We start from the raw sequence: 72,089 nt of genomic DNA on the forward strand, positions 1-72,089 counted from the left end.
GAAATGAGTGAAGTAACCTATGAAAACCAAATGAAAAGTCTTGAACACGACTGTCTAGATAGTTATGAAACTCATTCAAGGTACACCATTGAAATAGAATGGTTGAAGAAGATGCTTCTAGATGAGAAAGTCAAAAATACCTAACTTCAGTTTTAAGTTAATTTTATGAAAAAATTGGTTGCAACTGGTAAAATATGTGGGAAGTAGGTGAACATTAAAGCTGAAGATAAGTATAAAGTTGTTCCACCAATTTTAATGATAACTATTAATTAAATGTTGACAAAGAGAAAAGATAAGCTTATCTAGATCAGTTCAAGAAGGTATTCAATGAGAAAAAGGAATTCATAGAAAACTACAAGAGGGTTGCTGTGAATGAAGAAGGGAAGTTTGTGTTGAGGAATGATGCCACAAAAGAAGATGAAAATGAAGAATCTCTTGAAGATAAAGTTTTTGGGAAAAAACCAAGAGTCCAGTGAGTCGTATAAAGACAACTATAGTATCTTAAGTGGAATGTGTTATAGTTGTGGAAGTAACAAGGGTAATGAGAAGAAAAGAGAGAGTTCAAAAGAAAAGATTCTTAAATTACCAAAGATATCTCCAAAAATGAAAAAGGTTCATGAACAGATGAGATGAAACCATAAGCCATTTGACATTTGTGAAGGATCTCAAAGAAAGAAAAATAGTGAAGTAACTCAATCATTCAAAAGTCCTTATTAGAAAGAAAGTACCTCAATGAAGAAAGATAGAACATAAACAAAAAGATAAACTGAGTATCCACCCATTTACCTAGTATTCTCAAATCATGAACTCTTTGACATTGGAGATGTTGAATATTTTGCAAGAAGATATGTGATCCCAATAAAAGAAAAGGAACTGAATGACAGAAAAATAAAGCTGGAAAATGTCAAGTTTGTGAGAGGATCTAATGATAGGAGTACTGAAAATATCAATGTTTTTCAACCTATCTCAACAGACTTTGGAAAACCCATCACCCACCAGAAGACCATTGGTATAGATCCTCCAAGACTAAGTGAAAGACTCAAAAGAGTAAATTCCGTGAATGAACACAAGGTAAAGGTATAGTTCAGGACATGTGAGAAAAAATTATACAGGAACCTTTCACTGTTCCGGACACTACACTTTATAGTCAACACTCTGGTCTGTATAAGAAGAGATATGAATAATATTAACAGAAAGGTATTCAATTTAATGATTGAACTTGTAAAGAAAAGAAAACGCTTGGTGATGTGTTTGAAAAGAAAGAAAAGGTGTTTGTCAAGAATATGGATAAAATCCCTTCAATCAAGTATCATGGTTCTAAAAGGTCCTATGATCAGCAGAATCAGTGCCCTTTGATAAGAAAAGACAATTTAGGAAGAGAAATTTCAAAAGAAAACAAGGAAAAGTATTAATTGTTGCTGAAAAGTTTCTTCTGAAACATGGTTATGCACGAAGAGGGTTACTTTAGAAGCCCAAGGATAAGTCTCCAAAACTGATTATCAAAAAGGAGACAGTAATTGAAGAATGCACAAGCATAATTCCCTACCTTGGAAATTTGTATGAAGCTGGTTATGAGACTGATGAGTCTTGTGAACTGGTTTATGAAGATCCAAAACCAACTGCAACTACTACTGTGAGGGTTATGCAATGGTTCAGAACCGCGAAAACCGTAACAGAACAGAAAATGACTTAAAATTAGAACCGGAACCTCTAATAGTAAACCGATTCGGTTCCAGAACCGGTAAAATCAGTTCTCGCTAATCGGTTCTCGCTAGAACCAGTTTCGTTGTATATTTATCAAATGAGTTGTGCAAACTTTACAAATTACAAAACAAGTTTATATAATTATATGTCTTCTTTCGCGGTAAAATTAATTTAGATTACAACGTGAAGATCCGTTATATTTTTGATTAAAAATTAATTGTTGAAGTTCAATAAATCATTAGCAACGATTGATTAAAGAAAAATCATATCATTTTATATTAAATTACCTTGATAGCTTAAATCTAAATTGATCATGGTTGCTAGGTCTTGAGCGCAAAGAAAGAAGATTTGATTTAAGAATGATTGAATGAATTCTGGTTAATAGGTCCATCTATAAAACATAAGGAATGGTAAATTTAGTTAAGAGGTTTTTAACATTTCGGTTCTTTGGTTCCAAGTCTAGAACTGCCTGTTTTTCCCAGAATCGAACCGCGAACCATTTAATGCAAACTCTGAGAATCGAGAACCGTAAGGTAACACAAGGTAGCGGTTCTGAGGCATCGGTTCGGTTCCGGTTCCTCAATTCTACCGGTTCTGAACTAATTTTTGCTCATCCCAAACTGCTGTTTTTTTTGATGATTTGCAAGATAGCATGGCTTGTGACTCATCACTTAATTAATCACTTTGTTTTAAACTGTGTAGGAACAATCCACAGAAGTCAATGATGTATGGTATAGGGATAGTAGATGTTCCAGGCACATGACATGTGATAAGAGATCACTGGTTAATTATGAAGAGAAATTTGAAGGCCCAGTTGCTTTTGAAAGTGATGAAAATGGAGGGAAAATTATGGGCAAAAGGCATTCTCACAAATGAAAAATTTTCATTTGACAATGTATTTTATGTTGAAGGCTAACAATATAACCTTTTAAGCATATCTCAAATGTGTGACAAAGTTTATAAGGTTGGTTTTGATGAATCACATTTGAAACCAAAGTTTGTGATACCTTCTGAAATGATTATGATGATGGCTCCAAGATAGGGCAATATGTATGAATTGAAGATGAAAGATGCTATTTCTAGAGGTGGAACTTGTTTTATTTCTAAAGCTTCTAAAAATTAATCCAAACAATGGCACAGAAAACTATGTCACGTGAATTTGAAGAATATGAACAAGCTTGTGAAAGATGAACATGTAATTGGTTTGCCATCAAGGGAATTCAATCTTAAAGACAATTGTCTCTCATGCCAAAAGGTAAAACAATACAAATAATCTCACAAAAAAAAATTGATAAACTCCATTAATCAAGTGCTTGAAATGCTTCACATGGATCTCTTTGGTCCAGTAAGTGTTTCAAGTATTGGAAAAAAGAATTATTGTTTAGTGATCATAGATGATTACTCAAGATTCACTTGCGTGTATTTCATGGGTTCAAAGGATGAGGCTACAAAATTGATTACAAGTTGTATGACTAGAATTGAGTATCAATTGGATGCAAGGGTCAAGGTAATTAGAAGTGACAATTGATCTGAGTTCAAAAATGGGGTTATGTCTGAATTTTGTCTTGAAAAAGGAATATTTTTTCAATCAGTTCCCCAAGAACTCCAGAACAGAATGGTGTTGCAAAAAGAATGAATAGAATACTAATAGAGCGTGAAAGGACCATGCTAGAAGATGCTTATCTACCTGTATCAATTTGGGCAGAAGCTATCAACACTGCATAATATGTTCAGAATAGAGTCATTCTAAACAAGAGACAAAAACACTCCTTATGAGATTTTGTATAAAAGAAAGCCATAGATCAAGTTTTTCAAGCCTTTTGGATGCGAATGTTGTCTATTAAACAACAAAAACTATCTAAACAAATTCCTCACACCCTAAGGCATATGGAATATATGTGAAAGCTCATTTGAGTGTAATGAATCATTTGACATTATTTATAATGAGAATCATTTTAATACTTTCGATGGAGCTAGGTGATTGTTTTATTTGGAAAAATTAATCAAATCATTCAAAATCTATCCTGAAGATATTGATGAATGTTCCTATAGAACAAGTGTTCCTGAAGCAATTAGTGAAAAGATGATTGAATTGGACAAGTCGTGGTCTAAGGTTACTCATGAAGCCACTGAGTTCTTATTCAAAAGTAAGGTTATGAAGATGATGAAGATGTAAGTGTGGTGAGCCATAAGAACAAGAACACACTAAAACAACTGGTGATCAAATTGATATTCAACAAGACCAGACTCAACATGACACACAATCAATCTTTGAAAATTTGTTTTTGAATTTAAATCTATCAAATGTTGTTGCATCAACATCAAATCAGAATGTGGAAGAAGCAGAAGTGAATAATGATGCACAAGATTTGAATATTGAAGAACCTGAACAAAATCATTCTAATTTGGGTCCAACTCTAACCTCATATCAATTTATACAAACTTCTTCAGTTCAAATATATTATGCAATTGAAAATATCATTGGTGACTTGCATGAAAGAGTGATCAAAATTGCTTCTGAAACTGCATACATTTGCTTACACTCCTGTTTTCTATCCCAAATAGAAGCAAAGAACATTGTTCAAGCACTAAAGGATAATAGTTGGGTAGAAGCTATGCAGGAGGAGTTAGCACAGTTTAGAACTTTGCAAGTCAGGGAGCTAGTTGATAAGCCAAGAGGAAAATATGCAATTGGCACCAAATGGGTTTTCAGAAACAAAAGGGATGGGAGAGGGATTGTAATGAAGAACAAGGAAATACTAGTTGCTCTTGGATTCTTACAAGAAGAAGGAATTGATTTTGAGGAGGTGTTTGCTCCTGTAGCAAGGTTGGAGGCCATAAGAATCTTTTTGGCATATGGTGCATTAAAGAACATTTGAGTGCTTTGATTGGATGTTTAATCTGCTTTCTTGAATGGAAAGATAGAAGAGGAGGTGTATGTCACTCAACCTCCATGTTTTGAAGATCCTGAGTATCCAAATAGAGTATACAAACTTAACAAGGCTCTATATGGATTACATCAAGCTCCAAGAGCTTGGTATGATGAGTTGTCATATCATCTACTTGCTAATGGATTTCAAAGGGAAGCCATTGACAAGACCTTATTTTACAAGAAAAAAGGAAGAGATTTACTCCTACTTCAAGTGTATGTTGATGATATCATCTTTGGTTATACAAATGAGAATATGTGTATAGAGTTTGAAGAAGTCATGAAGTCAAAGTACATCATGAGTTATATAGGATAGATGAATTTCTTTCTTGGATTGCAAGTTCAACAGAAAATGGATGGAATATTCAATTATCAATCCAAGTATGTGCAAGACATCTTAACCAAGTTCAAATGCCAAGATTTGAAGACTGCTTCTACTTCAATTGACACAAATGAAAAGATGGTAGCTGATGAAAATGGGGAGATTGTAGATTAACATGAATACAGAGCCTAGATTGGATCACAAATGTATCCGAGTGCTTCAAGATCAGATATCATGTTTCATGTATGTGTGTGTGCAAGATTTCAAGCCAATCCCAAAGTTTCACATATGATGGTTGTCAAAAGAATATTCAGATACTTTAATGGAAATTCTTACTTGGGAATTTGGTATCTAAAGAAAAAGTCCTTTGATATTCTTACCTACACTGACAGTGACTATAATGGATGCAACATGAGCAGCAAGTCAACATCTGGTGGTTGTCAATTTCCAGGAGACAGGTTGGTTTCATGGCGGTGCAAGAAGCAAACAACTGTATCAATTTGAATTGCTGAAGCTGAACATATTGTTACATCTGCCTGTTGTGCACAAGTCGTCGTAGTTGTGGTTGAAACCAGGGTTCTAAAGATGAGCTAACATAAGAGAGGCTAAGTTAACTGGCTTAGCAAACAACTATGTCAATGGATGGCTAGGGTGCTAACTCGCGGTTAAAACTAGGGTTCTAAAGATGAGCTAAGATAGGACAGGCTAAGTTAACTGGGTCCCTACAGTCAGTTGTGCCAGAAAACCCTAACGACGTCTAGTTAACTTTTAATTCTTGGTTGTTTATTCTAAGAACCCTAATAGCTCAACACTTGGTCCATATTTAAGCTACAAGACTCGCTAAGGTTCAAGCTATTATAAACCAAGGAGAAAAGGGGTAATTAAACACTAAGGATAAAACAACTAAACTTACAAACTTAACCTAGTCGACAGTGGGAAAAACCGCACGTGGTCTCGCAACGACTAACCTGATCACTAATTAGCAAGATAAGCCGACACCTAAGGTTTTGGTCCAACTCAAAGGTGTTTAATCTTCTGATATAAATGAATCAAATAACATAAACCCTAATGATACGTCTATCACAATCAATCAACACACAAAGTATTAGCCGAACTATTCAATTAATGACTACACAAAACTAATTCATGCAACATACAATCACACAAGGAACATGCAACCTAAAACACATCTAAGGAAGCAAATATGAATGGGATTAAATCACAAAATAAGAATTTGACAATAGAAAAACAACCAAGCACTTGTTAAGCACCCTAAACTAGTTAATTTATACCGATATACATCAAACCTAGGTGATTCAAGCAATTTAGCCAATCATATTAAACGAACAACGGATAATATTGATATAAATGATAAACATGTTCAAATATAACTGATTGAAACTCTTCTTATGGTTTAAAACTTCAAAACGAACTTACAAACGTTAAAATACTCAAAACCGAACAAAAGAATGATCAAACAACGAACCGACAGCTTCTCCTCTTTAATTCTTCGTCCCTTAGGCTTCTGTGGTTGCTGGAATGTTGATATATTTATTCTATGGTTATATATATATATATATATATATATATATATATATATATATATATATATATATATAGGACTTAAACTTGTTAAACAAGCCAATATAATAAAAACCCGGTCGGACCAGCTCACTAGAGGACAAAACAGACGGGCCATGATGATTTTGGGCAGCTGGGCTAATGTAGTACACTGCGTAGTGCGGGATTCAAGGCTGACCTGCGACACGTGGTCAGGTCCTTAGGTGTCTGATTCTTTATTTTCGGCTTATTTTACTCGTTAAAACTCTTATACGCGCATCTTCTTCGATTCGATCCTCGGGTGAATGATCTCCTTCACTTTAAGACTTTTTTTCCATGCTCTCTTCACCTATGATCAAACATCAAACATAAACATTTAAACACTATCGAAAACGGTTAAGTATACGCTAAAACATAACGAAAAACTCGATAAAACAAGTACGAATATGTGTGTATTTCATAGCACATCAAACATTCCCAAACTTAAACCTTTTTCGTCCATGAAAATGAAGTATGCGCAAGATCCTAACCGATAGATAGTAGCAACTCAACTCTTGACTTTTTTCAATATTCAAAAGCATTATCAAAACAATAACCGCGATTGCCAGTAGAGGTGTGCAGAATTAGGGTCGACCCGAAAAAACCCGAACAACCGAACCCAAATTACCCGATCCCGGACCGACCCTTTTTTTAAACATATGAAATCGGTCCTAAATATACATCCCAATCGGTTTCGGGCCGGGTTCGGGTATTAGCCCGTGAAAACAAGTCGAAACCCGAAAGACTGATTTAAAAAAAATTGCGAACAGCGTGGCCATGGGGGAGCGTGTGAAGTATGGGTGAGGAAGACGATTGGCAACCAGATAGGTAATACTTAGTGTCTTTTTATTCCATATTTTGATTTACGAGAAAGGTAGAAAACAACTGTAATTTTCATTTCCAATGTTTAGTTTTACTTTTATATATTATTTTATTTAAAGAAATTCAAAATGAAAATATTTTACCTCACATCATCGTTTATCATATATAAAACTCCTACAGCTACCAAATAGAATCATTAAGTAATTTCACTCAAAAGCTGCAACCATTGAAAAAAATAAGAGACTTTAAATTATAAGCATCAAGATGCCATCACCATCTTTCTCAAGTAACGTTCATGTCAGAAAGAGTTTGGAGGGACTCCATTGTTAAAAATGACTTGGAGCTTGAAGCTTGAAGAGATTCTCGCGAATCTCTGTCTTTGATTTCATCACTCGTTAACACGACCTTAAGCTACATATCGATCTCGGGTATTTAACAGTCTACCCGAAGTACCCGAACCGAGAAAGTTAATACCCGAACTATATATAAAGGTCCGATATTCGGTTGTCATTTTCATATGTTTTTCAGTTCCGGTCCGGGGCGGGTATTAGTCGATCCGGTCTTTCTCATATGCACAACCCTAATTGCCAGTATGTTGGTCCACTCTAAACCCATGCCATTTCTATACGCAAAGAGAAAAATAACATGTGATAGTTTTTTTAGTTTATAAAAACTTGTGGAAGCCAAAATTAATAATAATATATTTTTCTTTTGTTTGGTTTTACCAACCCGGAACCACCCATGTTGGTGCATGATGCCAGTAGTTCATTTGTCTTGTGTCTATTGTGTCTGTAATCGTTACATTGTCTCTTATGTTTTGATGAACTTGTTAGTTTAGTTATTGTTTTTGGCGAACTTGTGGTGTGGCGAAGTTTGGGATAACTTCGCCTAGGGTGTTAGACGAAGTTGTCGTATTATATAACCTAACCTTCGCCATTTACATTGAATGACTTTTTGGGCAGATCTTGTTTGTATGCTATAGCAATACTTGTTTGGTGTTCATTCCATTCCTACACCATATTACCCTCGTCGCACTCCATACTACCTTTTAAACCATTCGAAACCAGAAAAACAGTGCTCAAATTCAGATTTCACTTCCAGTGAAGTTGTCGCCACTCGTCATTAGGGTTTCAGCGAAGTTATAAGAGGCGAAGTTGTTATCTGGGTGAAGTTGTAATCTGGCGAAGTTATTTGGTGAAGTTAATATAAAGTGAAGTTATGTTATACTTTCTAACTTCGCCCGAAGCGAAGTTAACACAGGCGAAGTTATCCTAACTTCGACATTCACTGTTCACAGAATACATTTTGGTTTGGTTTTAGATTTCGTTTTGGCTAAGTATGACTTCGAAAAACATCACTGAACTGGTAAAGATGGAAGTTGAAGCTGGCTCAGCGACTAAAGCTCCAAAGTTACTTAAAGGCACGGATTTTGTTGCGTGGAAAGACAAATTTGAGCAGTAGTGAAATATCAAGATGCAAAGATGTGTGTATGTATTCAGGATGGATATATTCCACCAACAACTGAGTTCGAAGGTCGTGAGCAACTAAAGAAGTATAATAAGATGGAGGATGATGAGAAGAAAATGTATGAGGCTGAGAGTAAAGCACTTGCTGCAATCACCATGGCACTGCCTCAAGAAATTCTTCATACTTTCAGAAAGTACAAGTCTGCTAGAGAATTGTGGGAAGCATTAGAGAACCGCTATTAAGGTAATGTCGGATTTCGTAACTCCAAGACAAAGTTGCTGAAAACTCAATTCCCAGTATTCAAGTATTTTAAAAATGAATCACTTGATGACATCATCACACGATACTATCACTTAATGACTGTGTTGAATAACTACTCCATAGAGTACACGGAGAGTGAGATTGTGGAAAAACTTTTGGATGCTCTTCCACCAAAATGGGAGATGTACACAGTTCTGGTGAGATAAGATAAAGAATTTGATAGATTTGATTTAGAGAAGGTGGTTAACAAGCTACGTAATTATGAGCTTAATATGTTATGAAAATAGACGCCTAGTGATCAGGTTCAGGATCCGGGAATGTATGGTGCAAAAGGATTTCCAAACTCAAGTTCTAAAACAGAATCCATCGCCTATTACTCAGGCGGGGAACCAAATTCTACTCAAGATGGTCATGTGGTGATGAATATGGATGAAGACACATGCTTTGTAGCAGGTGGAAGTAGTTCTTCAAAACCTCAATCCTCAGTTGGTAATTCTTCCACTAGCTCTTCCACTAGCTCTTCAAGTGTGAACTACTCAAAGATGCCTATGAGTGTAAAATCTGTTGAACAACAATTTGCTCTATATGCCTCTTTCATTTCCTCTTATAAGAACTACATCAAAGGAAAGATAGTTGACCCTGCAACCTTGGATGAGGACTAAGATCAGATAGATGCTGATGGCATGGAAGAAATGGATCTACAGTGGCAAATGGCGATGATAGTGAGAAGGGTAAAACAGTTTATGAAGAAAACTGGACGAAAGTTCGTGGGAGAGATACCGTGATTTGACAAGTCAAAGGTTCGTTGCTACAACTGTCAACAAAATGGACACTTTGCTAGAGAGTGTACAAATGAAAGAGTTGAATGGAGTCAGAACAGGCCTACTCAAAAGAAGGGGAATTGAAATGAAATAAAGGCTATGGTGTCTCAATAGAATGGTGGGTATAATTGGAACATCAAAGTTGAGGAGGTAATTGAACAAGCGAATCTGGTGAATATCATGACTGGAAGATGTGACAAAGAACCAGTGGAGGATCAATCGTACATGGAAGAAGTTAATGATAAGCTCTCAGAGGTATGTTCTGAACCTTATTGTGAACAATGTGAAAAACTGTCTGATCAATTAAAAGCTTTAATTGATTAGTAGTAAGTTTGGAAAAAGAATTAAAAACTGTAAAATAAGAACATCATTACTCTAAACAAAAAGAAAACAGTTAATCGGTAAAAATTAAAGCTGGTGAAAAAGACATAAGATGCCTTAAGGCAACATTAGCTGAGAAAATCCAAGTAATTGATCTAAGTTATGAAGTTATGGAAGAAAAAACCAAACTTATTGTTGAGAAGGACAAATAGATAGCAGATTATCAGGTGAAAGTGGTGGAACTAAACAGAAAACTTGAACAATTTAGGAATTCGTCCATAATGCTAAATCATGTCCTAAGTGTTCAACGTTCTGCTAACAATAAAGGAGGAATTGGATTCACAGAAGTTCCACCACCTTTTAACAATAACTATACATATAATCCCTGTAATCAGCCATCTACTTTTGTTAAGCCTGATCAGATAGTAACGAGTAGTGTCAGCTCCAACAGTCTACCCGTTAAAGTTCAATCAAGTAGCACCGACGCTGATTTAATCAATCATTAAAAGCTTGATAAAGATATTACCAAATCGGATCAGTCAAATTCTTCAGTCACGAATCAAGATTCCAAGCATAAGGAGTCTGTGAACAGTCGTAAAATGGATGATGAAGTTGTATTACTCAGACGGGGGGAGAGTGATTTTTTTGGTAAAAAGAAATCTTCTTAGAACCCATTCGCCCCCCCCCCCTATTTGAAAGAAATTGTTAGTGAAGCAGCTTCATCTTCTGCTACAACTCCCGAAAAGAACATTCGGATAGACACAGATTCTCCGAACAAAACTGATAGTCCAAACAGGAGTTGTTTTAGATGTAACAAGATAGGACACTTTGTCAATAACTGTCCGCTAAAAAGGAGGAGAAATATGAGTCCAACCAAAACTGAGAATGACATGAATTTTAAAACATGTGTTGGTAATAATTCTAACGAATCCAACTTTAATCGTTGGACGAATTCAAGATTTCAAAGAAATCAACCTCCTTTTTTCCCAGTAAATCATAGAACGAGTAATTTCGAATCCATTAATGCTAGAAACTCAAGGATGTTTGGATGGCCTCATAATCAGTTCTCTAGAAATCTTCCATTCAGATCAAATGGAAACTTCCCTCAAAGAAACTTTAGGCAACCAAGGAGTTGGATGCCGTTTAAGAGGTTTGACCAACTCAAGACCAGAAGGTCTTGGGTCCCTGGCATTTAATTTGTTTCTTTAATTGTGCAGGAACAGTCGAACTGGACTATGAATAACATATGGGTTGTCGACAATGGCTGTTCCCGGCACATGACGGGTAACAAGAAATTGTTACGTGATTGGAAAGCTGTATAGTGAGGAAGGGTTAGTTTTGCAGGAGAAAGTAGAGGAACAAATACTGGAATTGGTACTGTTACTAATGGGAGAATCAAGTTGGAGAAGGTTAATTTCGTGGAAGAGATAAAGCACAATCTTCTGAGTGTCTCTCAGATCTGTGACAAAGAATACATTGTGCACTTTACAAAGAATGAGGCACTCGTGCTTTATCCTGTTTTAAAGATTCCGGAAACCTGGATTGTGATGGAAGCTCCAAGAGAAAAGAATACATATGTGATGGACATGAGGTCAACCGAGATGGCTATGGAAGAATCATGTCTCTTGTCAAAAGCAACAGAGTCTGAGTCGGAATTGTGGCACCGAAGGATGGGTCATATCCATCTACGAAAGATGAACTACATTGTCAAGAATGGGCTGGTACTTGGGGTCCCTTTAAAGAATTTCAACTTTGAAGATCAATGTTTGTTAACTAAAGCAGCACAAGAAACCACATCACTCCAAACTAGTTAACTCAATTGTCACACCTTTGGATTTGCTTCACATGGATTTGTTTGGCCCCATAACTGTTTAAAGCCTGTGTGGAACGTCCTATTTCTTGGTTGTGACTGGTGATTACTCACGTTAGTCATGGGTTTATTTTCTGAAAGCTAAAGACGAAACAGTGCAGTTGGTAATTAACTTGATAACCAAAGTGGAAAATATTGTTGGGGGAAAGGTCAGGTTCATCAGAAGCGATAACGGTACAGAGTTAAATAACAATCAAATGGAGATGTTTTGTCTGCAGAAAGGGATTGAGCATCAGTTTAGCGCACCATATACTCCGCAACATAATGGAGTAGCTGAAAGGAAGAATAGAACTCTAATCGACGGCGCCAGGACTATGTTGGCAGATGCTAAACTTCCCGTGGTGTTCTGGGCTGAGGTTATTGCCACGGCCTGCTACATTTGTAATCATGTTTTAACTGTTAAAAGATTAAATAAAACATGTTATGAACTAATGCATGGTAGAAAGCCAAATCTGAAACGTCTTGAACCTTTTGGGTCCCCATGTTCGATCTTAAAGACTAACTCAAAATTTGGTGAGAAAGCTGACGAAGGTATTCTTGTTGGCTACGTAGTTGGGTCACCCAACAAAAGAGTCTTTAATCTATCGTACAACAAGGTTGAGGTGGTCTGTAACACTGACATTACAAGTTACAAATCACCAAAGCCTAGCATGGGACCAGCAAAGGCTTTCGATTATGATAAATTATTTAAATCTTTTAATTTACCTTCTCTTGAGTTTGCAGATACAGAAGAAATGATGGCCACTCAGATGCTACTAGATGAAGAAGAGGCCATTATGCATCGTCCACAGTGTAATGAAAAACAAACGACCGTGTCAAGTGTTGGTGAAACTCCTGTTGCCTCAAGTGATGATGACTTTTTCAATATGTTTCACACTCAACACAATTCAGATGAAGTGTCTCCAAATCAAGGAGAAGACTTAGAGGTTAGGCCTGTCCAAATCACCAGAGTCCACCAGAATCATCCCTTGGAGAATGTGATCGGTAATCCTTCCGATGGAGTAAGAACCAGAAGAAGCTTGGAAGAAAATACATGTGTGCATGCAAGCATTAAAGATACTGGTATTATGAACAAATGCTTGTATGCCTGCTTTATCAGTTAGATTGAACCAAAGAACTTTCAAATGGCTTTGAAGGATAGCTCGTGGGTCGAAGCCATGCAATAAGAATTGGCTCAGTTTAACAAAATGGAAGTATGGCAATTAGTTGAAAAGCCACGAGATGTGCATGCAATCGGTACAAAATGGGTATTCAAATGCAAGAGAGATGAGAAAGGGGTAATCGTCCGTAACAAGGCAAGATTAGTATTCAAAGGTTTTAATCAACATGAAGGGATCTACTACAATGAAGTGTTTGCTCTTGTAGCAAGAGTGGAGGCAATTCGACTTTTCTTGGCCTTTGCTGCACACAAAGATTTGAAAGTGTTTTAGTTTGATGTCAAGAGTGCCTTTCTAAATTGCAAGGTCGATGAAGTGGTTTATGTCGAGAAACCTTTGGGCTTTCCTGATCCTGACTTTCAAGATCATGTGTAAAAGCACAGTAAAGTATTATATGGCCTACATTAGGCTCCACGAGTTTGGTACGCAACTTTTTCTTATTATTTGCTGTAAAATGGGTTTGTGAGAGGAAAGATAGACAGTACTTTGTTTGTAAAGTGGAATGGGAAAGATTTTCTTCTAGTTCAGGTCTACGTGGACGATATCATCTTCGGAGCCTCAAAGATTTCTATGTGTCAGGAGTTTGAAGCGGTCATGAAGAAAAGGTTTGAGATGAGCGCCATGGGTGAATTAACTTTTTTTTTTTGGTTTACAGGTAGATCAGAAGAAGGATGGCATGTTCATTCATCAAACTAAATATGTTCACGAAGTGCTTAAACATTTTAAGATGGATGAAAGCACCCCGTTTGACACTCCGATTTGTGTCAACCATAAACTAGGTGCTGACTCCGACAGTGATAAAGATGTGGATCCTACTCAGTACCGGGCTATTATAGGTTCTTTAATGTATTTAACTGCTTCCAGACCTGACATTATGTTTGCAGTTTGTCTTTGTGCTCGTTATAAGGCTAACCCAAAGGAATCGCACATGAAGGGAGTGAAGAGGATTTTGCGGTATGTTAAAGGAAAGCCTAAGTTAGGTCTCTGATATCCAAAAAGAGGAGAACTGGATCTGGTAGCATACACGGACTCTGACTATGGAGGATGCAATCAGAACAGGAAATCAACAACTGGTGGCTGTCAGTTTCTCGGAGGAAGATTGGTGTCTTGGCAATGAAAGAAGCAGACCTCTGTGGCCATATCCACCTATGAAGCAGAATACATGGCAGCATCAACCTGCTGCTCCCAGGTTTTATGGATACAACAACAAATGCGAGATTATGGTCTGAATTTCACTCAAACTCCTATTTGCATTGATAACACTGCTGCTATCTCAGTAACTAACAATCCTGTTAAACATAGTAAAACAAAACATATTGAAATTCTTCATCATTTCATACGGGATTGTGCTGAGAAGAAATTAATCTTTCTTGAAAAGGTTGATTCACTGGATAATTTTGCCGATCTTTTTTACAAAAGCTTTTGACCGATCCCGTTTTCAAAACCTTATTGAGCTTAATGGGATGATCAATCCCGAGTAACCTTGTTTTTATTTATTAAAAAAAACATCACTATCGTTGAGAATTATGTCGGTAGCTTATGTTTGAAGGACATGTTCTTGAATATGTTTGGTCCTTACATCTACTTGTAGACTCAAAGGATAGCCATTAACCTAATAACTGAAGGCAACTGGGGCGGTGTGTGATGAGTTTTTATCCCTTCGCTGAAAATTATGTCGTTTATACTCAGTCGGAGGGACACATATTCATATATGGTTGGTCCTGCTAATCCACTGGATTTTTAGGATAGCTATTTACCCAAAGACTTAGAAATGATTGGGGCGTCTGAATATAATTTTTCTTTTTGGGGAAATGATATACTTTTTCAGTCTATAGCTTCTCCCGAAGCTTCAAAATTGGTGTTAAATTAAAATTTTGATCCAACCTTTGGAAAATTATAGATAAACTAATTTTGTGTGCCTAACGGGTGAAGTTATTAGGCTTAAAAGACTTTAGAACAGTCATGATTTTGGTACGGTAGCTTTCCATGGTGCGTAAAAGTTAATATGATACAAATTAAATCTGCTCGATTTACTGTGGAGAGTCATTTTGACATGTGCATGTCTCCACATATATCTCTCCGAATGATAGGCAGAAAAGTGATTACCGAGTCATACACGAGCCCGTTAGTGTCTTGATTCCCGCGAATATTGTGTTATTTTTTTGCAATGATCCAGATTCGGGACTTGTAGGTGTTCGTTATGGTTCTTAAAAAAATGTTATTATTAGGTCTTATTGCCTCTGAAATTCATAAAGTCAAAAACAACATGGATAATCTGAAAGCTAAGTGAGAGGATTGTAAAGCCTACTCATGTATAACGTTTGATCAGACACTACAGGTCGAAGTCAAATCAGGGTGATCTGGGGAAATCCAAATACGCCTTGAGAATAGATAGGAGGCATCACAGTTCCTTAAGTGATGTCCATCTAAATTTTGAGCTTAATTGAACCTAATTCGTATCACAAAAGCAATGAAAACCATGCTAAGTCGCATACCTGCCTGCAACCTGTTTCTCTATGTCATAATAACGCTGAACATGAATCCTTGTGACAGCCTCTTAATCAGTATGATTCCATGTTCGGATCTTTTCTTAAACTAGCTGGATTCTCTGCAGACTGAAATTTGATCCGTCTATGTTATCCTACTTATGTTTTATTTTTTTATTATTTGATACGATTGTCCTAAATATGTATAAAATAGGATATTGGGTTACTCGTTTTGATCTTTTTCTAAAACTAACTTCGCTGTGGCTGTGACAATCGTCAATTTCAGGTTAACTTCGTTAACTCAACTCCGTCAATTCAAACTTAAGATCACTGAATCTATAACGCACACCTCATTACATTTAAACTAGGGTTTAAATGACGCTTAACACTTACTACATGTGTAGTCTTTCGGGAATTGCACCGAAACGCAAACGAGTTGACGCAAACGATTGATGAATAAACGAAAAACGTCAAAACAATAATTATGTGATAATTATGTGTTAGACTTATGTGTTATGTGATAACATAGTATAAAACGCTAACTCAAGATGCAAACTAGTTAATTTAGGCTAGAAAAGTACAAGTTAGAAGTTGAGGGACCAAAGTGTAATATATTATTATTAATAATATTAAAACCCTAACCTCCTTCTCTCCCTCACAAACCCGATCGGCCAGCCCCTTTCTCCCCTCCCTCTTGCGACGGCAGCCTCACACACACACATATCACACTCGTTTAAGCTTGATTCTTCATAATCGGAGCATCCTACACTCGTTTCTAAGCACCCCTCACGTTTCCCTTGGTTTATTTCTGCGTTTTAAGGTATAAATATGAAACCCTAACTATTGAGTATCATATTAAGTGTTCTTATGATTGATTATTGCTAGAGGATGATTGATTATGTATTGGTTGTTGATATTGAGGATCATATGTGATTTTGAACGGTGAAAGATTGATGAATCGTTGATTGTTTGTAAACCCTAGAGGGTTGCTACTGATTTTCTATGATTAATTATGTGTATTACATGTTTTGGGTTATGTCGTATGCTTAGGATGCATGTTAGATGATTGTTTAGGCTTGCTGAGTTTTTGACAGCAGTGATTGTTAAGATTGAATGATGTGTAACTTGTTGAATATAAAAGCAAACTGAGCAAATTATGAGTCTACCAGGTAGTACTCTGCGTCTAGTTTTCGAAAGTCCAACCACGCCAAATTTAGAGGTGTTTTGGTTGGTCAAACGATTTAATTGTGATTAAAGGTCAAAACTGGTACTGGACAGATTGTAAGTTATGTTTAGACGACTGTAAATAAATGTTAATGTGGAAATTGGTTGAGGTTGTTAACACTACAGGGTACTTTGTTGAGTCTAGTGTTTATAGAGTCCAAGTTTGTAATTTTTGGACGAGTAAAAGTTAATCTTTTATGATTTTACAAAACTGAAGTGCGAATCTGAATTGTGAGACCTGCTGTTAGGTTGTTTTGTAATTAGCATATCTCATGAACTACGAGACCAATTGGGTTGGTTCCACTTCTGGAAGTTGACTTGTTGAGTTAGGAACCTAACCCAAGTGGTCTTGCATTTGTTGGATTTTTCATTCAACGGGAATTTCAAATAACATTCTGTTGCGCATGAATTTTACTGTTATGAGTTTGCTGTAATATTTTGATCATTGTGAGAAACATATGTGGAATAAAAATAAAATAAAATATGTTCTGGAAACGTAATACATGTATGCTTTTGTGATGATTTTTGATGAATTAATTGAGATGCTATGATTGGTGGAATAGTGTAATCTTTCAAGTAGAAATTCTGTCTCGGTAAAGTTAACTGCCGAACTTTGTGAAAATGCATGAAAAGTGCTAGTTGCTAGTTAATTGTTAGGTTTTGACCAAAGTGCCCCTGCGGGGAATACTTGCTAAATAATTGTGGTATTTTGACCAAATTACCCCTGCGGGGAATAGTTGCTAGTGATGTACATTATAAATACATGAGACGTAAATAATTGTTCACACATGTAACGTATCACAAATATACTTGTTAAAGTCACACACGATTCACAAACGAAACACGAAACGTAATATTTGCATAGGTATTACGTGTCGGGTCTAGAGACTCGTTAATAGCTTGAATACTTAGAAAATCTCTTTGTTGTTTAGAACGCCAGAGAGAGTTTTCTGTGACGCGCATCACTTGGTGACTTATTTTTGGGAATTCTTCGCAAACAGTGAGTTCACTTACCCCTTTTTAAACTGTTTTCAAATGCTTTTCACTTGGGGGAGATAACATACTCCGAAAACGCATTTAAGATTTTGTTAATATAGATTATATATCACTTGTAAAGACTAAGTGGCAAACGCAATAACTAAAGTCCTTCATTCACATCGAACCGTTTAATATTGGATAATAGCGAGTCATTGTTGAGTAGTACTACTGGGTTTGACAAACCCCACCCAACGCTAAACTCGACTGGTAATCTTGGCTAAACACATACCATGGTCGGGATAGACCTGGTGGCAAGGCAAATGATAAACAGTCAGCTTCGGTGTCGAACACTTAGTAATACTTGTTTTATAGGCTAGCTACCTATAGATATATAATTGACATAACACTATCTGGTAACGCAAAACGCTGTAACGCAAAACGCTGAAACGCAAAACGCTGAACGCAAAACGCCGAACGCAAAACGTTGAACGCAAACGCTAAACGCTTTATTTTATATAAACTTGTGAACTCACCAACCCCGTGTTGACACTTTTAGTATGTTATTCTCAGGTAGCCGAGGCGGGCGTGCGGTTTAGGATCATGCATTGATTGAAATACTTTTAATAATGCAAACTTATTTTAAACTGTTATCATTGGGTTTTAAGTTGTCCTGCGTGACGCAACATTGGTTTCTATGGTTTTTACGCTTCCGCATTTAATTACTCGTAAACGTTTTCATGGTTTTGAAACTTTGTTTTATGGTTTGATTATAACTAATGAATCCGATCCTGTTAGTTCACACCCTCCGACTGTAAAACTCCGTTAGTGGATTTTGAGGGTGTGACAGATTGGTATCAGAGCCATTGGTTATAGCGAACTAGAAGCTGCATGCATACTAGACTATAACCGCGACGACCCATTAGTTATAATGATACGCACTGCATAGATTTGTGTAGTCTTTATTATCTTATCTCTTTACCTCTTTCACTCATACACGCGCGCATACACGGCTTACCTGTAGAGATGTCGACGCCACCCTCATCATCATCCGATCCGATGACTCATGCTCACGGGAAGGAACCGCAGTTACCTACCGCATCGCCACCCCGAGTAGTCCCGGAACTCGAAGCTCCCGCACCGAAGAGGTACCGCTTATCCGGAGGCATGTACGAAAACGAAGTTAGCTGGGATTGGTACCCTAATATGATCAGACGTATGGTCTATCGCGAACAAGTTCCCCCGTTACCTCACCCGAGCCACCCTGCTTATCCTAACACCCTACCACCCATAACCGAACCTGTAGAGCGTGTGCTCGCAGCTGTTGTTTCTTGTTTGGAGCGTGATGTTGGTTACATGCCCTATACGAGAGCGAACGTTTCCGGACTATTAAAAGATGGAACCGAAACTAAGGAGGAAAGTTCCCACATGACAGTGGCAACGAAGGAAATGCAAGAGGCTAGTGATCAATAGATGAAGATTATGAGAAAGATGCAAGCCGAGATGATAGACTTGCAAGAGCAACTCCAAGTAGCAAGGACCCGAACCGAGATAGCTTTAGAGCGCTGCGATGTCTTACAAATACAAATTGCTCAGAATGCAGCCGAACATGAGGCAGAACCTAAGGCAGAGCCTGAAGAGGAACCCGAAGAAGATCCCAAAGAGGAGCCTGAGGAGGATCCCGAGAAAGATCCCGAGGAGGAATCTGAAGAAGAACCGGAGGGAGAACCGGCAGAGGAGGAGGCACACTCAGAGGTGTCCTCAAACGATGACATCTAAGGATGATAACACCTAGATGTCTGGAAGAAACGCTGGACACGGTCGCGGTAATATCAACTTAACCGCAGCATAACTCCAAACCCTGTTGAATGACCATGCGGCGGCGGCTCTAGCCGCACATGTTCAGAACCAAGCTGGAGGTCCAATTGGAACGTGTACCTTCAAGAATTACCTTGACTGCAAGCCCAGTACGTTAAGGGCACTGGGGGGAGCTATAGGCTTCCTGCGTTGGGCTGAGAAGGCCGAATCGGCGTTTGAGATGTGTAATTGTCCCCCTGCCATTAGGGTCAAATTCGCTGCTGGAACAGTTGAGGATTCTGCCCTCACTTGGTGGAATTCAAACGTGCAGATCCTTGGATTGGAACTGGCTAACGCGATGAACTGGGAGGAGTTCAAAAACATGATGCGAGAAGAGTACTATCCGAGAGAAGAGATTGCAAAGTTAGAGTCAGAATTTTGGTCATTGAAGATGGTGGGCTCAGAAATCGAAGCTTACACTACCCGTTCTCATGAGTTAGCGGTGATGTGTCCGCGGATGGTAGATCCGCCGAGTAAGAGGATTGAAATGTATATTGATGGGTTAGCACCGCAAATTCAGGGCATGGTGACGTCTTCCAGACCAGCCACGATTAAACAAGCGATCTGTTTAGCTCAAAAACTGACGGATCAAGCTGTGAACCAAGGTGCGTTACCACCTAGGGGTTCAACCGCTAATGCCCGTGACAACCCGAGTAATGACAACAACAGCAACAGCAACCCGAGCAGCGGAAAGAGAAAGTTTGACAACACCAGATCCTCATCCTCGAACCTCCCACAGCAACAACACTACCGTAAGCCCGAATTCACTCGGAGCTTCAACAATCAGAGTCACAACAACAATAACAATGGTAGCGGGCAGGGTTCGGGCGGATATGCTGAGAAATATCCGAAGTGCAATAGGTGCAACTACCATCATGCTGGCCCGTGTGACCGTGTCAAGTGTCAGAGATGCGGAAAGATGGGTCACCAGGCAAAGGAATGTAGAGGAGACCTTGCGGCAAAGGATGCTCCTAAACCACCTATGACGATGAAGGGATGTTTCGAATGTGGGTAGGAAGGTCATTTCAGGAAAGATTGTCCCAAGCTGAAACAGAACGACAACAATGGAGGTAATGGAAGTGGCAGTAGTGGTGGAAACAATGGTAAAGGAAGAGCTTTTGTTATTGGGTCGGGTCAAGCCCGCAATGATCTGTACGTGGTGACTGGTAAGTTCCTTGTGAACGATTGTTTTGCCTCTGTATTGTTTGACACTGGAGCTGATAGGAGTTTTGTGTCGAAAGCCTTTAGTCAACTCTTAGACTTAACTCCAACTCCGTTAGATGCTAAGTTTCCTGTTGAATTAGCTGACGGTAAGACTATAGTAACGACTCATGTACTTGCGGGATGTAAGTTAAAACTGTCAGGTCATGTTTTCGATATTGACCTTATTCCTTTTCGCTTAGTAGTTTCGATGTCGTGGTCGGCATGGACTGGTTATCCGAGAACCGAGCGGAGATTATATGTCACGACAAGATAGTCCACATCACTACCCCTTCCGGCTAGATCATTTCGATCCGAGGTGAGAGAAGCGGCATGACCACCAGCGTCATTACCCTCATGAAGGCGCAGAAGTACCTACGAAAGGGTCATCCGGCAATTTTGGCGCAGATTGTTGAGAAACCCGCGGAGGAGAAGCGAATTGAAGATATACCGATTGTGCGGGATTTTCCGGAAGTTTTCCCGGAGGATTTGCCTGGACTCCCTCCTATACGACAAGTCGAATTCCAAATCGAGTTGACACCCGGTGCAGCACCCATAGCACGAGCCCCGTATCGGCTCGCACCGGCGGAGCTTCAGGAGTTGTCCACTCAGTTGCAGGATTTATTGGATAAAGGTTTTATCCGACCTAGCTCATCACCATGGGGAGCCCCTGTCTTATTTGTCCGAAAGAAAGACGGGACTTTCCGCATGTGCATCGACTACCGGGAGTTGAACAAGGTGACGGTCAAGAAGCGGTTTCCTTTACCCCGAATTGATGATTTGTTTGACCAGCTTCAAGGATCGAGTTATTACTCGAAGATCGATATGCGATCTGGTTACCACCAACTAAGAGTGCGCGAAGAAGATATCTCAAAGGCGGATTTCAGAACACGGTATGGTCATTACGAGTTTTCGGTTATGCCTTTGGGCCTAACCAACGCACCAGCCGTATTTATGGATCTCATGAATCGAGTATGCAAGGCGTACCTCGACAAGTTTGTGATTGTTTTCATTGATGATATTCTCGTCTACTCCAAAGACGAAGCTGACCATGGAGAACACTTAAGGGTAATTCTGGAATTATTGAAGAATGAACAACTGTATGCTAAACTCTCGAAATGTGAGTTTTGGCTTCGCGAGGTCCACTTTTTAGGACATGTGATCAACGAGAATGGTATCCATGTCGATCCCGGTAAGGTAGAGGCCATCAAAAACTGGGAAGCGCCTAAGACTCCGACTGAGGTGCGGCAATTCCTAGGACTGGCCGGCTACTACCGACGTTTTATCGAGGGATTTTCAAAGACTGCTCACCCCCTCACCGCTTTGACTCACAAGGGTACTAAGTACAATTGGGGTGACGCGCAAGAATCCGCTTTTCAACTGTTGAAAACCAAACTCTGTAGCGCCCCTATCCTAGCCCTCCCCGAGGGAACGGAAAATTTTGAGGTACACTGTGACGCATCAATACAAGGTCTCGGTTGTGTGCTGATGCAACTCGAGAAGGTTATAGCTTATGCCTCTCGACAACTACGGGTTCACGAGAAGAACTACACGACCCATGATTTGGAACTCGGAGCTGTGGTGTTTGCCCTTAAGATATGGAGGCATTACTTGTACTGTACCAAGTTTACCATTTACACCGACCACAAGAGTCTCCAGCATATCTACGATCAGAAGGAGCTGAACATGCGACAGCGTCGTTGGGTCGAGCTGCTTAAGGATTATGATTGTGCCATCAAGTACCACCCTGGCAAGGCCAATGTAGTGGCCGACGCCCTCAGTAGAAAAGAAACAGATAAACCCAGACGAGTGCGAGCATTTCAACTCACGATTCATGCAAACTTACCTGACCAGATTCGCGATGCGCAACTCGAAGCTTTGAAAGATGATAATCTTCCATCAAAACTCGTGCGGGGCATGAACAAGCAACTTGAAACCAGATCGGATGGGGTCCGATATTTTGAAAACCGGATTTGGGTTCCACGGTTCGGAGAGTTGAGAACTCTGGTAATGGACGAAGCACACAAGTCCAGATATTCTATCCACCCTGGCTCAGATAAAATGTATCATGACTTAAAGGCGCTTTACTGGTGGCCGAACATGAAAGCCGACATTGCCACCTACGTGAGCAAGTGCTTGACTTGTGCCAGAGTCAAAATAGAATACCAGAAACCATCTGGTCTACTGCAACAACCGGAACTCCCAATGTGGAAATGGGAACACATCTCAATGGATTTTATCACGGGTTTACCTAAGACACCGACGGGATGCGATACCATCTGGGTGATCGTTGACCGGTTGACTAAGTCTGCACACTTCTTAGCGATTAAGGAATCGGACAAAATGGAAAGATTGACTCGCGTTTACATGAAAGAAGTGGTGTCTAGGCACGGAGTGCCTGTCTCAATCATTTCTGATCGAGATTCCCGTTTCACTTCGCACTTTTGGAAGTCGCTACAAAGCGCACTAGGCACCCGTCTTGATATGAGCACAGCATATCATCCTCAGACGGATGGGCAATGTGAACGAACTATTCAGACCTTAGAGGACATGTTGCGTGCATGTGTATTGGATTTCGGAAAAAGTTGGGAACCTCACTTACCTTTGGTAGAGTTTTCGTATAATAACAGCTACCACGCAAGTATTAAAGCAGCGCCATTTGAAGCGCTGTACGGACGGAAGTGTCGATCACCACTCTGCTGGGCAGAGGTGGGTGACAGCCAAATCACTGGTCCAGAACTGGTACTCGAAACTTCGGAAAAGATTGTTCAAATCCGAAATCGCATGGCAGCAGCACGAGATCGCCAAAAGAGTCGCCGACAAGCGCCGAAAACCTCTCGAATTTCAAGTGAACGATCGAGTGTTACTCAAAGTCTCACCTTGGAAAGGTGTAGTTCGCTTTGGAAAGCGAAACAAACTCAACCCACGATATGTTGGACCCTATCGAATAACTGAGCGCATTGGTCCGGTGGCGTACCGACTAGACCTACCAACAGAACTCAGTGGCGTACACAATGTATTCCACGTATCCAATTTGAAGAAATGCCTATCTGATGAAACCCAAGTAGTCCCTTTGGAGGAACTGCAAGTTGATGAACAATTACGTTTCATTGAAGAACCAGTCGAGGTTTTGGATTGGGAAACCAAACCGCTCAAGCACAGCAAAATTCCAATCGTTAAGGTTCGTTGGAACTCGAGACGTGGACCGGAGTTCACGTGGGAACGCGAGGATCAAATGATGAAAAAGTATCCTCACCTTTTTGAAGGGCTGACCAAACACAGAAAACCGCGAAACCCGGCAAACCGTCAGAAATCACCGGTGGTATGAATTAAATTTCGGGACGAAATTTCTTTCTACTAGAGGATGATATGACAAACTGAAAATTTTTCTTACTTTTTCAGACACTCATCACGACTTGACTCAAATTTTCGGGACGAAAATTCTTTAACATGGGAATGATGTGACAATCGTCAATTTCAGGTTAACTCCGTTAACTCAACTCCGTCAATTCAAACTTAAGATCACTGAATCTATAACGCACACCTCATTACATTTAAACTAGGGTTTAAATGACGCTTAGCACTTACTACATGTGTAGTCTTTCGGGAATTGCACCGAAACGCAAACGAGTTGACGCAAACGATTGGTGAATAAACGAAAAACGTCAAAACAATAATTATGTGATAATTATGTGTTAGACTTATGTGTTATGTGATAACATAGTATAAAACGCTAACTCAAGATGCAAACTAGTTAATTTAGGCTAGAAAAGTACAAGTTAGAAGTTGAGGGACCAAAGTGTAATATATTATGATTAATAATATTAAAACCCTAACATCCTTCTCTCCCTCACAAACCCGATCGGCCAGCCCCTTTCTCCCCTTCCTCTTGCGGCGGCAGCCTCACACACACACATATCACACTCGTTTAAGCTTGATTCTTCATAATCGGAGCATCCTACACTCGTTTCTAAGCACCCCTCACGTTTCCCTTGGTTTATTTCTGCGTTTTAAGGTATAAATATGAAACCCTAACTATTGAATATCATATTAAGTGTTCTTATGATTGATTATTGCTAGAGGATGATTGATTATGTATTGGTTGTTGATATTGAGGATCATATGTGATTTTGAACGGTGAAAGATTGATGAATCGTTGATTGTTTGTAAACCCTAGAGGGTTGCTACTGATTTTCTATGATTAATTATGTGTATTACATGTTTTGGGTTATGTCGTATGCTTAGGATGCATGTTAGATGATTGTTTAGGCTTGCTGAGTTTTTGACAGCAGTGATTGTTAAGATTGAATGATGTGTAACTTGTTGAATATAAAAGCAAACTGAGCAAATTATGAGTCTAAAAGGTAGTACTCTGCGTCTAGTTTTCGAAAGTCCAACCACGCCAAATTTGAAGGTGTTTTGGTTGGTCAAACGATTTAATTGTGATTAAAGGTCAAAACTGGTACTGGACAGATTGTAAGTTATGTTTAGATGACTGTAAATAAATGTTAATGTGGAAATTGGTTGAGGTTGTTAACACTACAGGGTACTTTGTTGAGTCTAGTGTTTATAGAGTCCAAGTTTGTAATTTTTGGACGAGTAAAAGTTAATCTTTATGATTTTACAAAACTGAAGTGCGAATCTGAATTGTGAGACCTGCTGTTAGGTTGTTTTGTAATTAGCATATCTCATGAACTACGAGACCAATTGGGTTGGTTCCACTTCTGGAAGTTGACTTGTTGAGTTAGGAACCTAACCCAAGTGGTCTTGCATTTGTTGGATTTTTCATTCAACGGGAATTTCAAATAACATTCTGTTGCGCATGAATTTTACTGTTATGAGTTTGCTGTAATGTTTTGATCATTGTGAGAAACATATGTGGAATAAATAAAATAAAATATGTTCTGGAAACGTAATACATGTATGCTTTTGTGATGATTTTTGATGAATTAATTGAGATGCTATGATCGGTGGAATAGTGTAATCTTTCAAGTAGAAATTCTGTCTCGGTAAAGTTAACTGCCGAACTTTGTGAAAATGCATGAAAAGTGCTAGTTGCTAGTTAATTGTTAGGTTTTGACCAAATTGCCCCTGCGGGGAATACTTGCTAAATAATTGTGGTATTTTGACCAAATTGCCCCTGCGGGGAATAGTTGCTAGTGATGTACATTATAAATACATGACACGTAAATAATTGTTCACACATGTAACGTATCACAAATATACTTGTTAAAGTCACACACGATTCACAAACGAAACACGAAACGTAATATTTGCATAGGTATTACGTGTCGGGTCTAGAGACTCGTTAATAGCTTGAATACTTAGAAAATCTCTTTGTTGTTTTAGAACGCTAGAGAGAGTTTTCTGTGACGCGCATCACTTGGTGACTTATTTTTGGGAATTCTTCGCAAACAGTGAGTTCACTTACCCCTTTTTGAACTGTTTTCAAATGCTTTTCACTTGGGGGAGATAACATACTCCGAAAACGCATTTAAGATTTTGTTAATATAGATTATATATCACTTGTAAAGACTAAGTGGCAAACGCAATAACTAAAGTCCTTCATTCACATCGAACCGTTTAATATTGGATAATAGCGAGTCATTGTTGAGTAGTACTACTGGGTTTGACAAACCCCACACAACGCTAAACTCGACTGGAGGTCGAGTGGGTGTAATCTTGGCTAAACACATACCATGGTCGGGATAGACCTGGTGGCAAGGCAAATGATAAACAGTCAGCTTCGGTGTCGAACACTTAGTAATACTTGTTTTATAGGCTAGCTACCTATAGATATATAATTGACATAACACTATCTGGTAACGCAAACGCTGTAACGCAAAACGCTGTAACGCAAAATGCTGAAACGCAAAACGCTGAACGCAAAACGCTGAACGCCAACGCTAAACGCTTTATTTTATATAAATTTGTGAACTCACCAACCCCGTGTTGACACTTTTAGTATGTTATTCTCAGGTAGCCGAGGCGGGCGCGCGGTTTAGGATCATGCATTGCTTGAAACACTTTTAATAATGCAAACTTATTTTAAACTGTTATCATTGGGTTTTAAGTTGTCCTGCGTGACGCAACATTGGTTTCTATGGTTTTTACGCTTCCGTATTTAATTACTCGTAAACGTTTTCATGGTTTTGAAACTTTGTTTTATGGTTTGATTATAACTAATGAATCCGATCCTGTTAGTTCACACCCTCCGACGGTAAAACTCCGTTAGTGGATTTTGAGGGTGTGACAGTGGTGAAGTTATAAACCAGGCGAAGTTATTGTAACTTCGCCCCTGGGTTTTTCTCAAAAGAATAAAACGCAGACATCGGTCAAATATGGTCAAATCATATGCTCTTAAACCCTCGACGAACTTCTCCTCCTAATCAACCTTCTTGTAATCTGAGTTTCGTCTACTAATAAGGTTCAGTGGCATCGACTGATTCATAATTTACAAGTTTCATTTGTTAATTGGTTACATAATGTAGGATTTTGATCGGTTTTCTTGATTAGCCCTAAAAGTCGATTATACTCATCGGTTCTTCAATGTATTGGTGATATCCGGACATCCGATGTCTTAATCAGATATACTTGAACCAGTTTTCCGTCTCTGATTGTTCTCATTTGCTACTGAAAGGATCTGGTGTTCGGCACTTTTTATGCGACGAATTTAATACACAGCGAAGTTATCCCAACTTCGTTGCATAACTTCTTTTGGCCACAACTTCGCTCATACCCTAACTTCGCTACCTACATACCAAACGAAGTTACCATATGTTTAAACATTCGTCTAACTTAACTCGTTTGCTTTGTAGGAATGGCTGCGGTGGCAGGTGCTGGTGGCACTGGTGGTGATGAAGGAGACGGTGATAAGAGACAGTTCTTTCCGGTCACAATATGTACGTTCCTTTGGATCCGGATAGTCATGGAGCGGAGGATTTCGCTGGGATCTCATTTCTCATACGTTCACGTATCTTTCATGCTATCACTACTCTGCCGATATCTCTACCAAATATTGAAGACTTTTGGAGAATGGTTGGGTATGATTGTCGCGTGGAACCTCCGGTCATGCGTGCTACAGTCAACGAACAAGTGATACAGTTCTCAGCTAATCAATTCGGGAAGCTCTATAGTTCGGAGTTGAATTCACTCAGGATCCTACTGAGTATTCAACTACTTTCAGAAACGGAGCTTTTCTTCGTATGGGATACTCGGGTCCGTTGGAGGATTCACAACGTAGAAAGGGATTTCTTTTAGACCAGTGGCGTTTCTTAATGCACGTGTTGATTGTGTGCATGTCTGGTCGCAAGGCTGGATCCAATTGCATGGTTGCGACGATGCAGTCTACGATGACCGCACTGATTTATAATAAACCGTATAGATTCAGTAAAATGGTGTTCTATGAGATTGATCGTCAAAGACGAGCTATGGAACGGGAACGTTTCTTAATGTATCCCAGATTTTTATAGATGATTCTTAATCATGTCGCCCCCAATCTGCCACAATGTCGCCCTATCTCTTATGTGGAAAGTATAAACAAGAGAATTTTTGCACAGTGTAGGACATCTAGTGCACGAAGCAAGGCTGAACTTCATCCGAAGCACACTGCTTTGTTTGGGTATCTTGTCAATCCTGCTTATGTTGCTCCACCGGATGATGGTTTTAGTGATCCTGTTCCGCCACAAGTCGATATTCTTCAACCACCTCCTGTGATTCAACCACCACAGGTGGTTCAAGAACTTTCTATTGTTGACCCAGTCGCAGATCCCGTCGAACAGGTTGATCTTGAGGTTGCCTTTGGAGGGAAAGGTTTCTTTGATATGGATACGGTTGATCCTGATGAAGTTCAAGCCTTAGTAGTTGATGTTTCTGGTGTGCATGCTTCTCTGATTGATACATCTACGGGTCCATCTATTGCCTTAGTGGAGGATTCTGAGGAAACGTTGTTTGATTCTTCCACTAATGAAGTTGTTGAAGCTTAGAGAGTTCTGGCTGCACTAGAAAGGATCCAAGGAAAATGAAAGAAAGATTCGGATGATAGTAAGTCAGATGATGATGAGGAGATATATGCCTTTGTCCGTAGATCAAAGAAGGCTAGTGTTGGTGAAAGCTCGAGTGTTATTCATTTTTCCCCTCCATAGTTGTCTGGTATGTCTACACTGCCTTCATATTCATCTGATCCACTACTAGTGATATCTAGTGCTCCGTCGGTGGCTTGGTCAGCACCGTCTATTGCACCCTCTACGGTACAGGTGTCTACACCAGAGATTGTTTCTTTACCACCTCCTTCAGTTACTCCATCGGAGGTGGTTGCTATGTTTGTTGAGTTCACACTGGTGGCTACTGCTGGGTTAACTGTCTCTGTTTCACCTACAATTACTTCACCGTCTACATATGCTATTCTAGTAAGCTTGGGCATTCCACCGCCTTATGCTCAGGATACTTCTCACATGAATTTTGATTTTGACACTACCTTGTCAGATTCTGAGCGGATTGCAGCTCTTGAAAGGGTTGATGCTGAGCAGTCAAGGAATGTTGTCTAAACTCAGGCTATCCAACATCTGGTGGCTGAGAATCAACTTCAGACAGCACTTCTTGTTGAACATGATAAGCTTTTTGATGCCTTGAAACAGTTCTTAGCATCTCAGGGGGAGTGTAGTTGCAAAGGTGATGAGTTGAGAACAAAGAAGAGACTGGACAGAGACGATGATCCTAATGCATCAAATGATGCAAGTGGTGAGCTTCCAAGAACTGAACAAACTCTTGTGACTTCCACATCTCAGGGGGAGTCTACTACTCCATCGGGTAGTGCAGGTGGTGAGACTGTTGTGGTAGACGATGAGGAAGATATTGGTGAAGATGTGTTATCTTTTAGTGAAATTGAAAAACTTGGTGAACATATTGAGGTTGACAGTGGCTTAGAGGAAGGTAAGATACCTGATGATAGTGTTGAACATGATATTCCTAGTGCTGGTTAAGAACGTTTGGGTCAAGATGATAATGTGTCGGGTGATTCTGAGTGGGAGGAGCAGCCAAGGTGGAAGAAGGATATGCTCATTGGTTAATCAAGACAAATAATCCAGTGGTACCGACGATGTTCAAGAAGAGTTATAATATCAAAAGTTATGCTGAATCGAAGAAGGGAATTATTTGTTGGATTTATGATGATCAACTCAAGTTTTTTGTGATCAAAAGGTATGATGGGATTCAGTACTTTGCTAAGAGGTTGAAATCGTTCAATACGTTGCTTGAGTGTGAGGTGAAGGATTTGGGTCGTTTAAGGTTGATTAATAGAAGTGGGGATAATTTTGCTAGTTGGGTTGGTAAAATAGTGTGGAAAGAAGTTGTTAAAGAGAAAAAGTTTGAGTTGTTGAAGCCTCAAAAGGGGAAGTTGATTGAAGATACAGAACGGGGAATGCGGGCTGATGGCAAGCCCTGGATGGTGATGAAATACAAACCGATTCGATGTTTGAAAGAGGTTCCAATGAAGATCATGCCTCAAGATGTGTTGAAGGATTTGAAATGGTGGTATGTTGATTGCCAGACTGTCGAAGTTGTGATGGAAGATCAAGATGAACTAGAGATCTTAAAGGAGTATGATCCTATGCACTTGGTTAATTTGTCTCAAGCTGATTTGCAGGTACTCAATGAAAAGAAGATCTTGTATATTCCCACATGGAAAGATGAAGCGAAGAAATATCAAAGGGTGGTCTCAGTTTGTGTAAGACAAGGTGTTCATGCTTGAAGATGGAAGATACGGCCTTTTTGGATTACAAGACACGGCGAAGGTTTAAGAGAAATGAAGCTACTTCCAAGGGGGAGTCTATTGGTGCATGATACTAGTAGTTCATTTGTCTTGTGTCTATTGTGTTTGTAATCGTTACATTGTCTCTTATGTTTTGATGAACGTGTTACTTTAGTTATTGGTTTTGGCTAACTTGTGGTGTGGCGAAGTTAGGGACAACTTCGCTTAGTGTGTTAGGCGAAGTTGTCGTATTATATAACCTAACCTTCGCCATTTACATTGAGTGACTTTTTGGGCAGATCTGATTTGTATGCTATAGCAATACTTGTTTGGTGTTTTGGGTCTTTACATCGAATAGCAAGTAATCATTTGTTCTTACGTGTTACGTGTTATCTACGTGTCTCTCGTGTAAACACTCGTATCGTATACGTAGGGGATTCCGCACCCTCGTGTTACGAGATACTCCTGTGTAGATCCGGTTGGGAACCTACAACCCCAAGTTGACTTAAACATCTTAAGCAAAACTGATATGATTAAAGATATTTTTTATCCACCTAAATTTAAGCATTAAGGTCTACTAGGCAGCCACTTAGATACTCAATTAATTGCAATTAATAACTAACTAGCTAGTGTTCCCCACTACATGGCATACCCCCGTTATCAAGCAACACCCCAAGACCATCACCATCAGTAAGTATACATGAATTCATATGTGAGTTTACATATGACGTGAGCCTTATGGTCCGTTTCTTAATGGTAATAGGACGCGAGCAATGAGACCTCATATGGCTAAAAGCGTGGTTTGATCAAGTCAGTAATGTAATTTGTACTTTAATGCACGAGTAATCAAGTTTTATGACTTACGATTTGGCAACAAATTACGGTTTTGCTATTTTTTGCTTGTTTAAATACTCACAAATCCACTTAGGCAATGTGAATACCCAGATGATATACCATATATCGACCCATAGTCTCCAAATCCTGGAGCATCCCACCAATACAGGATTTAAGGTTATAAAACCATGCACCTATGAAGTGTCTACGTCTAAAACTAGAAGTCTGTTTTCTTTATGTTTATATCATGGGCTAACTAGTATACCCTAACGTTAAACCTACCCAAGCATCGTATTTGAGGATTCAGATTTTCAATTTAGCAATTAAATCAAACATGAGGCTTGAGTATGGCCCAGGATTTCATCCCAAAATTATTTTAACGCATCCACTAAAGTTCAGTTACATTAAGATTCAATTAAAGTCAAACAAGTACTGTCTATACCAACTAGAGTTGAGCCCACCGACACATCCAAATTATATGCATAGATTTAAAAACTCATTTATCTTTTAAGAATTCAAGAGTGATATTGATAAGTAGTTAATATCATTTCTTGCTTAATGAAAAAAAAAACAGTTGAAAACAAGGGACAACAAATTTTAAAATCTTTTTGGATTTTTGAACAATTTTTCTATTTTTTTTTGTTTTTTTATTATATATTATTTTCCTACAACTAAGTAAAATAAACTCTTATCCCCACACATGAATGACGAATCGTCCTCGATGAGTATTAGGAAAAAAAATAAAATAAAAAGAAACTAGAAACAAATGCAAATAATAAAATAAAAGACGTGTTACTCCCATGGTTTATATGCATGTCTTCATAATATGTGTAACAACAGCCATATAGCATTTCATTCGCGGCCGCAAACTCGGGAGAATAGTTCTAAAACACCATCCAGAGCAATCATGAGGAAAGATATAACCTGTATTGAGCTAAATCGCTCAAATATAGCTACATACACAACTAAAATAAACATAAGTAATAACCATGTTTTTGTTTTTATGATTCTATAATTTTTTGGATTTTGCTGTTTTTTTATTTTATTAATATTTATATATTTATATATATATATATATATATAAAGACAAATAGATACCCTCAAAATCAGTTGCTCGAATGGATATTGAGTACGAGCGGCTTCAATCAGGAGGATCCTTAGTAACAAGAAAAATTAAAAACAGATAAATCAAAAACTCGGGTAGCCTCCCGAGAGCGCTTGGTTTAACGAGTTCTCAGCCTGACCCCTCTCTCATGTCTAACCCAAAGATGTTGTAAGGTGCAAAACCTTGCCTTCCTCCATGCTCGCCTTCTCACCAATGTAGTGATTCAGACGGTGACCATTAACTTTGAAGCTCCCATTATTGTCTTCAATTTCGATCACTGCATACGGGAAGACTTCCTTAATTGTGTATGGTCCATACCATCGAGAACACAACTTTCCTGGATGCAACTTAATTCGGGAATTAAACAAGAGTAAGGCGTCCCCACACTTGAACTGTTTATTGCCTCTCAACTTCCTATCATGGAGCCCTTTGGTCTTCAGCATATAATTGTACGGGTGTGCATAGGCATGATCGCGGAGTTCCTCTAACTCATGTATCTGATGGAAACGGTGAACTCTCACAGTTGAATGACCGAGGTTAACTGTTTTAAGTGCCCAAGAAGCATGGTGCTCCAACTCAACAGGCAGATGGCAGGCTTTCCCATTAATCATCAGGAACGGTGTGGAACCGGTCGGAGTTTTGTACACAGTACGGAAAGCCCACAAAGCATCAACAAATTAGTCGGACCAATTCCAACCATTTTCTTGAGGATGCGTTTGATGCCCTGGTTACTAACCTCTATCTGTCCACTGGTCTATGGGTGGTAGGCAGACGCAAGCCGATGGGTGACCCCATAGCGTCTCAACGCCTTTTCCATCTGTGCATTGCAGAAGTGAGTACGTTAATCGCTAATCAAGGATTTTGGTTCACCAACACAAGAGAAACGGGTTTTCAAACTCAGGTGTCGTTAGTGGGCAAGACTCTGGCCTCGACCACTTGGAGATGTAATCAACTGCAACGAGTATGTACTTGTTCCCTTTAGACGATGTGAACGGGCCCATAAAACTAATACCTCAAATGTCAATAACCTCGCAAACCTGAATAGCATTTTAGGGCATCTCATTTCAGGATGAGATGTTGCCGACACGTTGGCATCGGCACAGCTTTTGACGAACGAATGAGCATATTTGAAAATCGAAGGCCAATAGAATCCAGAATCGAAGACCCTCTTGGCAAAAAGAACAACACCATGGTTACCTCATGTCGTTCCCTCATGACAGTGGCTCAAAATCCGCCACCCCTCTACAACATCCACACATCTCATCACCAGCTTAACAACACCTATACGAAAAAGAAATGGGTTATCCCAGATGTAGAATTTTACGTCAGCAAAAAATTTCTTCTTTTTCTCATGAGACATCCTCTTAGGGAGGGAACCATCGACAAGAAAGTTCGCGATATCGGCATACCATAGGTAGCCATAATCCTGGGCTCTAACAAACATAAGATTCTCTATCGGGAAATGGTCATTGATGTTGACCCAGCATCTCCAATATCGGCTCTCCCAATACGTGAAAAGTGATCGGCTGCCACATTCTCGGCCCCATTTTTATCACGAATTTCGATATCAAACTCTTGAAGCAGCAGGATCCATTGGATAAGACAAGGCTTAGCATCCTGCTTGCTGAAGAGATAACGAATGGCAGCATGATCCGTGTAAACGACAGTTTTGGACAGAACAAGATATGCCCTTAACTTATTAAATGCAAACACCATAGCTAACAACACTTTCACGGTGGTGATGTAATTCTCCTGAGCACTGTTTAGAGTCCAGCGGGCATAGTAGATCGGGTGGAAGTGCTTCTCCTTCCGTTGTGTAAGCACTTCTCCGACATCATAGTCGCTCGCATCGCACATCAATTTGAATGGCAACGACCAGTCGGGAACAATTATGATAGGGCATTAACGAGTTTGTCTTTTAGAAGATCAAACGCATCAATACACTATTCAGAGAAGACAAATGGAGCATCTTTCTCTAGTAGCTTGGTCATCGGTCTCACAATTTTTGAAAAATGTTTGGTGAACCGTCGATAGAAACAAGCATGACCTAAGAAGCTACAGATGGATCTCAAAGTAGTGGGCGGGAGAAGATTAGAAATGGTTTCAATTTTAGACCAATCCCCGCACTAGAGTTCCGATGTCCTAGAACGATGCCTCACGTACCATGAAGTGACACTTCTCCCAGTTGAGGACTAGGTTGGTGTCGATACAACAAGCCATCATCCTATCAAGGTTGGAGAGACAATGATCGAAAAACTTCCCAAAGACAGAAAAATAGTCCATGAATACCTTCATGGAATCCTCGATCATGTCGTGAAAGATCGCCAGCATACATCGCTGGAAAGTGGCTGGAGCATTACAGAGTCCAAAGATCATGTTTTTATAAGCAAACGTGTCGTAGGGGTAGGTGAATGTGGTTTTCTCTTGATTGTCGGGAGAGATCAGAATTTGGAAATACCCAGAGAAACCATCTATAAAGCAGTAGTACGGCTAACTCGCCAAACGCTCCAACATTTGGTCAATGAAGGGTAGAGGAGAGTCATATTTCCTAGTGGCGTCGTTCATTCTACGGCAGTCGATGCTTTCAGTCGTTCCCAGTGGAAATAAGCTCGTTACTTTCATTGGTGACGACAGTCATGCCACCCTTCTTGGGAACCACTTGGACCGGACTCACCCAGGCGCTATCAGAGATGGGAAAAATGATTCTCGCATCAAGGAGTTTGATTATTTTCTTTCTTAATGACCTCTAGCATCTTTGGATTAAGCCTTCGTTGAGGCTAAACGACGGATTTGAAATTATCCTCCATGAGGAATTTATGAATGCAGAACGAGGGGTTAATTTGTTTGATCTCAATAATATTCTATGCTATCGCCTCCTTGCACGCTTTCAGCACCTTCAACAACTTCAACTTCTCGACCACCATCAAGGAAGACGCCATGATGACGGGTAGCTTCCCCTCCTCGTCCTGAAATGCTTACTTCAAATGAGCGGGTAGATCCTTAAGTTCTAAGGAAGGAGGAGGGCTCTCAATGGAAGGTCCATCCCTCGGATCGTCTCGCACAATCTCAATATGAGGGTGGTAACACGGTGTTATCCATCAATGGTTGAGTAGTTATGGCAACCATCTCGACCTCTGAAATCTCCCTATCGAGAATCTATGGGTCCAAGGAAGGTCCTCCGCATATGTCAGTGAAAAACTCCCGCTCATGCGACACGATGGTATCAACAACATACAGAGAATCGTCCGTCGACTTGGTGTGTTTGGTGACTGTATTATATAGAAGGTGATGTTATCATCCCCGACTCTCAAAATCAATTTTCCCTCACGGACTTCGATCAACGCCTATGCGGTGGCGGGAATGGTTGGCCTAAAATGAGCGGGGCACTATCATCCTCATTCATATCCAGAATGACAAAGTCCACCGGGAAGATGAACTTTTCAATACGAATGAGCATGTTCTCGACCACCCCTCGCGGGTATTTCATGTAACGATTAGCAACTGAATACTCATTCGGGTTGGCCCCCAACTTACTGAAAACAGAATACGACATAAGATTGATGCTGGCCCCAAGGTCGGCCAAAGCATGTCGAACGTATCACCTCCTATGATGCAGGGAATCGTGAAACTCCCAGGATATTCCATTTTTTCAGTAAACTTTCTCTGCAACACTGCAGAGCACCCAATACTCAACGAAATAAAAGAGACCTCAGCTAACTTCACCTTATTTTAAAGAATATCCTTGGGGAATTTGGGATATTTGGGATATTTGGGAATTTGAGTGAGTGCCTCAAGGAAAGGAATGTTCAGGTAAAGTTGTTTGGGAAGTTCAAGGAACTAGGAGTTTTTCTCCTTGTCTCTGTCCTATCGGAGTCTCCCATGATAAGGGAGTTTGGGTTTATAGACTCCCAGGTGGTTTGATGATGATGAAGGTTTATCGGCCGGCTTCGTACTCGCTGGGATATTCTGCTGATGTGCCTCGGCCGGAGGAGACTCCATCTTGATCTCCTTGTCCACCTGCTCCTTTTCATCGACCACAGGTGTGAAGACTCTTGAAGGATCAGCCTCTCGAATAATTGTCTCTCTTTATACTTCTAGCACCGCTCCTAGTAGTCACTTCTTTGGCGAATCCTCTCGGGTTTTTCTCGTTATTACTCGGTAGTGAACTTGGTGCTCTTTCGGATAACTGGCTGGCAATCTCTCTGACGTGATGCTCAAGATTAGCTAGAGATGTGGCTTGGTTCTTCAGCATAGCATCATGTTCCGCGAATTTAGCTTCATTTGTCACTCGGTTCCTCTCATCATGCTTCAACAGCTCTCTCCCCACTTGTTCCGAACTCTCCTGACCAGAATTCCCCTGCCCGAATAGATTTTCTCGAGGCAGGTTCTGGTATTGGGCTTGGTAGCCACTGGCTTGTCCCCCTCGATAATTATTCTAATTTCTCTAGCTAGTGTTCCCACCAAAGGCGTGGTTTTGATACCTCAAGGGGTTGTTGACGAAGTCAACCTCCTCCTGATAGCTACCAGGCTTAACAGGATAGCCAGTGGTGTCGTGACCCCTCGACAAACCCTACACTTCTCGACGCTCTTAACAGTAAGATCTCTAACGATTTTGTTCAAAGCATCAATCTACGCCTACATGCTAGTTTTCGAATAGACCTGAAGTACTCCTCATGATGACGTGGAAACACTTCTGCCCTCGTGCCCCTCGTAGTTTGCTGCTAGATCATCAAAAAGGATGACACATTCATCAGCATCTTTGTTCTTGAGTAGGTTCCTGTTAGTAGTCTGGTTCAACATCTCTCTCACGTGTTGTGTGGCTCCATTGTAGAATTTCTCAATGAGCATCCACTTATCTAAACCATGATGAGGACAACTAAGAAGTAGGTCCTTGAATCTTTCTCAAACTTTCCCAAAAGACTCTTTGGATCTCATGCGGAAAGAACAAATCTCCTCACGGAGTCAAGCGGATTTAAAAAGCGAAAAGAATTTAGTCATGAATCTCTCTTAACGCCCCCCCCCCCCCCCCCAGTGGTGATGGATCCAATAGGTAGTGGCTTCAGCTGTTTGTAGGCTTTGCCGGTAGGTGATAAGAGAAAAAGATGGAGATAGATGGCTTCATCGTTCATGTTGCCAATATTGAAGATTTAGCATATTTGAACAAACATGTCGATATGGTTTGAAGGGTCTTCGCTCTCTAGCCCTTGGAAGTGGAGGGAGGTTTTGATGAGTTGCATTATGTGGGCAGGAATGGACCAGAAGACGCGGAAGAAAAAGAAGAAGAATCAGAACCTATCAGTGAAACATAACGTTCTCTCTCACACTGAACTTTCTCGGTATTGTTAGACGTTTCAAGCTTCGCCGGTCCTTGTGAGCGGGTATGACGCATACGACTAAAAAAATCTAAAATTAACTAGACTAAAACTAAACTAAAAACAAATAATAACATATAAGCAAGTAAAAATAAAATAGGTAAGTCGCCGGACTCGGGTCGTTCTCTAATCGCCTCAGACCGTGTCCCCGGCAACGGCGCCAAAACTTGATATGCCAGAATATATATATATATATATATATATATGAAAAAAATTACCGTTTGCGTCCCTAGGGTTTCAAGGCGGAGGCACAATGAGTCCCCAAAAGAAAATTTTTTGCTGTTGGGAGTCCCAGTGGTTTCAAAAATGAACTATTTAAGTTGTCACAATTACTTAACTATGTTAGCTTTGAGGGTAGATTCGACATTTCACTTTTATATATATACATTGTCACTCTGAGTCCTTGAACATTCATAATTTGTCACTGAGTCCCTTTCACCTTTTAACAATAATAAAAAACTTGACCAAATGTTTTTAACAAAAACAAACAAACCGAACCACCTTTCATAAAAAAATAACGAACTTAACTACTTTTAATAAAAATAAATGGACCAAACTATTTTTTTAAGCAAACTAAATGAAGCGAATCACTTATTTTAACAAGTATTTCATTTCGTTTAACAAATATAAATGAATCAAACTCCTTTTTAACAAAAATAAACGACCCGAAGTTGTTTTTTAACAAAAATAAATGAATCAAGCTATCTTTCTAACAAATATAAACGAACCAAACTTGTTTTTTAACAAAATATACAAGCCAAACTTATCTTTTAACAAAAAATAAACGTATCGAACTACTTTATTTTCTACTAAACTAAACGAACCGAGCCACTTTTTTTAACAAGCAGTTTAGTTCATTTCATTCAAAAAAAATAAACGAATCCAACTACATTTGAACAAAACAAAAAAAATGAATCAAACTTATTTTTGAACAAAAATAAACTAACCAAACTATTTCTTGACAAAAATACACTAACCGACCTACTTTTTTGACAAAAATAAACTAATTAAACTAATTTTTTAACAAATAAGAAAACACCGAAATACTTTTTTTTAATACAAATAAACAATACTAACTACTTTTTTTACAAAACTAAACGAACTGAACAATTCGTTATAACAAAAACAAACGTAGAATTACTTAAAAAAAAAAAACGAACCAAACTTATTTTTAACAAAATAAAAAAATCGAACTACTTTTCTTTATCAATAATAAATGAACCAAATTTTTTTAAAACAAAAATAAGCTAACCGAACTTATTTTTAACAAAAATATTCTCGTAGCTAGTGCTAAGGTGAAGTGCGATTTGATAGCTTACTTTAGAAGTAGTTATGTTCGTTTAGTTTAGTAAAATACAATTCATTTATTTTCGCTAAAAAGGTAGTTTGATGGTTTATTTTTGTTAAAAAAAAGTAGTCTAGTTCGTTTATTTTTATTAAAAAGTTGTTCGGTTCGTTTATTTTTTAAAAAAAAAATAGGTTAGTTCGTATTTCTGTTAAAAAAGTATGGTTTGTCTATTTTTGTTAAAAAAAAGTTAGTTTAGTTCGTTTATTTTTGTTAAAAAAGTTTGGTTTTTTTATTTTGTAAAAAAAAAAGTTTGGTTCATTAATTTTTGGTTGATTATGGTTTGGTTAGTTAATTATGGCTTGATTGGTTATAGTTTGGACGTTAATCATATAATTTGGAGGTAATTTTAAAAGAGGAACTAAAACTGAGCACTCACTTAACCACATGGACTCATATGGATCATAAAAAGGGTAAACTAGTGTCACACCCCGTTAAGCGTATTGCGGAAGCGTAAAACGGAAATGCAACAGATACAACTGGTATCAAATACATTGTTCATAAAGAAACATTACTAACTAGTTTACAATATATTATATCATTCTAACATCTTTTACAAACTAAGTGATACAATCAAACCGGTTCTTCAATTACTTTACTTCTAACTCAAAAGCCCATGACAGCAATCACCAATCAGACACGTAACGCACAGAAAATTACTTCTCATATCTGATTACCTGAAAAGCATGTTAAAATAGGTCAACTACGAATAGTTGGTGAGTTTCATAAGTTTAACGAAATCAGTTCTGCGTACCACACAGTCATAATTTGTATGTACGCGCGTATGTAAAAATATGCATTTTACGTTTGTATAAATATATGCAGTCATATCCTTGTGTGTGCATATGCACACATGTAAATTTATAATATAAATTCGAAATTTCAGTAAAATCGTGATTGTTTGTTCGTACTACCTGTTTCCAATTTCCGTGTTTAACCAACCACTGTGGATCCCCTTCCTCCCAAAACGGTTCCACATGAACTCAACCACTGAGGTCCCACTTCCACTCACAATGATTCCATGTAAACTCAAACATTATACAGTGTACACGCAAATAATTAATATATTCTACACATAGTATTTCCTACGGCTAATCACGTAGCATGTATATAGACACATATGCACATATAGTATTTATCACGTATCACCAATTACTGTGACTCCCCATCCGTCCTCAATACGCATAGTCACATTATTTTCTTAACATTCATGTCATAATCAAGTTAGCTTGTTTAATAAGTTGCAGCAGAACTTGGCTCATAGGCCATACTCAACTTTTGTTTATAAGTTGCAGCAGAACTTGGCTTGTAAGCCATACTCAACTTTAGTTTATAAGTTGCAGCAGAACTTGGCTCGTAAGCCATACTCAACTTTAGTTTATAAGTTGCAGCAGAACTTGGCTTGTAAGCCATACTCAACTTTAGTTTATAAGTTGCAGCAGAACTTGGCTCGTAAGCCATACTCAACTTTAGTTTATTACTATTGTGGCCCCCTTTCCGCCCACAATAGCCCCCTAATCATCACAGGCCACGTTATCCCCATGGCCATTACAGACCACATTGTCTCTAAAATTAGTTATGTTTAACATTACATAACATGTTTGTATAAACCTGATGTCACGTGTAATTTCATTATGTTTTGCAAATTCGTATTATCTCCACTTAATATATCAATCAACGATAATAATCATCTTTCATCAGCACGTAGTTAATTATTATGTTTGTAGGGACTTTTCATATATAATTGTTCAGATATTTTATGTCCCGAATCGTTTTCAGATCGATAACGTGTATAAACATGCTTTCCACCCCAAAAGTTCGTAAAACAGTTTAGAAAGTGGGGGTCGTGAAACTCACCTTATCGTAGTTCGCACAGAATTTACGTATCAATAAGTCAGATGCCTCGTTTATAGCCTGATTCCTATAAACGGTATTGTATCGTTAATACTAGTACAGTGTTCAAGCTAAGTCGGGCTGTATAGATAATCTGGGTATAGCTGTTAGGTCCAGAACATGACCATGGTCTTAGATTGTGACGTTGTATACTATGAAATGTTTAAAACTGGATTTGGCTCAGTTTCACCGTTTTCCGAGCCTAGCTCAGTTGATCGTTTATACGTTTTGGGATTAGGTAAGATCATATAAAACTTAAGTAAATATATTGACTGATAAAATGATTTGATTTATGAAAGAATTTTAAGGTTTCGATGTCTGGTTTGATTGCAGGGTTCATTTCCGTTTTCTTACGGGTTTGATTATACAAAACGCGTACAATCCACCCGAATTGTCCGGAATTCTCGTATAAAGTTCATTTTTATCAATATCATTCAAAAATATGATATTTGACCACTTTTGAAATTTTGACATACCAGTCAGTCCGTTAAACACAAAACTGTCGGTTTCGTTAAAACAGTTATAATTTAAATCTTTAATAAATCATAACTAAATATGTAATTACATATAAATTATGTAAATTTTTGTAAAAATACATTAAGACATGGAGAATTTTATAAAAATATTTCCAGTAATTTTATGATTATTTATTTATTTATAAAAATTCATTTAATAGGTTATAATCATGTAATAAATGGCCCGTTTATATCAAACGACCTCCGAAAAATCCCATAATTTTTACCAATGGCCTCAATGTGACTACATAGCCCCTGCAAAATTTCCAGAACCTAACTCTTTTGACAAAATGCCTTTTTGTGCGTTTTTCGGCTGTTAAAACTCGGTTCAACCATGGCTGCACAAACCATACTTAGACATTTCCAATGATTCCCAAACTTTACCAGTGATCTTACCATCCCATATCAAACTCCAAAACCAAGTTTCATAATTTTTCAATATGTTTTGCTATTTTTCCCAAATAAACGCCCATAAACGGGAATAAATTCACCAAATATTCTCCGTTTATCGAAAAATTACCAAATTTGAACAGGGACTCATTTATATGATCCCTAATGTCCCTGCAAATTTTCACAAGCTAACAACAAGCACGTCAGAACCTAATACTAAACAGCCCCTAAACGAGTGTTACGGGTTTACCTTGTCGGTTTTCGATGAATTTTGCTAGCTTGAACGACTTTCCGGGTCTCGAGTTGCAAACTCAGTATATCTACATATCATATAACATCAAACCAAGCATAAATCATCCATGTAACAGCCTTGATAATTAGGGTTTCGGTTTTGGGTTCAAACCGAACTTTCTAACCGTAAAAACGTTGTATTCATGTTCTAATCCGCGTTTTTGACCAAAAAAGTATATGTTCCTGGTTTGTAAACATGTTTAACATCAAAACATAATTTTACTTGATTTTTAGGGTTTTTGGATGGTTAAACATGTTTAAAACTAACTAAAACATGTTTATATGTTAATTATAAGCATCAAACTTGGTTAAATCTTTATGAACTTTGATCTTACCTTAGGGTTTTGGGCAGGGGTTTGGAAGAGCAGAACTAGAGCTGCTTGGACTTCAAAATATGTTGAAAGTTGAAATGAATAATAAAGCTTCAAGTATAAGCTTTATAAAACAAAAAAGGTGGGGTATGGTGGCTATGTTCCGATCGGAACTTTGATGGAGCCCCTAATGGGCTGTTTTGGCCCACTTATCTATTCTTACAAGCCCAAACATGAAAAGCCCACTTCAAATTTAGTTCGGGTTCGGTTTTTCGCAAGAAAATTAATTCGGGTGTGAGAAATAGCGTAAAAACGAGTGTTTTTCAGCTTATTTTTGTAAAATAAGAAAAACGTACTGACTCGTTGTAAAATTCCAAAATATTTTCACGGATTGCTTAGAACATGTCATATAAGTGTTTTATACATCTTTTTCGGCTTAACGGATACTACAATGCTTGTTTTGATATTAACGATTGCGTTTAAGCTTATAGCGTATCGATAAACGAAACCTTTTTCGTTTAAAGAGTTTTAAACGTACTAAGGCCTAAATATCAATATGTTAGCCTCTATAACATATATATAACTCGTATATGACCCCTCAGTATGTATACGGGTCATAGTTAGTGTCGGTCGGTTACTCGTTTAAGCACTACGAATTAACCGATTTGTCGTTTACTTGTTACGTAATGAATATAGTGTACCTCGTTTTGTCATGAATGTCACATTCTCCCCCCGTTAAGAAATTTCGTCCCCGAAATTCAATATGTCAAATATGCTCTTTTTGGGGAAAATTTTATAATCATTTGTTTTGGAATTCGTTTTTCTGTTTCCGAACACGTTTGATTCCCCGTTGTGGATTCCACTGGATTTTATTCAATAAGATTTTATTGTGTCACAACTGTTTGATTTTCTCCACTCAGTATTTCCATGAGTCTCTTTATAGAGTTTAGCTGTATAAAAGTTTTCAAATAGTACTAATTCCGCCATATCAGTAAGGCACTCATTTTGATTCGATATATATATACATATATATATATATAATGGGAATGAGATAATTTTGCTTATTACGTTATGGTTCGAGGCAATTTTGTACAGTTCCATGTATTTTAGAATCACTCATCGTTTTTCTCAACTCAACTTAATAACTTTCAAAATTTGATAACTTCTCTTATTTCTCAGTATAGCCCTCTTGTTAGCCTTAGGCGGCCTTCGGTTTGTTATTAATATTACAAGCTTTATTTATGGTTATCGAAATCGAATCGGATTTTGTATTTTGGATGTCGCCAATTTTTCAATTTCAATAAGATGGCGAGTTACATTCTTGCTCGTATAATATAATATATAGGCGTTTGCATAATATTACGATGATTGATAATGTACGAGGATTGAAAGTACCGGTCTTACTCTCCTCTATTGTTTGAATAGTTTATTTGATTTGATTGTTTTATAGAGGATTATAGATTGAGCTTAGGCCAATTAGGGATCTAAAATTTCATATCCAGTTCACCAAGAGTAAGGTTTTGTTAAGGCTTTTTCAGTTGGATAGTTGTTACCATTCGGAAGAAAGTATTCGGAGTGGATTAGTCAAAAATTTATTATTTAGCTGGTATTGCTTTCTCGGGATGTTTTGGGAATATGTGTTAAGAGATCCATTGTAGTTTGTTTCCCACTTCCAATGGGGTATCTCGAATTGTTGTAGCATCTCCGAGGATCTTTTGTATTCCCCGTTAATTTATAATAGTGCACACTTTACAACATATGTGCCTATGATTCCTTCATATATTTCGCTTGCATCTATATACTATTACTCAGTTTATCCGCACATCTGGCCTGGCTTTTTCCTTGTCCATCACTCAATTTGCTATAAACGTTTAAAGTTCAAGTTTCGGTTACGGGTAGTATAGTTTTCCTCATCCATGTTTCATCATTGGGGTACTAGGTTTTGTTCCGTGTGTGGGATCACGTTTTTATCTAGAAGAGGTAGTATAACAGTTCTATTTCTATATAGAACCTTCATTTGAACTCAATTAACTAGTCCATACTGACTATTACACAATGACTCCTCACTTTTACCGGGAGTGCATTGATAGGGAATAGCTAATTATTTAGGTTAAGAGGGTAGTTTTTTGAGTAATATAGTTAGTATTTATAGTTTTACTTATGGTTGTTTCTATTTTATACAGAATTGTTATTTTACTAGACGGTATATTTTCCAAGGTAATAACTTGTAGGAACGAGACGTCTATCAGTGTCCATAATAAATAAACTAAAGTATATTAGGCATTACTAAGAACGTACCTGTTACTACATTTGTTCTATCCGGTTTATTCACAATACTTGACCCCTGGTCAGGTTGGACGTCGATGTCGGTCCTTGCCTTTGTCTTTCCATCGCCATTGGGTTCAATCTAGGGCAGTCTTTCTTGATGTGCTCCATACTACTACACTCATAACAGGCATTACGGTTTATTATGGGTTGGTTTTGGTAGACTGGTTGTTGTCGTGTTGGTTGCGTTTGGGGTAGTTGTGAGTCCTGGAGTTGGGTTGGTGGATTTATAGTATTCATAACGGTTCTACAATTTCGGGCATATTGTCCTACCTTCCCACATTTGTGACACACATTGGTCCGACATTCACCAACATGATGATAACCACATTTTCCACATCTAGGCAAAAGCCCGTTATACTTATTTTGCTTCACATCGGAACTGATCATAGCGTAATTTTGTATTGCAAGGCGCGCGCATTTATTCCGTTGTCTTTCTTGTATTCCCGCTCCATAATTGGTTCGTTTTGTACCAGATGATTCCCCGGGCATTCTTAATGAACCACTTCTTGGGGGCTAAACCCCAAATGTAGCGTTCAGTACGTTTAGATTCTGGGGTAACTAACCATGGGACCAGACGAGCCAGTTCGTTAAAGCGATGGGTATACTCCAAGTGATCTGCACCCTTCATTTCTAGATTCCAAAGTTCTTGCTCTAATTTCTGAATTTCGTTTCTCGGACAAAAGCGTGTTATCATAAGATTTTTAAGTTCTGTCCAAGACATACGATTGGTTGCCTCTTGTCCTTGAATTTGCACAACAGTATTCCACCACATTAGCGCGTGGTCTACAAACGTAAAAGTGGCAAATTTGACAATACAAGCTGGTGGACAGCTAGTGATATTAATGATAGATTCAGTCTTTTCGATCCACTTTACCAGTCCATTTGGTCCTTCAGTACCACTAAATTCCATAGGTTTACATAGCATGAAGTTCTTAAGTTGATATCCGTGTTGCGGGGGATTTTGATTGTTACAACTATTGTTCAAGTTTGGTAGGAGATTATCATTATTGAAAGTAATATTGGTATTCAACGGGGAAGTATTAGTTGTGATAGTATCAGTATTTTTCGGGGGAGCATTTGTGGTTGTATTAGTATTTGTCGAGGGATTAGTATTTACAGCCGCGTTAGCGTTCGGCACTTGATTTGTATTCATAGTTGTATGGATACCAGCAGCGAATTGTGCTGCTATTGTCGGAAGTACTGTTTGTAGTTGTCGAGCGATCATCTCGGCTATATCCGCCTCAGACAACATGTTTACTTTCTTCGGGGCCATTCTAATATAAAAAACCAGTTATCTCACAATTAACAAAATTCACATATGCTAATGATCACAAAAAGGAATTACAACAACAAGTAGTCAGGTATTTCAATTAACACGTATGTATCACACGGGTTTGTTCTCGAGTCTGAATACTAAGGATAGTATATAAAATTAGCCTAGCAAACACCAAGGTTTGCATATATATTAAAAGTTATTATCTCATGACAAGAAATTTTAACCCAATAGGGGTCAATGTTTGTATTAAAAATGCCCAAATCGTCCTCCATATTCACATAGCACACCACCATATGCTTGTATGGAATGTCAGAAACTATACACGACAATACCGTACTATCCTTATCTATCAAAGCACACGTTATAACAATTATAAATAATTCACAACTTGTACAACAATTGTTCCGATATAATCCCATTATTGGGAAGCTGTTTTTGTTCGGTCTCACCCGTAGGTAGATATTTGCTCGCTACGAGTTTAATCAGTATGTTATAGTAGGAATGCACGTATATATTTCACCTGACTTCTAAATGTTGTTAACTAATATTGTAAAATATATTCCTTCGTCAGGTCATTCTGTATTCGTAGGCATGTCGGACTTAATAAAAGTAGTAGTTTGCTGGTTGGAGGTAATTAGGTTTCACTCCAGTCGGGACACGTCATCATTTCGTGAGCATGAGATTTCTCTCCTACAGTAACCAATTGGAATAGGAAAAATATAGGAGAGGTTGGATGTTCTTATTCATAGATGGTTCAAAGAGTTTGCTAGTTATGGAGGTTCATCAGAGTTAGTTGTACTGGTAAATTGTAAAGGAAATTATTATTGTTAATATTTCTTTTTGAAATATCATTAGTATATTATCTGTACTGGTAGTCACGGTCTGTTTATAGAATTGGGGAATCAATAAAGTAGTTATTATATTTATAATTCAATAAGTTGGATTCATCATTAAGTATTTCCCCCGGGATGGTGTTTGTTCTTCAAACAACAGAATTCGAAGGATGACCGGAAAATAGTTTAGTTTAGTGTCAAAGAAACGAGTACATGAAATAAAGGTTAGACCCAAGCTGAGAGGTATTATATGTGTATATATATATATATTCTTGAAATTATTATCTGTAGGACACGTCTCTCGTGATTTATTCCCGGGCCTTGTATATTAGGTTCCTTAGTAGTTTCGTCATATCACCAGATTTAGTTTGAAGTCGGTTAAGCGTTCTCGTATTCTTGTTTACAGGAAACACCGGTTCCTCAGTTGTCATAAGGCTACCCGATCTCGACATCTTTCGGTGCAATCGTTAATCAAAACAAAACGTTTTTCGGTAGCTTAGATCATCGTAAGGATATTATTAATTAATACCGAAGTTAAATATTTTATTTGTTACGAACAGGTATAATATAAATTTTGATACGATATAATTTTAATCATAATATAAATTAATATTAATTATAACCGAATATAATATTCGTTACAATAAGATTCAATATCATCGGTAGTACTGTACGCACACGTATCCCTATATCTCATCTCAGATAAGCACGTATGCACATTTCATATATACTTCACGTCACCTTTATGCACGTATGTTGCCATTTTTACCTATCAATATGTTCCGCGACTTCACCCCGAATTCCCTCGTACAAGCAAGTCTGTTATTACGTTCCGGACCATAATAACTCACTTGCCCTACGAGCTCATCCCGGCATCCATCAGTATCTATCGTTACTCATTAATAAGTTTCCCAGTGATAATCGAGCCTACGGTTACATTATAGGTATCCTAAGGGATAACCTAATCCTTTATAACCAATGGCTCTGATACCAACTTCTGTCACACCCCGTTAAGCGTATTGCGGAAGCGTAAAACGGAAATGCAACAGATACAACTGGTATCAAATACATTGTTCATAAAGAAACATTACTAACTAGTTTACAATATATTATATCATTCTAACATCTTTTACAAACTAAGTGATACAATCAAACCGGTTCTTCAATTACTTTACTTCTAACTCAAAAGCCCATGACAGCAATCACCAATCAGACACGTAACGCACAGAAAATTACTTCTCATATCTGATTACCTGAAAAGCATGTTAAAATAGGTCAACTACGAATAGTTGGTGAGTTTCATAAGTTTAACGAAATCAGTTCTGCGTACCACACAGTCATAATTTGTATGTACGCGCGTATGTAAAAATATGCATTTTACGTTTGTATAAATATATGCAGTCATATCCTTGTGTGTGCATATGCACACATGTAAATTTATAATATAAATTCGAAATTTCAGTAAAATCGTGATTGTTTGTTCGTACTACCTGTTTCCAATTTCCGTGTTTAACCAACCACTGTGGATCCCCTTCCTCCCAAAACGGTTCCACATGAACTCAACCACTGTGGTCCCACTTCCACTCACAATGATTCCATGTAAACTCAAACATTATACAGTGTACACGCAAATAATTAATATATTCTACACATAGTATTTCCTACGGCTAATCACGTAGCATGTATATAGACACATATGCACATATAGTATTTATCACGTATCACCAATTACTGTGACTCCCCATCCGTCCTCAATACGCATAGTCACATTATTTTCTTAACATTCATGTCATAATCAAGTTAGCTTGTTTAATAAGTTGCAGCAGAACTTGGCTCATAGGCCATACTCAACTTTTGTTTATAAGTTGCAGCAGAACTTGGCTCGTAAGCCATACTCAACTTTAGTTTATAAGTTGCAGCAGAACTTGGCTCGTAAGCCATACTCAACTTTAGTTTATAAGTTGCAGCAGAACTTGGCTCGTAAGCCATACTCAACTTTAGTTTATTACTATTGTGGCCCCCTTTCCGCCCACAATAGCCCCCTAATCATCACAGGCCACGTTATCCCCATGGCCATTACAGACCACATTGTCTCTAAAATTAGTTATGTTTAACATTACATAACATGTTTGTATAAACCTGATGTCACGTGTAATTTCATTATGTTTTGCAAATTCGTATTATCTCCACTTAATATATCAATCAACGATAATAATCATCTTTCATCAGCACGTAGTTAATTATTATGTTTGTAGGGACTTTTCATATATAATTGTTCAGATATTTTATGTCCCGAATCGTTTTCAGATCGATAACGTGTATAAACATGCTTTCCACCCCAAAAGTTCGTAAAACAGTTTAGAAAGTGGGGGTCGTGAAACTCACCTTATCGTAGTTCGCACAGAATTTACGTATCAATAAGTCAGATGCCTCGTTTATAGCCTGATTCCTATAAACGGTATTGTATCGTTAATACTAGTACAGTGTTCAAGCTAAGTCGGGCTGTATAGATAATCTGGGTATAGCTGTTAGGTCCAGAACATGACCATGGTCTTAGATTGTGACGTTGTATACTATGAAATGTTTAAAACTGGATTTGGCTCAGTTTCACCGTTTTCCGAGCCTAGCTCAGTTGATCGTTTATACGTTTTGGGATTAGGTAAGATCATATAAAACTTAAGTAAATATATTGACTGATAAAATGATTTGATTTATGAAAGAATTTTAAGGTTTCGATGTCTGGTTTGATTGCAGGGTTCATTTCCGTTTTCTTACGGGTTTGATTATACAAAACGCGTACAATCCACCCGAATTGTCCGGAATTCTCGTATAAAGTTCGTTTTTATCAATATCATTCAAAAATATGATATTTGACCACTTTTGAAATTTTGACATACCAGTCAGTCCGTTAAACACAAAACTGCCGGTTTCGTTAAAACAGTTATAATTTAAATCTTTAATAAATCATAACTAAATATGTAATTACATATAAATTATGTAAATTTTTGTAAAAATACATTAAGACATGGAGAATTTTATAAAAATATTTCCAGTAATTTTATGATTATTTATTTATTTATAAAAATTCATTTAATAGGTTATAATCATGTAATAAATGGCCCGTTTATATCAAACGACCTCCGAAAAATCCCATAATTTTTACCAATGGCCTCAATGTGACTACATAGCCCCTGCAAAATTTCCAGAACCTAACTCTTTTGACAAAATGCCTTTTTGTGCGTTTTTCGGCTGTTAAAACTCGGTTCAACCATGGCTGCACAAACCATACTTAGACATTTCCAATGATTCCCAAACTTTACCAGTGATCTTACCATCCCATATCAAACTCCAAAACCAAGTTTCATAATTTTTCAATATGTTTTGCTATTTTTCCCAAATAAACGCCCATAAACGGGAATAAATTCACCAAATATTCTCCGTTTATCGAAAAATTACCAAATTTGAACAGGGACTCATTTATATGATCCCTAATGTCCCTGCAAATTTTCACAAGCTAACAACAAGCACGTCAGAACCTAATACTAAACAGCCCCTAAACGAGTGTTACGGGTTTACCTTGTCGGTTTTCGATGAATTTTGCTAGCTTGAACGACTTTCCGGGTCTCGAGTTGCAAACTCAGTATATCTACATATCATATAACATCAAACCAAGCATAAATCATCCATGTAACAGCCTTGATAATTAGGGTTTCGGTTTTGGGTTCAAACCGAACTTTCTAACCGTAAAAACGTTGTATTCATGTTCTAATCCGCGTTTTTGACCAAAAAAGTATATGTTCCTGGTTTGTAAACATGTTTAACATCAAAACATAATTTTACTTGATTTTTAGGGTTTTTGGATGGTTAAACATGTTTAAAACTAACTAAAACATGTTTATATGTTAATTATAAGCATCAAACTTGGTTAAATCTTTATGAACTTTGATCTTACCTTAGGGTTTTGGGCAGGGGTTTGGAAGAGCAGAACTAGAGCTGCTTGGACTTCAAAATATGTTGAAAGTTGAAATGAATAATAAAGCTTCAAGTATAAGCTTTATAAAACAAAAAAGGTGGGGTATGGTGGCTATGTTCCGATCGGAACTTTGATGGAGCCCCTAATGGGCTGTTTTGGCCCACTTATCTATTCTTACAAGCCCAAACATGAAAAGCCCACTTCAAATTTAGTTCGGGTTCGGTTTTTCGCAAGAAAATTAATTCGGGTGTGAGAAATAGCGTAAAAACGAGTGTTTTTCAGCTTATTTTTGTAAAATAAGAAAAACGTACTGACTCGTTGTAAAATTCCAAAATATTTTCACGGATTGCTTAGAACATGTCATATAAGTGTTTTATACATCTTTTTCGGCTTAACGGATACTACAATGCTTGTTTTGATATTAACGATTGCGTTTAAGCTTATAGCGTATCGATAAACGAAACCTTTTTCGTTTAAAGAGTTTTAAACGTACTAAGGCCTAAATATCAATATGTTAGCCTCTATAACATATATATAACTCGTATATGACCCCTCAGTATGTATACGGGTCATAGTTAGTGTCGGTCGGTTACTCGTTTAAGCACTACGAATTAACCGATTTGTCGTTTACTTGTTACGTAATGAATATAGTGTACCTCGTTTTGTCATGAATGTCACAACTAGTAATTCCACATTTGGCAAGGACTCAAATGGTTCATTTTGGAAACCACAGGGACCCAACCAATTCAAAATTTCTTTTGGTGACTCATTGTGCCGCCGCCCTAAACTACAAGGACACAAACAACAATTTTCTCGCTCTCTCTCACTATATATATATATATATATATGCTAGTTTTATCCTCCCGTGCTAAGGGAGTTTATTTAATCGTTTTTGTTTTTAATCGTTTTGCAGCGCTGAGTCCATTTCTTTTTGCAGTAGTCTTGGACGAGTTGTCAAAGTCGATTCAGGGGACGCTCCCATGGTGCATGATGTTCGCAGACGATATTGTGTTACTTGCTAAGAAAAAACAAGATCTAAACATGAGACTCGAGGAGTGGCGAACAACCTTAGAGACAAAAGGTTTAAGGATCAGTCGATCTAAGACGGAGTACCTCCACTTTGCTTTTGGAGGGGTAAATGACAATGAGGACGCACAGATTACCATTGAAGTGCAGGTGGTTCCGTAGATAACGAAGTTCAAGTATCTAGTATCTTTTGTTCAGAGCGATGAGGAATTAGACAGTGATGTGACCCATCGAGTTCAGGTAGGATGGGGTAGATGGAAAGCAGCCAGAGGTATATTGTGCGACAAGAGTTTCCCAACTAAACTAAAGGGAAAACTTTATAGGGTTGCAGTTAGACCTGCAATGCTATATGGAACAGATTGTTGGGCCATCAAGAAGGCACAGGTGTGGAAGATGGAGGTAGCAGAAATGAGAATTCTACGTTGGATGTGTGGGCACACAAGGTTAGACCAAATAAGAAACGTTGTGTTTCGGGAGAGATTAGGTGTAGCGAACATAGCAGACAAGATAAGAGAGTGAAGATTGAGATGGTTTGGACATGTGAAGAGAAGACAAACGACGAATCCTGTTAGATCAGTAGAAAACATTACTATAGAGGGGAGAAGGGGTAGAGGACGACCTAAATTGACCTGGGATGAGAGGATTAAGCATGATTTGATAGACCTAAACCTCTCCGAGGACATGGTTGAGGATAGGAATTTTTGGAGAAGTAGAATTAAAGTTAAGGATTTTTTAGGGAGAAAGGAATACCTTAGGGCTTCTATTTACCTTATTTTAATCACACACCATAATAATATTTTCTCTACATAAATAGTATGAATATTATTATTATTGTTATTACTATTATTATCATCATCATTATTATTATTATTACTGTTGAACTCTGATTTTCTTTGTATTGCTTTATACATATGTACTTTAGAGCTGAGGGTCTCTCTGGAAGCCACCTCTTTATCCATGTGGACAGAGGAACGGTGTGCCTACATCCCACCCTACCCATACCCTACTTATAGCTATGCTATTGGTGGGCTTCACTGGGTATGATTGATTGATTTTTTTTGTTTTTAACCGTTTTGCTATTTTATGATGATTTATTTTATTTTTTAACGTAGTTTATTTTAATTAAATACATATATATTAGTTTGTTATTATATTTTTTTGCGTTTGGGTATTTTTAATTGAGATGTGTAGGTTTTTTAGATTTTTAACAAACAAAAATACACGTACACGAACATGAACATGTTGATTTTTTAAATGAACAAACATGAACACAAATATTTATCTAATGAAAAGGGGACGTTGATGTAGTTGACGATGGCAAGTAGTATCGGAAGTTAACCAGCGATGGAGATGATAAACTAGTAATGAAGAACATGTAAAGAAGGTAAGTTAAGTTAGGGTTTAAGGATGAAAGTATTTACCAATAAATAGCATCTTATAACCCATTTGAGAGCTGGTTTGGTAAGACCCATAACCCGTGGAAATTATTCTTTGATGATTAAGGGGTTATTCACAAATAAATGAGATGTTATAACTTATAACCCGTTTAAGGGTTATCCGGGTTTGGTGAGACCCATGACCCCGTGAAAATTGTTGTTTGATTATGAAAGAGTTTCACAAATAAATGAGATGTTATAACCCATTTAAAGACTATCTGTGTTTGGTAAGACCCATACCCGCGATTTCAGGTAAAATGCCTGAGAAACCTCCATTTAGAAATCAAGAAATCTGGTGCAACCTGAGAGCGACACGTAGGATTTCATGGTAGACAATTATATATATATATATATATATAATAACACGAATCGCAACTAAGCTTTAAAAACCAAACATTCTATCCTAGTGCACACAAATGGCAAGTGTACCGGTCGCGTATAGCAAAGACAACGAGAGTCCGGATATCGAACTCGAAGACATGTGAGAATGGCTCATATTATAAACACTAGTCCAAGTCCTACCTAATAATAATTAATTGATTTTATATTAATTTATTTTATTCTAATTAAATTTAACTAACTTAACTTAACGAAACTAACTAGAAGACTTAACGGGATTTAACGATAATGGGAAAGTAAATCACCAAGGTAGGATGATCTAACAGCTGTAGGATGGCTCGAGTTCTAACTCGTGGATGATCTAACCTACGAGAGGCTAAGGTAACTAGGTCCCTACGGTCAGTTTTAACAGAAAACCCTAACGACGTCTAGTTAACTTTTAATTCTTGGTTGTTTATTCTAAGTACCCTAATAATTCAACACTTGGTCCATGTTTAAGATACAAGATTCGCTAAGGTTCAAGCTATTATAAACCTAGGAGAAAAGGGGTAATTCAACACTAAGGATAAAACAACTCAACATACAATCCTTACCTAGCTGACAGTGGGAGAAACTGCACGTGGTCTCCCAACGAGTAACCCCATCAACTAACTAGCAAGATTAACCGACACCTAAGGTTTTGGTCCAACTCAAAGGTGGTTAATCTAATGAGTAAATGAATCAAATAACATAAACCCTAATGATACGTCTATCACAATCAATCAACAAGCAAAGTATTAACTTGACTAAGCAATTAACGGCTATACAAAACTAATTCATGCAATAATCAATGACACGGGGCACATGCAACCTGAAACACATCTAGGGCACTAGGTATAAACGGGATTAAATCACAAAATATGAACTTGACAATTGAAAAACAATCAACACTTGTTATGCACCCTAAACTATTTAATTTTAACCGTTATACATCAAATCTAGGTGATTCAAGCAAGTTTATCCAATCATATTAAGCGAACAACAAATAAAATAATATTGATATAAATGATAAACATGTTTAGATATAACTGATTGAAACGTCTTATGGTTCAAAACTTCAAAAACGAACTTACAAACATTAAAATACTCAAAACCAAACCAAACAAAAGAATGATCAAACAACAAACCGACGGCTTCTCCTCTTTAATTCTTCGTCCCTCAGGCTTCTTTGGTGGCTGGAATGTTTATATATGCATTCTAGGGTTATATATATATATATATATATATATATATATATATGACTTAAACTTGCTAAACCAGCCAATATAATAAAAACTCGGTCGGACCAGCTCACTAGAGGACAAAATAGACTGGTCATGATGATTTTAGGCAGCTAGGCTGATGTAGTACGCCGCATAGCACGGGCTTTATGGCGGTCCTAGTCGCGCAGCGCGGCCATGTCCTTGGACGTCCGATTCTTTGTTTTTTGCTTATGTTACTCGTTAAAACTCGTATAAGAGCATCGTCTTCAATTTGATCCTCGGGTTAGCGATATCCTTCACTTTAAGACTTGTTTTCCATGCTCTTTTCACCTATGATCAAACATCAAACATAAACATGTAAACACTATCGAATACGGATAAATAAACACTAAAACATAACGAAAAACAAGTACGAATATAATTGTATTTCATAGCACATCACCCTTTCAATTCTGAAATTGGGTCTATCATGGGAATGTTTTACAAGTGTGAACCATCACATAACTGCATAAGCCATGGTGGAAATGTTTGAAAGAAACACTGAATTGAAAGACATCAAAAAGGACAGGTTGAAGTAACAACTTGACAGATTCAAGTTTAAAGAGGGAGAAAGGATGAAATCAGTTTTGCAAAGATTAGTGGCAATTGTTAATGAAATCAAAACAACTTATCTTTCTATTACTGACTTTAATCTAAAAATAAGGCTACTATCTTCAATGTCTGGAGAATGGTATACAACAAGCAAGTTTATCAAGGAGAAGGCTAATTTTCCCAAGTTCAACCTTGATGATGTAATATGTTTCATTAAAAATGCTAAACATTAGATGATTGAGAACCATATGATCAAAGAAGAGAAGCCTAGTATCCAAGTTGCAAATGCTCTGATAGCTCCAATGGGAAATATGTCTACCAAGAATCTGCAGCAGATTCCTATTATTGAAGAGCCTAATGAGTTGAATGTTGAAACTCCAAGAGTATATGCAGCTAGTCAAACTTCAGGAAGTCAAATTGGACAATAGAGATTCAATGTCCAAATGATAGATGATGGTGATACCTCTTCTATGGCTAGTGGAAATGCACCATACGTTCCTAGCAAATCAATTCAAGGGAATGAAAATCAAGCTTTGTTTTCTTAGTTTACTGAATCCTATAATGCATTTGTGGCCAAGAACTTAATTCACACAAGTGTTGTGCAAGAAATTTAGAACAGAATGATGCAGATGATCTTGAAGATACAGATATAAAATGGCAAGCAGCTATGTTGGCTTTGAAAAGAAAAATGTTATACAAACAGAATTAGAAGATCTACTTTCTTTGGTCCAAATGACAAGATTGGGTTTGATAAATCCAAGGCAATTTGCTACAATTGTCAATAACCTGGTCATTTTGCAAGAGAATACAATCAACCAAAGCAATTCTAGAACAACAACGACAACCATCTTCAAAGAAATCAGTTCCAACATAAGAATCAAGGTCAAGGTCAGCAGCAAAGACAGTTCTACAACTTTCAACCACAATAGAACAATCAGCGAATTATTCCCCAACACCAACAACCTAATCAAAAAAAACACTAGAGTTATCCACAAGCCACTGGAAATTAGAATAGAGCCAATGCACCACAGCCTAGGAACCAACGAAATGTTGTTGTAGCTCAACTACCTCAAGATGGGTTGTTTGACTGGAGCAATCATGCAGAAGAGATTGAAAAGGCCAATGTAGTATTCATGGCTAAAATAATGAACAAGCTGAATCTTCAATATCTCAGGTAACTTCCAATTACTCAATCTCATATTTACTTGATATACATGACTTATTGAGAAAAGAGGTTGGTGAATTGAAGTTGAGTGTTTCAAGAAAGAAAGTATAATCAATGTTTATGAAATTAGTGAAGTAACCTATGAAAACCAGATCAAAAGTTTTGAACAAGACTGGCTAGATAGTTATGAAACTCATTCAAGGTACACCATTGAAATAGAAGGGTTGAAGAAGATGTTTCGGGATGAGAAAGTCAAAAATACCCAACTTCAAGTTTACTTTGATTTTCTAGAAAAACCTGGTTGCAACTGGTAACATATGTGGGAAATAGGTGAATATTAAAGATGAAGATAAGTATAAAGTTGTTCCACCACCTTTTAATTATAACTATTCATTAAATGTTGACAAAGAGAAAAGATAAGCTTATCTAGATCAGTTCAAGAAGGTATTCAATGAGAAAAAGGAATTCAAAGAAAACTACAAGAGGGTTGCTGTGAATGAAGAAGGGGAGTTTATGTTGAGGAATGATGCCACAAAAGAATATGAAAATGAAGAATCTGCTGAAGATAAAGGTTTTGTGAAAAAGCAAGAGTCTAGTGAGTCATTTAAAGACAACTATAGTATCTCAAGTGGATGTGTTAAATTTGAAAAAGTAACAAGGGTAATGATAAGAAAAAAGAGAATTCAAAGAAAAAGATTCCTAAATTACCGAAGATATCTCCAAAAATGAGAAAGGTTCATGAACAGATGAGAAGAAACCATAAGCCATTTGACATTTGTGAAGAATCTCAAATAATGAAGAACAGTGAAGTAACTCAATCATTCAGAAGTCCTTACAAGAAGGAAAGTACCTCAATGAAGAGAGATGGAGCAGAAACAAAAGAGAAACTAAGTATTCACCCATTTACCCAGTATTCTCAAATCATGAACTCTTTGGCATTGGAGATGTTGAATATTTTGCAAGAAGATATGTGATCCCAATGAAAGAAAAGGCATTGAATGACAAAAAAATAAAGCTGGAAAAGGTCAAGTTTGTGAAAGGATCTAATGATAGGAGTACTGAAAAGATTAATATTTTTCAACCTATCTCAATAGACTTTGGAAAACTCATCACCCACCAGAAAACCAATGGTATAGATCCTCCAAGAACAAGTGAATGATTCAAAAGAGGAAATTCTATGAATGAACACAAGGGAAAGGTATCAGAGTTAAATTAAACTTTGGCGTTAGATTTACTCATAAACACAGTTCTAAATATCAGAGTTAAATTAAACTTTCGCGGAATAAATAAAACTTCAATAATTAGTTACAAAACATTCAAACTTGTCTTTAAAAACATAACATAAAAATATCTTATTTAAACATCATGAAAAATCTTCAGATGCCAGCGTCGTCCGTCCCTGCCATGTGTCTCTCTCCAACTTGCTGCTTCAGTCTATTAACCTGCGTGCATACTAAAAGTCAGCTACGCTGAGTGAGTTCTAGTTAATCATGTAACATACAATACATTCACATAGACATATGCATCCGAAAATACATACTATATTCTTAACATGCTTATCTTTCTTTCGTACACACGTAAATTTATAATTCTTTCTTTCTTTTTTTCTTTCATTCTTTATATATAATTCATACTATACATACTTGTACGTTTTAAAGAGAATTACGCCCTACTGCCTCGAGTATTATTACGGCTCGGACCCTTTTCTTCCTCGGATATTATTAGGGTCCGGTCCCTTCTTCCTCGAGTATTATTAGGTCTCGGTCCCTTTCTTCTGTAGCTTACCATTCGCTTATATTTACTTATAACTTTCATACATAGCATACATATATCATCCATACATCATATATGACTATCACATCTTCAAACTATCACCTAGCAGTACATGCAATATCCGAAGATCGTTCACGTACCGTCAAGCATTCATACAAAACTTTCACATAAATCATATAAGGTATACACTCACCGCTTAAGGTAAGTGTATTAACTAATCACATTGAGTATGCACACAGCCCCGAAAACATAATAAGGAAATGGGGCTAGAAACTCACCTATAAGCGATTCTTTTCTGAATTTACGGTTATGCCATTCTTGAGCTGTGCACGGCTAGTTTTGTATCAATTAACAAGCGTTACTTAACTACTCCTAATCATATTATACTCCTAAGTCATTTCTCGTTTTAAATGTTACCTTTCCTTATTAATTACTTATCTTTATTTCATATATCATTTCTATCGTATTACGTACATATACGTTGTTTATCTTTCGTTTATTTTGGAAATCACTTTAAGCGTATAAGTCCTTATGGGCGTGTAAGTCTCTCCAACGTATAAGTCGTCCCCAATGTATAAGTCATACATATGCGTCCATACATATACGCCATACCTATACATAAACGGCACACATGCATACATACACGCTATATACATATATGTGGTATACACATACATATACGGTGTACACATACATATGCGCTACATAAATATATGGGAACACATACATACATACACGCTACATACATATACGGGCATACATACAGATATACATATACATCCATACATATACTTATACGGCATATCCATCTTATATGCTACCCATACTTATACGACCCATTATACTTATGTTGCTTGAACTTATACGGCGTATATACTTACACGCTGTAACGTTCTGTTCAGCTTTCCATTTCGCGTTTATAAGGTTTTTCTTCAATTCTGGCACCGTCAGCCGCCATTAACCACCATGGTTTGATCGTTTATGACCTAGGTAGCTTCGGGTGTCCAGATCTGAGCTAAGGTGATCTTTAAGCTGGTTTTTGGTTGATTAAACACCTGGATAAAGCTAGATCTAGATTCAAACGGCTCATTCAGCATCACGGGGGCTGTGGTGTTGGGTTCTAGAATGTTGTGTCAGTTGAGATAAACGAAACCTACAAAGTTTCGTCCAAAACCGACTTCGTTTACCCGCCCTTTTCACGAACCGAACACTACTCGCTTTACCCGGAACGAACCAGCTAACCTTTTTACTATCAAGTTCATTTCATTATCAATAATCATGGCCCGTTCTATCATCCTACCAATTTTCATGCAAATCCGTGCACAAAAAGCAAATTTAACAAAAACGTACCTTTGAGGTTTATGATTGAAATCATTCTAATAGACCAAAACCATATCAAACGAACTCGAAATTGTGTGAATCAAGCGGCCACTGAACTGTATCGCCCCGATCTACAAACCCATCAGCTCTCCTTCGCCGGAAATCGCCGCTACAGTCGCCGGAAAAGCTGAACAGTGGCCGGAAAATTCCATTTTTAGCTGTTTCGGTTTTGCAGATAAAAACTGGACTTCCCTTCCTCTGATCGAAGATCTGATTGATGGACATCTTCATTCATATTTCATGAACAGTAAGTTAATATTTGAGACCGATACGACGGTTAGATCTTATATTTTCATTGATTACTATGAATGGAAATCTTTCGAGGTTATAGCGTGTTTATTATAATTGTGTTATTAAAAGCAACATCCTGATTATTATTCATGTTAGTTATTTCGTAATCCGTCTTGCCAACATTTATTTGTGGGTTACGAGTTTAATAGTGAGAAAATCGATCCTGACACCATGCTCTGATTGAACCGTTTAATTTCTTCAACAAGAAAACATACCAGCCATCTCATGTGTTCTCATCTTCCGATCGAACTTGTATAACTCTTTTTTGTAATTTTGACAAAAAGTAAAATTGAGATCCATGAAAATAGGAATTATTAACTATTATTAGTTAGCACAAAATACTTAAGCCAAAAGACCTTTACACCCTTTTGATTTTATTTAATAAATTCCACATGTCAATTTCTAAATACTTCCTACACTTTTTAGAAAAATATGTCTTTTTAATTTTAACTCCCCCCCCCCCTTCCCTCTCCCTCTCTCTCTCTCTCTCTCTATATATATATATATATATATATATATATATATAGGAAAAGTATTGAATAATAACCCCCCCTCTCAATTGTGTGGTTTATATCTAGCCACATATGCATAAAGGTATTATATTCTAAAGGGTATTTGCGTAATTTGCTACACTCATTCCTTTTCTCTCTCCATGCACGTTTTTACATGCAACCATCACATTTTTATTTTTAAGATCCAATCTCACATATTCCTAAATCCTATCTTCTTCATTCATTTGTTTCAAGACCAAGATCAAATTCTATCTTCTTTATATGGTCTTCATAATCTTCTTCTTTATAACAGATCTGAACCATGTGGAGATGTTCTCAATCAGTCAAAAAACGAAATCAAATATTCTTCCTGAATCATAATTGGTCTTCATGTTTTTCAAATAGATTATGAGAAATCGGTATGGCCGGATTTTGATGTAGAGTTGCCAGATTTTGATGGAGAGTCACAGACATACTTCTAAGTTTTATCTTCCAGGTTTATCACATATCTTTTATTTAAATCAATGTTCCCCCAACTTGATATATTAGGTTATGATCTTTTAATATCTTTTTATAATGCGAGGGTGTCGCTGACGGTGGACGATGGCATCGTGATGGTGGAATGTTGGTGGCGGTAGGTGATGTGGCCATTTTCTCATAGTCGTCGCTCCGGTGGCTGACCTTTTTTCTCACAACTAGTTCCAACCATCGGTTGATTCTTAGGTATGTCATATCAGGTTTGTGTTTATTTTTTTGTGAATTTGGGTCTAAATTTTTTTGCTAGTTAATAATTAATTTATCAAAAAAAAAGGTGGCCGGAACACACCTCCGTTTTGAACCTTTACCTTTTAGTTATAAGTTTTGTTTGAAGTTTATTGAAAATTATATAGGGCTTTTTGATTTTAATGGAATTAAAGTTTTATATTTTATATGGTATTTGTTTTTTAATTTTGGTTTGTTTTGGCTTGTTTTTTTTAATTTAAATTGTTATTGATTGATATTGGTTTGTTTTTTACTTAATTGCGTTTTTTCTTTGAAATATTTAAGATTGGTTTTAGTTTATATTGGTAGGTGAAATCTGATGGTAAACCCTAATTTGATCATATGTTTTTAACAATTAACATATGTTTTGAACATATGTTTGAACATACGTTATATCATTATAACGTATGCTTTTGTACGTTGTTTTTACACAATTAACATATGTTTTTAAAACAAATAATATGTGTTTTAAACAAGTAACATATGTTTTATTTAAACAATTAACATATGTTTTATATTACTTCCAGACCGAAACTCTATAAGAGATCGGCTTATGGTGTGACGGATTTCCAAAGAGTGCCGGAAAAACGCAGATTCGTTTAAAACCTGAAATGAGCTTGTAAAAAGAGAGAGATAGAGAGAGAGGAGAAGGAGAGAAGAGGAGTAGAAAAGAGAAAAAGTAGGAAAGATAAAAAAGTATGAAAGAAAATGTTGATTTGATAGAGGAAAAAGAAAAGTAGAAAGTGGTTATGTATTAATTTACTAGATTGTCATTTTTGTAATTATTTAAATATTTATTAAAATTGATTTTAGTTTTTTATTAACTTTAAATATATACCACAAAAATCAATTGAATTATTTGAATATGTGGTCTAGAATGGGTTTCTAGGGTTTTTACAACTCAACCAGGTTTTCATTATAATTCAACCCTATATATATATATATATATATATATATATATATATATATGTATATAAGGCTATTATTATAAGTGTCTGTTGGAATTTTAGGAATGTGGGACTAATGTGATTCTTTATGCCCTTTTGACCTTAGTGTCCATAATAAGAATTAAGCTAGTCTTAGGTGCTGATTTAAAAAAAAAAAGAAAAAAAAAACATTTGTGTAGGCTTTTTTATCTGCGTCGCGTAGAGCATGCGCAAATATTGTCATATGCAAACTGTTTATTTTGTTGAATATGTTTCATTAAAAAAAGTATGTGCGAACTCTTCTTAGTGCATAATTCGTCCGTCCACTTCTAAGATCTTCTAATGTTGTTAGAGGGTTAAACATCACCAAATATCACCACCCACTATCCACCACCACCACCCACCGTCAGCCACCACCACCGCCACCCACCACCGTAGTCTTCCATTACCACAACCCACCACTCATTACCCACCATCTACCACAAGCATTGTTCACCATATACCACCACAATCCGTCACCACTGACACCCACTGTTCGCCACCACCTACCACCACCGTCTACCACCATTGTCCACCACCATTGTCCATTACCACCACCGCCTACCACCACTATCACCGTCCAGCATCACCACTATCACGCACTTCCACAGTTCGTACAACACCACCAGTTTATTTTTGTAGTTACAGACATTAGAAATCTAAAAGTCTTCTCCTTACAAATTGTAGAGGTTTGGTACACCTCCTTTTCTACAAATGTCCGCATATGTGGTCCGCGGACTGCAAATATTTTACCTCTGGAAAAAGAAGAAGAAACATTTATATTTTTAATAACTCAAATGAGTAGGGGATCATGTGAAACTTTCAACCGTATACAATAAGTGCTTAATCATAAGAGACATATACATTCATGTCCAAATGGCATGTACATTATTATTTATACGTCGAAACTGAATACAATGTACACCGAAACGTCAACAAAAATAAACACCTTACAATGATATTTTCGAAATTTTACTATATGCAAAAAATAGAAACATAGTATATGCAAAAAATAGAAGACAAAAGTAAAATAAATAAACTTGAGGAATACATGACTAAAGATAAAGGGGGTAAAGCATAGTTATTGTTTAAAAAATACAAAAGATGACTAAAATTAAAAAAGAATATACGTACATATACCTTAAATAAAGTGTTGGGAAAGAAGCAGAAAGATTTCTTATTTAGTCGAGCAAAAGTTTTTTAATATTCAAACAATTTAACCCTTATAAAAAATTTTATTACTTAAAGTAAATGCATCAAGTATTATATACATCAAATATTGTAAAACTCTTTAACTTTAAAAGTTTTTTAACTACATTGTCAAATGATTTATAATACATAGTTAAGTGTAAAAATCACCCATGTGGTGGGAGGCCTTTTATAGGAATCGACCCCGTGGTAGCTTTTTCGTAGGTATCACCCCTGTGGTAGCTTTTTTTTTTTTTTTTTTTTGTAATCTTGACCCCTCGTCAACCTAAAGTTAGTTATTCCATGAAAAAACACTAATACCCTTTTAATTAGCAACATCATGTTTTAAAATATATCCAATTTGAACCCTCGATATGTTAAAATTGTTCCCTCCAGTAATTTAAAGCAATCGTTTGTTGACTTTCATTGGTTGACTGTTTATCACCCGTTGACTTTCAATGTAAGATGCTTGTTACAATATCCTGAACATAAACAATACTAATATTGATCATCTAAATTGCATATTTGTATAACAAATTGACCTATAATCAAATATATATATTTACACACACTTGAGAATGCCATAAACATCCTTTGACATTAACTACAAAATTATACATATTCATACTTAAATAATGCAATAAACATACTTTGGCATTAACTATAAAATTATTCAGATGCATACATCAATTGATCATATATACATAAACACATATTATACATACGTATATTTACGCATATATACATACCACACAATCATACATACACATACATACATACATAGATACACACACTCAGACATTGACACCGTTACAAATTCAAACACTTGACTCCTTAGGTAATGAATTTGTTGTCGTTGTTCTACAAATTTAAACAGTTGCCCCTGCATAGCCCACTTATACATACACACAATCACACATATAGACACGTATACTAATTTTACATACATACAAGCATGCATATGCATACATTTTGACTAATTTATGTACTTATATATACAAAAACAAGAATACATACATTCAGACACACACACATATTCATTGTACTATCATTGATACATATAGACACACTGAAAACATCATAACATGATTACTACTGATCATACATATGCACAAATACATAACATCCTCCAGATGCACACTCATTGATCAAGTTGATCACATTGATCAAGTTGACACATTGATCTCATAGATGCACACACATTGATCAAATTGACAAAATTGCAACTAACTGGTGATCATAACATCATTACATTTAAAAGCCCTAATTACTTGATTGTTACTTAAGATAATACAAAGCCCTAATTTGTTGTTGATATATTACAAAATTCGTTATTACCAGTCTAGGTCATTAATGGTTAAGTTAATATAATACTAAACACCTACATCAAACTACTTAAACCCTACTCGATTTGATCTTGGCAACCAGCTCCAAACTGGAAAGTGAAGAACCTGTTTGGCCGGGTCTTCACCAAAACCACAAACTCTGCTTCCAGGTTTTTAAAGCTAACATCCAGCCAAAACGCGACTATGATGAAATTGAACAATCGAAAATGATGAAATGCGAATTCTGGTTCCTTTGAAAGGTGAGATATTCAATATTTTGTCAAAGATTCAAGCTATTGTTACGAGAAAGACGATGATTACGAATATGAAAAGGACATCACGGAGGGAGGGTAATTGGCGGGAATGAGGTTAGTCGACGGTTAGGGTTGCAAGTTGTTAAATGGAGGGGGGGTTACTTTTGAAGGGGAAGTGACATTGAGCAAAAAGACGGATTCACCCTTCATTTTTCCTTGAGTTTTTATTATAGGTGTAATTTTTTTTTACTACAAAACGATTACAATAAAGTGGCAGACAAACGGACAACAGGTTGCGTTGAACCCCCTTCAATTAGAGGAAAAAATTAACGCGGAGTTAGCGGTAGTGAGGATGGCAAAAAAAAACGCTCACTACAGGGGTGATACTTGCAAAAAATCCACCACGGTGTCGATTCCTACGAAACACCTTCCATTACAGGGTTGATTTTTGCACTTCACTTTATAATATTTAAGTATAGATACACACACATCACATTATTTACAAACTCCAAACATTAGATACAACTTCTTAAAGCTAGTATATTTTTTAGAATATTATATTTATTTGAACATATTTTGTTTTTATTTGTAACTTTTAGAATACGTTTAACAAATTTAAATATATGATATGACGTGTTTTTTTATATATGCTTTGGCTAGCTTTTATCACTTGTATTACGGAGTTGTTTTACATTATTCGTTTATAATATTTATATATTTTTTGGATTTTAATTTTATATTTTAGATATTGTAAGGAAGTTAATAATATACTTAGGATTTAATGATGAAATACTTTCACAAATAAATGAGTTGTTATATCTCGGTTTCATATCAAATATATGTTGAGACTAATTCTGAATTTAATGAGATGGTATAAACCATTTATGAGATATTTGGGTTTTGTGAGACTCATACCTGTAAATTCAGGTAAAATGCATGAAAATATCAATTTACAAATAATGAGAGAATGTAGGAGGGAGCAACCAGAGAGGTTTCAAAGGTTTCATTTATATATATATATATATATATATATATATATATATATATATATATATATATATATACTAGCTTTTATCTCCCGTGTTACAGAGGTTGTTTTACATTACTCATCTATTATTTATATATTTATATTTTTTATTTAAATTTTATATATTGTAAGTAAGTTAATAATATATTTAGGATTTAATTATGAAACTGTTGCACAAATAAATGAGTTGTTATAACCCAGTATAAAAGTTTTCTGTGTTTGGTGAAAAACATGACCCGCTTATTTTTTTACTATAAAATGGTTTCTTAATCTTAATTATAAATAGTATCTTTTAAAAAAATGGATATTAATATTTAGTGTATCCTTATTTTATAGGATTTTCATATATAATATTTGATGATACTAATTTTTAATTTAATGAGATGTTATAACCCATTTAAGGGATATTTGGGTTTGTTGAGACTCATACACCTGAATTCGGATAAAATGTATATAATGTATCTAATATTTGTTTCTAATATTTAAATATTTTTTTGGATGTTAATTTTATATATTGTAAGCAAGTTAATAATATATATATGATTTAATGATGGAAGAGTTTCACAAATAAATGAGTTGTTATAACCCGTTTAAAAGCTTTATGCGTTTGGTGATATACATAACTCCCTTATTTTTTTTACTATAAAATGTTTCTTAATCTTAATTATAAATAGTATCTTTTTTTTAAAAAAAAATTGGATATTAATTTTTAGTATCCCTATTTTATAGGATTTTCATATCAAATATTTAGTGAAACTAATTTTTAATTTAGTGAGATGTTATAACCTATTTAAGGGATATCTGGGTTTGGTGAGACCCATAACCGTGAATTCGGGTAAAATACATGAAAAACATAAATTTACAAATAAAATAATCTGATAGTTTGGGAAAAATGTAGGGAGCAACCAGAGATATTTTTTTGGTTTCATTTATATACTAGTTTTTATCCCTCGTATTACGGGGGTTGTTTTATATTATTCGTTTCTAATATTTATATATTTTTTTGGATTTAAATTTTATTTATTTTAAGGAAGTTAATAATATATGTAGGGTTTAAAGATGAAAGAGTCACAAATAATTTAGATGTTATAACCAGACTTAAAAGCTTTATGTGTTTGGTGAGACACATGTCCCGCTTATTTTTTTACTATAAAATTGTTTTTAAATTATACACAATATCTTTTTTTAGGAAATCAAATATTATATTTTAGTATATTCCTATTTTTTAAGATTTTCATATCATATATATGGTGAGATTAATTTTAATTTAATGAGATATTATAACTCGTTTAAGGGTTATCTGAGTTTGGTGAGTCCCGTACCCGTGAATTCGGGTCAAATGCATGAGAATGCCTCATTTATAAATAAAACAATCTTGTGATTTTAGAGAATGTAAGAAGCAACCAAAAAGCCTTTAAATGTTTCGTATATATATTTACGGTTAAGATTTAAGATATAAGCTTATATAAAATTGACTTGGGTCAAATATAATTAAATATATATATTTTTTTCCAAAACACAATAATGCTTTTAAAAATATGAAAATACTGTTACAATGTGCTTAATTTTACTTGTAATTTGATACAAATTTTATTTTAAATCCAGTTGTCAGAACACGCAGAAAGATCATTCATGATTTTCAATGCGTTTCTAGTGAAAATTCAACGACTCATTTTCAACATAATAATGTGTTATCATAACGGATGCGTGTTTCCAGGGCATGCGTTTAATGCTGTTAGCCTTTGAATTCAACAATTAGATGTAATTACTTTTTAGTCCGAGTTACGTTTATGTATATATCAAACAATTTATAAAAATGTAACTGCCTAATTACAAAAATATGCATTGTTGAGTTGAAGATATCTTATTGATTTTATTGAAGTTGATACATATATATACAAATCCATTTTAGTTATTAGTTATTTACACCCGAAATTGTCATTAAAACATGTTGTTATGAGGTTAAAAAGATTATATATTTTATTTTACATAATTCCTGATTTTAAAAGTGCATCAAACCAATATATACGGAGTAATACATTCATTTCAGAACTTATAGTATGTTTAACCGTAATAATAACATAACAACTTATACTTGGTGCAAAAGTTAATCAAAATAGCAGAATGAAAGAAGTAAAGACACTTTCGTTTCATGGAATTCGTGGGAATTCAAAAGAATTAGAATTAAAATCCCATTAAATGACGTGTTCGTTTCAAAGAATTAGAATTGGAATTGGAATTCAATTCTTTCAAATTCCTTTAAACATAGGGATTTCAAATCCTTCCAAAATGTGGAGAATTCAAGAAAATTCATTGAATCTTATCTCGATTTTTTATTAAACGAGGACAAACAAAACATTTTAGTTTTTTTTTTATATTTTTTTGTTTTTATTTTATATTTTAAGTTATGAATTTTTTATTATTATTTTTGAATATTTTTTTGAGTGGTTTATAATCTTAATTAGAAAACCTACAAAAAATTCAAAAAAAGTAATAAAAAATCATAACACAAAATATAAATAAAAAATCTAAAAAACTAAAATGTTTTCGCCGTTATTATTGTAAAAAAAAAAACTTGATTCCTATTCATTTGTCAAACGAACACATTAAGATGTATTTAGATTTCAATTCCCCCCAATTCCAATTCCTATTGGAATGTTCAGATCCAAATCCAATTCCTTAGATTCCAAATCCAATGCGAATTCCAATTCCAATTACATTCTATTCCGTGAAACGAACGCATCCTTAGGAGTTGTTTGGTAGTTTCTTAATAATTCTAATAACATGTTCCATCTGAATAATTTAGAGATAGAGTATGTTTAGTTGCTATCCAAAAGGGGGTTGCGGCGCAGCTTGTTGCCCGCTTACCTGCCACTTCATTGTAAATCGTTTGAATGTTTCTATGAAATATAAAAGGAGCCAATTCTTTTACATCTCTTAATGGTTAAGTTTCATAGACATGTTAAATGATTTCGAGACTATCTTTTAATCAACCAAACATTTTAATCGTTCAGCACAAGATTGCCAAACGTGCTCTTAGTTGTTTGGTACTCTTTTAATTATTTCATTAACAAGCTACCTCTGAACCAGTTAGAGATACAATGGGTTTGTCCTCGTTAAATTACAACTGTTAATTGTAAAATTTAAAAAGCATGCTGATCGATTTAGAGACTAACTCTTAATCGGTCAGGCCTCTTCGCAACAACCCATATTATAATAACCTTGTAACATTGTTATGTATTACATTCAAAATATTACATAAAAGTATACCATTTGATTTCATGTAATATAGCATATTCTTTTGGTTATGAAATATGTTATTAAACCTCTATATAAGCCTTTGGGTTGAATAAGTTATTATTCCAACCCCACCTCACATCTCATGGTTGTTTACTCCTCCCCCACCCCACTCTCTGACTCACCTGACCTCCTTTACAAAAGATGCATTTCTAGTCAAATCTCCTTTGACTGCCAACCACATTAATAAGTAATAACCAAAACCAACTTCCACCACCATCACCACCACCATCTCCGCCGCCATCTCTGATCAAAACCACATTCTCAATCCCTAACATTTTTTTCAAAAACAATGGCGGGTTCATCTTCTCTCTCTAAGTTTCTCTCTCTACCAAAACCAACCAGATTACCAGACGATGAAGACGATGAGCTGAATCAATACTCGAAGCTTTCGTTAATCGAAAACGAAGAATGCCTGATGACTTTACTCGAGAAAGAGACCGCTGGCAACTGCATTGATTCGCATGCGGATGAGTGGATTAAAACCGCTCGATCAGAAGCTATCCAGTGGATATTCAATGTACCTTATTATTATTATTATTTTATTTTATTTTTTAATTATGAATTTATTGATTCTGATGATAATCTGATTTCTTCGCAGACGAGATCGGTTCTTCAGTTTCAGTTTCGCACCGCGTACTTATCGATTACTTACGTCGATCGGTTCATTTCGAAGTCACCAATCATTGTAAGTCTATCTTGTTACACATGTTACGAATTTGTTGTTTAAACATTTAAATTTAAAGCTCGAAACACTAACGTTTTGATTTGGATGAAGAAGAAGAATAATGATACTAACAATGACAAGAAGCCGTGGCTGATTCGATTGCTCGCAATCGCGTGTTTATCAATGGCGGCAAAGATGAACGAGAGCAAAAATTGGGCGTTATCTTCGTTGTTGCAGACCGAACCGTTTACGGAGAATGTGGTTAAAAGGATGGAGATTATGGTATTGAATGAATTGGAATGGAGGATACATTCGATCACTCCTTTTCACTTCATCAGTTACTTCGTTTCGTTTTTGTTTAAGGAAATTGCTTCATCATCATCTGAGACTGAGAGACGGTTAATGTATTTGATCTCACAGATCATATGTGCAGCAACAAATGGCAAGTTTATTAATAATAACAAATGATAAGTTTATTCAAGTTTTTGTTGATGGATTAATAATAATGTTTTGTTTTGATAATTTGATTGTAGATATGGAGTTAATGGCGCATTGGGCGTCGACGATAGCAATGGCCGCAACACTGATGGCCATGGATGAAGGGTTGAGCAGGGAATCAATGGAGATGAAGGTGAAGACGACATGGGTAAATCAGCTTTTTGATCATGTGAGTCGTTCTGTTATTTTTATTATTATTATTGTTTTGATTTATTCGTTGGGACCATATTAGAGAAACGAATTAAAAAAATGATTAAAAAGTTTATATATTAAATATGAATTGGACGAAAAAAATATATAATGTGAGTTGAGTAAAAAATTCATTGCTTTATGTAATATGTGTTTTTTTTATGATTTTCGTCTTAAAATATGCTTAATAAAAAACTAGCTTGAGACTTGTATATTATATGGAATTTTTAATAAATTATATGATAAAGTATTCTGAGGGATGGTAAAATATTTACAGTTTGACTAATATGAGATAAAATATTTGATTTTCAAATGGATAATAAAGGATTTTTAAATTTTAAAATATTATTTAATGGATAATTAGTTTAAGAAGATGATAAATGATAAAACTTATGTCAACATGCTAAAATGAAATATACGCACATATATATCTTATTTGCTATTTTTAATGATTTAAAATAATATTAAAGCAGTTCAATAAAAAAACAAGTGAATTTAATTTCATTTTTAACTTTTTACTATTAACGCTATAGTTTTTCATACACACGAGCATTAATAAAAGAATAAATCCAAAAAAACATCTCATAATATTATTATATGAAATATCGAAATCTTTTTCTTTATTTAACGCAACATAATAATTTTTTTTAATATTCTATTATTAAAACATCATGTTAATGGGATTAAGATGGATTCATAGTTAATATATTCAGTTATTTAAGGTGATCACTTATATTTCACACTCATCTGCATCTTTTCATTATTATTTATTTTACACTATCTTTTTTGGGTTTAGAAATAAGCTTTTAATTTAAAAATAAATAAATTCTAACCTTTCCCTTCAATTAGTAAACTTAGTTATGTTAATATATGTGATAATGATTTGATATAGGTGGATGTGTACACTTGTTATAGCCGAATGTTGGAACTTGAACCTCTAAAAGTGAACCTCACT

General features: G+C 36.5%; 2 protein-coding genes across 2 annotated transcripts in view; one reads left to right on the forward strand and one right to left on the reverse strand.

Annotated features, from left to right (window-relative positions):
* Positions 1–32,854: 32,854 nt before the first annotated feature.
* LOC143579902 (uncharacterized) lies at positions 32,855–33,313 on the reverse strand. Its single transcript, XM_077063077.1, has one exon. The coding sequence runs from the start codon at positions 33,311–33,313 to the stop codon at positions 32,855–32,857; it is 459 nt and encodes a 152-aa protein (XP_076919192.1).
* A 36,759-nt stretch (positions 33,314–70,072) lies between these two features.
* The window catches only part of LOC143579903 (cyclin-D5-1-like), a 2,074-nt gene continuing 57 nt past the window's right edge, over positions 70,073–72,089 (forward strand). The window contains exons 1-5 of the mRNA XM_077063078.1: positions 70,073–70,300; positions 70,382–70,475; positions 70,581–70,889; positions 70,981–71,114; positions 72,027–72,089. The exon at positions 72,027–72,089 is cut by the window's right edge and continues 57 nt beyond it. Of these exons, the coding sequence (XP_076919193.1) occupies positions 70,073–70,300; positions 70,382–70,475; positions 70,581–70,889; positions 70,981–71,114; positions 72,027–72,089 (828 nt within the window). The remainder of the gene's footprint in view (positions 70,301–70,381; positions 70,476–70,580; positions 70,890–70,980; positions 71,115–72,026) is intronic.

This window comes from Bidens hawaiensis, unplaced genomic scaffold, assembly GCF_021521415.1.
Source record: "Bidens hawaiensis isolate Kalapana, Puna unplaced genomic scaffold, B.hawaiensis_p1.1 tig00030159_1, whole genome shotgun sequence".
Classification (NCBI taxonomy): domain Eukaryota; kingdom Viridiplantae; phylum Streptophyta; class Magnoliopsida; order Asterales; family Asteraceae; genus Bidens; species Bidens hawaiensis.

Coding starts and splice junctions, on each gene's coding strand:
- LOC143579902 (XM_077063077.1), bottom strand. CDS start 33,313: ATGATTAATGGGAAAGCCTGCCATCTGCCTGTTGAGTTGGAGCACCAT.